Consider the following 70441-nt stretch of genomic DNA (forward strand, 5'->3'; position numbering starts at 1 on the left):
TTAAACCAATGTCTGACTTTCATGGGTTTCTTAAGGCAGAATTCTGTTCTTATTATTATGGTGTAAACTTACTTAAAAGCACCACAAAACCTTTGCACTCAACTCTTATGTTGAGATGCCTCAGATAAATTACCATTTGATACTTCCCTTTCTTTTTTCATTAATTATGATGATTTTTTTAAATTCCAGGTAACCAAAAGTGTTGTGTTAGTTCCTGCTGTACAATATAGTGACCCAACACCCCCACACTTCCATCCACCACCGAGCGCCCACCACGGTGAGTGCCCTCTGCTTGCTTTTTCAAAAAAAAAAAAAAAAAGTGTTCCACAAAACTGCAAACTCCTATTTAGAACTGAAAAAATAAAGCAAAATGTTAGGTAATCCAAATCTGAATTTTACCCTAATGCTATATGTCCATATTTCTCCCCTCTAAGAAAAAGAAAACTTTTAGGTATTTTAAACATCGCAAATCCTGACTGGGCACGAAACTGTGGAGCACTGGTGTCCAACTGATTGGAAAAATAGTTAAATATTTCTCAGGTGCCATTGTTTTATTTTTCTATGTTTTAGACTTCCCTTTGGGGAAGAGTTATACAATTCCCCGCATTTTGAATTTGAGTGAATTTGAGAGAAATTCATTCCAAATCAGAGGATGTGGGCTTCTGACCTAGATTTTGTTTCAAATAATGACAACTGAGGCCCCGCTGTCTTCCAGTCAATGTCTTCAGGGCTTCCACATCTGTGGTCTTTCTTTGCTGAACTTGCTCTTGCTGAATAATGTGAATATCAGCAAAGTGTGCTTATGTTACATTAAAGAAAAAACAAACAAAAAAAAAACTTTTATATTTATACAGATTATATTACGGTAATTCTAGCTTAGTAACTGTCAAAACCCACACAGGAAAAAAGCTTTCTAGTTCATTTTTCTCTTAAAACATAAAAGATAAAGTAAAATGGAAAAATACATGACAACCTATCCTGTTTTTAAAAAGGCTTTAAAATTAATGTAATTTAAAATTCATTAATTTTTAAAAATTAAATGAAATTTAAAATTAATTAATTAATTTTAAATTTTCATTTATATATTTATATATTTATTTTATCCATTTATGTTACCTTGTTTGAGATGAGACACAAAAAGTTTCAGTTGAATTATAGTTTTAAAATTAATTAATTTTAAATTAAATTACATTAATTTTAAAATTTCATTTATATATTTATTTATTTATTTTACCCATTTATGTTACCTTGTTTGAGATGAGACACAAAAATATTTCAGTTGAATTATAGTGACTTAAAATATGAAGTAGAAATATATTTTCTGGCAAACAAAAAAAAAAATTTACAAAAACCAAACTTTCAAAACCACCAAGTCTGGAAAGTGGATGAAGTGGGACTGTGTGTCCCTGCTTTATGGACTCAGGCAACATTTACTGCCACCTAGTGACCCATACTGGTATGGCAGGTATATTGAAACTTTTCATGCTTGGGCAAAAAAATTTTCCATGATTTTGCTTTTCTGAAACAATGATAGGAAATTGTTGTTTTCCAGGCAATGAGATACTGTCTAAATTACATAAACAAACTGCATTGATATTTCCACAAGGAGGCAACTTTGTTCCCTGACCCAGTTTAGGTGACATTTCTCAAAGAAATTGAAAAAGGAAGGCACTTCTCCTATTGACTGAAATTATGTCCTTATTTCAAGTGATTCAGAGTTAGTTCAGACCTATTATATTGTGCCCTGGCTTCATTAACATAAAATCTAGGTACATTCTAGACGCTTCCATATGTGCCTTCCTACATCCCAGTCCAGTGCTTTTCCTAACACAACAGGTCGATCTAGTAAGATGTCCTTCCTCCCTCCCTCCTTCCCTCCCTCCCTCCCTCCCTCCCTCCCTCCCTTCCTTCCTTTCTTTCTTTTTCCTTCTTCTTTTTCTTTTTTTTTTTTAGATTTTTTTAAAAAAATCACTAGAGAGGGAGAGAAAGGGAGGAAGACAGAGAAACAGAGGGAGCACAAGCAGGGGGAGCAGTAGGCAGAGGGAGAAGCAGACGCCCCACTTAGCCAGAAGCCCGATGCAGGGCTCGATCCCAGGACCTGGAGGTCATGGCATGAGCTGAAGGCTTAACCATCTGAGCCATAAGGCTTCATTTCTCAGAGATGTGGGGACAACTGTCTATTCCAATGAACTCATTTGGCAGAACTCACTTGGCAGACTCAGGTGGCAGGAGTAACAGGTTCGTAAGGCAACCCAAACACGGACCCTGTGTCAGCTTTGTCACGAAGTGCACAGGGTTTGTTGCTTTTGCTGAGACTCTTGGAAAGGAAGGAGAGCAGCAGAGATGGCTCACATTCACAGAATAGTCAGCACGGGCCAGGGTCGTGCAGAGTACGGGGAGACCAACCATCTCCGTCGAGGTACTTACTGGAAACTGGTAAGGTGATCATTGCCTACTCTTTGAAACATCTGCTGACCATTTCTAGACCGCTGGGTAAAGAGTCCAAGACTTCAGCGGTAGAAAGGCAGAAAGGAAAGAGCATTACAACAAGCAGAACAGTTGGGAGAGAGATTTTGTACTGGCTCTAGGTGTGAAAATTGGCATCTTAGTATTTAGCAGAAAAACAAAAAACAAAAAACAACAACCTGGCTCTATGAAATGGAAGGACTGGAAACATAACATCAAAATTGGGGAACCAGGAGTCCCAGAAAACACTGCTCAAAAACTGAAATTTTAAATAAGCGAATTAACTAAAGTTAATGGCTTGGCATTATATGTGGGCTTTGATGGCCCAAGTGATTCGTGTGTTCAGGTACCACAGATAATCGGAGAGCCTGCGCAACAGAAAATCTGCTCTGGGGCCATTGCAAAACGCCGACCGGAAGTGCCACTCCTGGAAGTTGCCACACCTTGAGTCTGAGTGAGAGTCCCCACCGGTGGGTGGATGTTGGCTCCACGTCCAGCTCTACCAGTCCAGCTTCAGATCTGCCTTGCTCCACACATACTTCCCTCCTCGCTTCAGAAACATCTTTTCATCAAATCCACTGAATTTGATAGCTTCTTCTACACCAACATCCAGGATTGACTTGGAAGGGTCCTTCCGTCCATTCCTACAATTTAGGAAGCGCATCTGGAAAATTCAAAGACAGAAAGAAGATATTTTTGTATAATCGATTCCTTGAAACTCAATTCTGGGAATTAATTCAGAATGATTTTTGATAGTGCTGTCATTTCAACAAACATTCATTGAAGGCTGTGGGCCAGATACCATGTGAGGATGCTGACCTCCTTGAAGACCCTTTCTCTGCCCGAGTAGCTCACTTTAACTAACAAAAACACATCGGACCAATTAAGTGCACGATCAACCGAATTTCACGTGTGCCACAGCTGGTGCATGTGCCTCCAGGCGGGAGGGTGATGTTCCGAAATCGTAGTCTGGAGAGAACAGTGTTACAGAAGCACAGACGCATGAAACAGGATGGTGTCTTCAGGAAACTGCAGGTAGATGATGTTGCTGGAGTGGAAATGGTTTATAAATATGTGGCATCACAGGAATAAAAATCTCTTTTGAGAAAAGGAGAAAGAGGGATAAGAAAGGAAGTACAAAGGCAGGTATGAGGCCAAGAAGTGTCGAAGACGCCTACTGAAGGGTCGCACTTTTCCTCCTACGTTCAACACCTTACAGGCAAGAATGAGGTCTTCACAGGTCTTCCGACCCACCCTGTCAGTAAGCATCTTGTAGGAATACCTTGAATATTCTTAAATTACCAAAAGCAACTTTTGGTTCACTATTTGTGGCAACTATGTGGAGAGCCGAGAGTTTGTTGAAGAGCGAGTTTGGTCAAAACAGCCAGTCATGCCGCTCCAAAAATAAACACTGGGGTGCCGGGGTGGCTCAGTCAACGAAGCGTCCAGCTCCTGACCTCAGTTCGGGTCACCCTCTCAGGGTCGTGAGATGAAGCTCCACCTTGGGTCCTACACTCAACGTGGCGCCCAAGATTCTCTCTCTCCCCCTTCCTCGGCCCCTTCCCGTCCGTCCCCCTCCTTGCATGTGTGCTTTCTAAAAATAAAATTTAAAAGACAAAAATAAAAATAAATTGTTTGACCTTTCCTCTCTACCTCAAACCCACACGCAGAGAACGTTTGCGTCATTACCTTTCGCCTTACGCCCCATGAAGAATGCTCATATTGAGAAACAACGAAACGGTTATGAAGCGTCATTGATTAATTTGAAAACACTGAAATACCAAAAGTCAAAACAAGTATTTCTCAAAACACCAAACTTCATGTATACACTGAATCATTTTTCTGTTAGAGCCCATTTCTTTCTTTCTTTTGTAAAATAAATAAATAAATATATAAAAATTAAAAAAATATTTTTATTATTTTTTAAAATTTATTTATTTATTTGAGAGAGAGACACAGGAGCTGGGAGGTGGGCAGGGGGGCAGGGTGAGGGAGAAGCAGGCTCCCCGCTGAGCAAGAAGCCCGACATGGGGTCCGATCTTAGGACCCCCAGATCATGACCTAAGCCAAAGGCAGGCCCTTAACCACTCAGTCACCCAGGTGCCCTGGGCTTATTTCTTAGAAACATCTTTGAATGGACTTGTTTATCCTATCCTAGAACAACTGGCAATAGTTTATGAGTCTGGCCCTTCCCCCGAAAAAAAGACAAAGGAAAGAAAAAATGATTTGTCTTTAAAATTTGAGATTTTCTTTTTTCTTTCTGAGGCAGAGGGTAGCAATATAATCAGGGGCTTTGGGAGAGGAGCTGTAATGGATTCTCACCTGGGCTAAGGCTCTTCTGTCAGGGACAAGGAGCATCAGAGGTGTGAAAGGTAATGGGAGGTGTGACAAGACCTTCCTCCAAAGTTCCCTGGGCTCCCACTGCCAGGAAACTCCCAGCCCGAGACTGTGTGACACAGGACTGTGCTTTCACAGTGTCCAGTTCAAGGTGACATCCAGGGACCCATCGCCTGGGGTTGGTGCAAATGCGGGGTCCTGCCCACGTGCGTAGCTCGGAACCCACCAGGGCAGGAGGGGCTCTGAACGGACGCCAATCAGTGACCACAAAACAGGAAGTGCCGGCTCAGAAGAAAAGTCGGGACCGGTCAGGCTCACGATAGCACAGCACTGACACGGCGGCTTAATTAATTTTTCATTTTAAAAATTACTTTTGGGACGCCTGGGTGGCGCAGTTGGTTGGACGACTGCCTCCGGCTCAGGGCGTGATCCTGGAGTCCCGGGATCGAGTCCCGCATCGGGCTCCCAGCTCCATGGGGAGTCTGCTTCGCTCTCTGACCTTCTCCTCGCTCATGCTCTCTCTCACACTCTCTCTCTCTCAAATAAATAAATAAAATCTTTAAAAAAAATTACTTTTATTTAAAAGTTTTCAAAGTTTATAATCCCTTACTAATACTTACATACTCATCCAGAATAAGGTAGGAATCCTTCATCTGTGAAAGAGAAACGGAACACAAATTTAGTTTCAACTGTAGTTCTCAGGGCGCGCACTCAACGGTCTGTCCCTCAGGGTCTGTATGTTTGTGCTCTACTCCTTCAGTGGCTTTGGGTGTGTCCCTTCCAAGGCAACCCATCGGCTGGTGCCCCCAGCCCCCCCACCAACATGCATCTCCAGGAACATCCATCTGTGTCTGTTCAGATTCTAGCAGAGGCCAGGCTTCTCTGGGTTTTCCACCCCAAGCTGGAAGCATCAAATGGCCTCCATTGACAGCCTGACAACCATCCCCAGGAGAATTTCCCCATGTCCTCAAGCTGTGGGAGAGCCCTGCTCTTCACTCGGTATTCCCAATGGCTGTTCCGACCCTACACTGAATGTCCCCCTTTATTCAATCTGTAAAGCTTTAATGCTATTCCCTGGGAGCTTCCCTGAAGAGGCTACTGTGACTTCATTCCCTGTAACTAGTTACACCTTCTCTAGGTATGTGGAAGGTGCACCTACCCTCCTATAGGAAGCTATCCCTGCTCGAGGCCGTGTCCTTGGAGCAGCTCCCATTGTGGGAATAGTGGGGGATACATGGTCAAGGATGGGGAGGGGGAAGGGCCACTGAAGCTCCTCCAGAGGTCCCACAGCAGGAGGGGAACGGCACCCCTCCCAGCCTGCTCTAGAACCCTCTACAGGACCAGTGTGTGAATCCCTCCGGGCTAGAGCTCCCTGTTTGGAATCAGTCTCAAGTTGTGGTGATGAACCAAGCCATGTTTGCGTCATACAACCTTCTGGTTGGACTCGGGCACCAGACAGGACACCTCTTTGTGGCGGTCTAAGAATCCTTCAAATTCGTCGTCGCTGATAACGAATTGTTGCGCTTCCCTCAGAGCTTCCTCTCCGGAATTCTCGCCCTCAATCAGGAGGCACTGGAACACCTGGAGGACAAGGATGGTGTCTGCTTTGCCAACAGGCTCCCACCGTTCGCACCCCAAACCCCATCCCCCAGACCCAGCGCCATCTCTTCTAAGCAAAGAAGACTCCACGGACTCAGGAACAGTCTAGAAAGACATTGCTCTGGGGCCTTCAAAGTCAGGAAGTACCAACTGTCTGAAAATATAAGTTTTCGGTGTATGCTTGATTTAGTCTGATACTCTGACTATTCAGACCACCAGATAACAGGTGTTCATTGCAGGGAATATGGACTGTACAAAAGCATCAGAAAATAAACAAATCATTTGTGATCCCCAAACCAAGAAATGATATTTTCAAAACGTTGTTTTTGCTGACTTCATTATATCCTTATTAAGGCCTCTCAACTACGGGGTTTATTTTTTAGTTACTAATATACAAGGACAGTTTCCAAAGGCATTAATAGTCTTCCAATATTCTTTTAAGTCAATAATTGTGTGTGTGTGTGTGTGTGTGTGTGTGTGAATGTATCATTCCCTCGCACGGAATACCATCATCTGAGAGCAAACAACTCTTCACCAGGGACCTGATCAAGGTGAAACAAGACGGTCACTGATGAAACACAGGGGCGCCCGCAGAGCCCGGGTCTGTGGGGTTTTCATGGGGGGGGGGAGAGTATACATAGTATTTAATTAATATTTTAGTCAGCTTAGATTTAACTGTAAAGTTCCCTAACATTGCCTTCTTTGCTTACTCTCTGTCCACCCCCTTCCTCTGTGCTCCCCGGTCCTCACAGACCCTCGTCCCACAGTAGTTTTACTATTTGCTTCCATGCCTGTCTTGCTCAGTAGGCTGGCTTCTAGGGAGGGGACCCCCCTCATTGCTGTCCCCACGGCACCCGAGCCCAGTCCAGGCAACGGGGTGAGGAGAGCGGCCTGCCAGGGAGGCCAGAGGAGGTGTCCGCACGGGTTGGAAGCTCACGCTGATTTGAACATCAGGCAGGGGAAGACACACGTGGGCTTCTTTCCTGGTGACTTTGGTTTTAGAATCCACAGCTCGAATGGAGCTTGAGAAGCAGAATGGGGGGAGGAGGGTGAGATCGGCTGAGCCAGGTTAGGAGGGGCCACTCTCTTGTCACTACGGCCAGCCTCCAGGTGACCACAAAGCCCTCTGTGGAGGAGTCCCAGGAGGTCTACTCCGGCCCGTGCATGGTCGGTGCTGGTGTACTGCTGATGGGCTGCAAGCCCAGGCCCTCGTGTGGAGGAGGCAGCCTGAGGGGCCACACACCTGACCCACGGACATCGATTGTCATCGATTTGCAGCCTGCAGACACCCTGATCTGAGCCGAAACCTGCTCTCCAAAGAGGCAGCAGCTAATCTGCTCCCTCTAGAAAACTCAGGGTTTTGAACAGGCAGTTCTGGAGTGGATCCGTGCGCGGGAGCCAAGGAGGAGGTCTAAGATCAAAGAAGAGAGCACTGAGGTAGGCCACAGGAGGTCCTGGCAAACCAACGTCAAGAGGAAAAACGTATATGCCTATGCAGAGACGCTGAAAAGAGAGTAATGAGGAAGAGAGCAAAAGAAGTGGGACGGGGTGGGGGGGGCGGGTTGTCAGGGAAAAGGAGAGTGATGGGCAGATGGTTCTAGAAGGAGCATCTAAAACCCAGAGTCTGCCTCAGGCCCTCACCCTTCCCCCTTCCTGGACCACAGCCTCTGTTCCTCCTACCGTCCCACCTCTAGCTCCTTCTGGGCAGGGGGGTGCAGGTCCAGGAAGTTGCTTTTGAAAGAGTTCCCCGAGTTGATGCTGAAGGACAGCCAGGGACAAGAATGACTGACTGCTATTTCTGAATCCTGCTCATCGTGGGCTGTAAACACGCCCTGAGTTTGAACTTTAGACTCTGTCATAGCGGACCAAAGGGTCAGTCCTAAAGCACGGATCTTGGCAAATACGCTTTGCCACAACCTGGGAATAGTGTTGCCTCAGTATCTTCAAATAATTCAAAGAAAAATGTATTAACAGAATTTATGAAGAACATTTATCCCTTGATGACTAAGCCGAGAGTTTTAAAAAGAAATCCAGTCTTAAGATATTTAATAGCTATGTCCAGGTTAGGTTTTCTATGGGCCTATTCTTCAGAACCTGTCCAAGCGCTGACTGTATCTATTCTTTTCTTTTTAAGATTTTAATTTTGAGTCATCTCCACACCCAACGTGGGACTTGAACTCACAACCCCAAGGTCAAGAATCTCGTGCTCCACTGACTGAGCCAGCCAGGTGCCCCCAACTATGTCTTTTGACCTTTACCCTCCCCATATCGCAGAAGGGAATCGGGTCCAGTGTTCAGAGGGGAGATTGGGGCAGAGGCTGTGGAGGCAGGTAAGAGAGCTGGAGGAAGGGCCAAGGACCTGGTTTCCCGGCCGGCTCGGTCGGAGCAGAGTTCTCTCTCACCCAGGCACTTTGGGTTTCAGTGTCAAAGTCTGTCCGGAACATTTTCTGAATTACCCTCCGCAAAAGGGACCCGGTACTTACCTTCCAGCGGACAGGATTCAAGGCTTTAATGGGCTCCCTCATATCCTCGTCCACGTTGAATCGATTAATGACAGAATTTATCTTGAAGGCCACTCTGTAATCTCGACACCACGCCCTCAGTTTCTGAAGATTTTCCACATGGTTCTTCTTTCCTTGACCACGGCCGATGAGGACATTGACTTGTTCATCGAAGCTGTCACAGGAGATGGCGAGGATGTCCAGATACTCACCTGAGGAGAAGTGAGCACCATTAAGCTTTTCTGTTCAAGGACAAACACTTTTAGACCATTTATCTCTCTTTAGGATAAAACACATCTTGCTTGTATCTAAGTTCTAATGCTTAAAAAGACTTTTTTTCATGCCTACAACACTCACAGAAATGTCAACGATACTTGGTATTTGTTTAAATAATCTTGGAAAAATATGCGTATCATGACGTGACGGGGACGATCTGGAGGAGACGGCCCTTTGACCGTCCTAAAGCCACACTTGCATGTGTGCGAGCGTGTATGGGTATATTTAAATGAGGTCCTTCGTTAATTGCTACATCTGGATCATATCCCCTCTTCCTGCTCTCAGACTGTCTTGTAGGAGCCCTTGTCAAGAGAGAGTTAGTGCAGCAGATCTGTTCGCTGACTCCCTGTGAGTCTCTGGAAGGGCATGGAACGATGATGGAGGGTTGGCCAGTCCCTGCATGTATGGCCCCAGAATGCTCTCCGTGTCTCCCGTTGATGATGCGTCTATGTCTGAGCAATGGGGCACGTTAAGTCAGCTGGTCAAGAGTCGCTGGGATCGTTGCCCAAGATTCGCGATGTAGCTGGGTTTGTAGCTAGGCCTACATGAAGGTCTCAGGCCCTAAGACTCACGTGAACATTCCTCGGCAACAACGTTCCAGACGTGTCCCTGTAGCTCACCGCGTGAGAGAAAACACATCTTCCACATCCTAGAAGGGAAGGACTCAGAAGCCCGTGGCTCTGGCCCCCGTGATGCCCATCCCTGCTGTTTCCGCACCGCAGCCTTTGCCCTGATGAACCTCAGCCCTGCGTCTACTGGCTGCGGAGTCTTGTGAGCGACCCAGAGAACTGTCCACCTTAGAGACGTGGCGGTTTCTCCAAAATGGCTCTCTCGCGGACCCCACGGTCACACGCAAACATTGCCGTCGTCCTCGCTCATGGCGTCCGACAATATTCCAAATTATTTGCAGATATCTCATTGGGAGATTTAACATGGGATGCAGGTTTCTGAATCTGGCAACACCAACCCTTCGTTCGCACAGAGGACAGACGTCCACGGAAGCTCAGGGCTCACGGGCCGCCCGTCCGCCCGCCAGGACAGAGCTGGCGCTTCCCCTGCTTCACGGCCTCCCACTTGCTTGTGGTCTCCCTACGACTGAGGCGGGTTTTTCTCCTGCAGCTCCACAGTCACTCCCTCCCACGGCGTCTCCCACAGCAGCATCTGCGTCTGGCCCTGGACGCTGTGATCCTTCGTGCCACACGGGCACGGCAGCCAGTGCTGGAGGGAGAGCGTGGCTCGAGGACAGCGCCAGCCAGCCCGGCCGATTCTCCCCGCTCGCCCCGTTCCCTGAGCCCCCCTTCCCTCTCCGAATCCGGCGCCCAGCGTTTATTTGGAAACTTCTGACCCCATTTCACGCAGTGACTCCCTTCACCGTCATGTGGGTTCTCGCAGGTCGTCTTCCCTGATCCACTTTCCCCAGAGACTTTCGCGTTTGTCCTCCTGCCTCCCCCTCATGAGACCGGCCGCCCTGCCCGCACCCACTCACCCCTCCCCACACGCATCTCCGCCGGCTCTGCAGGGGTGTGTGGTCAGGGGCTTCCCGGGAGCGGCCTCAACAGAGGGTAAAGGCGACCGCTCTCGCAGGGATGTCCAGGCTCCAACAGCTCATACAAAGTGAGGACAGAAAACTGTGCTCGGAGACGTTACGGCTGTCTACGGAAATGACAGTAGAAATAACAGCTAATACTGTCCACTGCTCCCTCCTCGTTCCGGGTGCTGCTCGACCCCTACGGAAACTCCCTGTAAGGTCTGAGGATCTGTGGTTCGCCATCCTGGCCGCAGAGCAGAGTCCCCGGGAGCCCCCCGGGTTGGTCTGTGACACGGCACGAGGTTCTGATATAATTAGTCTGAGCTTCAGTCCCCGCGCAGATATTTTACTTAACTTTCGTCAGCAGCCAAATATAGAGCCAAAGCTCGGAAATACAGTTTTGGTCCAGTTGCTTCATTCATGAGACTAAAGAAGTGAGGGTTCCTTCAATATTTAAAAATAAAATATCAAGGGCGCCTGGGTGGCTCAGTGGGTTAAGCCTCTGCTTTCGGCTCAGGTCATGATCCCAGGGTCCTGGGATCGAGCTCCACATCGGGCTCTCTGCTCTGCAGGGAACCTGCTTCCTCCTCTCTCTCTGCCTCTCTGCCTGCCTGTGATCTCTCTCTCTCTCTCTGTGTGTCAAATAAATAAATAAACTCTTTTTAAAAATAAATAAATAAAATATCAGTGGCAAGCAATGAGGTAGAGGTTGCTGAACTGTGTCAGTGCTCCCTGCTAGTGGCTACGCTAAAGCCATTGGCCTCAGCACCTGCTGAACTGGGATGCGGAACCTAGTTGCGCTGACGAACGTGCTGGTACCGGTCCTGCCGCACCTGTTCGTCAGGGAGTACAGGGCTCTAAGTGTACAGTCCCGCAGAAGCTTGCGGGCTTGCAGAGGGATTCGAGTTTGGTGTGTCCTCCCCCAGCGAGCCCGGCCTAAGGCCCAGGCTGCTTGGAACCACCGGTGATTGCGGCGGGGACCGCACGCGACGGCGGGAAGCTCACCGTAGTTCTGGAACCAGCGCTCGCGGATCAGGCTCCCGTTGCTCACGATGCTCACGCTGGGCAGCCGCAGCTCCTCTTTGCAGAACCTCACCAGCTTGCCCAGGTACTCGCCGCGCTCGTGAATAAAGGGCTCTCCGCCAGAGAAGTTTATCTTCTCCATGCCTGTGAGAGGCAGAACGTGAATCTTTCCGTCCCCCACCTCCATTGCACAAACACCCCTTGTCATTATTTTAATTACAGAAGGAATGTTTTCTCAAAGTAACAAAAAAATGAAATGAAAACCTCCCATTATCCCCAGCCCCACCCCCAATCTTGGCTCCCCATGCTCCCCACGGGGCCTGGCAGGGGGATCTGACCATATACATGACCCGGGGCCAATCCTTCCCCCTGCTTTGAAATAGATACGCTTTAGGGCACTGGGGTGGCTCAGGCTGCTAAGCTTCTGCCTTTGGCTCAGGTCATGATCTCAGGGTCTTTGCACCGGGCATCAGGCTCTCTGCTTCTCTCTTTACCCTTCCCCCTGCTCACGCTCGTGCTCTCTCAAATAATTAAGTAAATAAAATCTTTAAAAAATAAAAATTATGAAATAGATGTGCTTTAAAGTAGGGAATCAGTTACAGGGATGGAGAAGACAGCACAGGGATGTGCAGAAAACCCCCTCTGTCCCACCCAGAATGGTCTTGCTTGGAACTCTAGCCTGAGACAGCTCAATGCACCCAGCCCTGGTGACCCCCTCCCTCTCCCACATGCTGGGTGCCTCTTGGACTGGAATTCCTGCCCTTTCCTCTCTTAATGCACTCCCTTGTTTTGGAAAAGCCCTTAGCAGTTTCCTGAAAAAAAAATTGCACAATATGAATCAAGGTGAGATCTTACTTATATGTTTCAAAATTCATCTGTGATCACTGGTTTGGACAGGTATAGTATTCTGGGTGAAGTCATTTTGAGCTTGGAATGTTAAGGGCATGCTTTGCTCTCTTCTAGGTTTTAATATCACTGTTCAGAAGCCTGATAACACTTTGATTTATAACCTTTTAAAGTGCATAACTCTCCCTTCCAGAAGTTTTCTTTCCAGTGTCCCCAAATTTCAAGGTGAGGTACCTTAGCCAAATCTGTCTTTATTCATTGTTCTGGCCACTTGGCAGGTCCTTGTTAGAAAAATACCGCTTGTTCTGGTACGGCAAGTTTCTCATACCATGTGTTTGAGAGCTCCTACGCCTTCACCATTGTGCAAATCTCTCTGGAGGTCCTATCCAGGGTTTCCTGGCGCTCTGGCTGGTAACCACCTGCCCTTCCTGCTGTGTCTCCTGGATCCCATTTTCCCAAGATCTTATCTTTTAGACTTTCTATTAAAATTCTAATTTTAGAAATCCCAGTTTCCGTTCCCCAGACTTTCCCACATCTTATTTTCTTAGCAGCGCATCGCTCTTTCTTACATGTAAATTTTCTCTTCTCTCTCTGGGATTATCGTTTACAGATGTTTTGAAGTTTTCCTATATTCTCTTTGCTTATTTTGGTGTCTGCCTTTTTCTTCAGTGTTTCTATTTGTCCTTTCTTATTTGAGTGATGCTTCAGAGAGTGGAAGGGGAGTTCCTGTGATTGAGGAAGAAACCCCTCACTTGGAGGGTTCTGTTGCAGAGCGACAGAGAGAGAAACTGACTTCGTCCCTGGATTACGTCCCACATGCTGGGAGCCTTGGTCATGCCTCTGGGCCATTCTGTTCTGCTCCTGCTATGCCATAGCCCCTGGGTGTCTGCACCCTGGAATGTGGGCTCTCACACCCAGCAGACAGATTCTCACTCCCCCATCTTCACTATGGTGCTTTTCTTCTCCCTGCTTCTCCTGGGGTCGTTGAGCCCAGGCTCGGTGTCCAGATCCTTCTGAAAATATGCCTTCTGTCATGCGCAGGAGGAGGGGCTCTCCTTATGGTGGGGGCAGCAGGGGATCTGCCTCGGACCTCCTCTCTCGCTCCTGCCTCAATCCCTCCTTGATCAGTGCTGTCCTTCTGTGTGATCAGATGGTTCTCGTGTCTGAAATGTGCTGCATTCCACGGGGCAGGCTGGAGAACCCGGGCAGCCACCACCCTGTGCACACAGGCTGAAGATGTCCAAGTGCCATTCACCAGTTCCAACAACTGTGTTGATTTCTTTTTGCGTTTGTTCCCCTGCTTTCAGTGATGCTACTGGAATTTCAGTGGAGCGAAGGAAAGATTGGAGGGAATGTGGACATGAACTAGAAGGTCCAGAAGTTCATGAAATACAGACTTTATATGGTGACATTAACCTAGTGGAGTTCATTTTGAATTCAGTTCAGTTCAATTAGGTTGGCTGAGTGAGTCTTTCTTAGATGCCCGGTGCTAGGGGTCACATCAGAGTGGGCCATTTCCAGAATGAACTTGTAATCAGGAAGCAACTGCTTCTGCTAAGAGAAGTGTGAGATGCCCGCTCCGGTGGATGTTGAGGGTGTCGAAGGCACGGGCACCGGACAGCATGCTCAGATTAGAGACAGACACCAGGCGCCTCAGAGCATGGCAAGGAAGGATCCGGGCTGATGAGCCACAGAAACAGAAGCACATGTGAGGTCAAAGGGGGAAGCATGAGACTGGTAAGAAGTGCAAACAGATCTGGTCATAGGAATGAAATAATTAGAGACACCAGCCAGGCTGGCAGAGAGGGCTGGGGAACTTAGTAAGGGGCAAACAGCACATTATGCCGTAAAATTCCCTGAGAATGTTATTTGTTGAGATTCGTTCAATAAACTTTGTACCAGCTAAGTAACGAACACTGTGCGTGGAAATCTAAGCTGTGCAAATTCCCCATAGCGCAGCCTTTGGAATGCTGCCCCGACTCAGTCTCCAGGTCCCGGCTGAAGGGTGATCACCTCTTCTTGAGCAACACCCCAAGCTCCTGACCTATGAGGGTCTCTCAGGGCCATGGTCCTCTGCCCTCTGCGTCCCAGAGCCAGGTCTTGGACGGCCAGGACAGCCCCGGCACCCAGGGCTCGCTGAGATTATTCAGACTAGCCTGTGCTAAGCTGGCTTTGCCTCCCTATCAGTTCCTTCCTGTGAAAACCACACTGATGCGGTCACATATACAGTCCCCTCCTGCCCCGACCTGGGACTTCCTGTGAGGCGAGGGCTGTCCTGCCCCAGGAACGGTGAATAGCAAATTACACGACTCTTTCCAGTTTTTCTCTCTTGATCTGCATCTGGCCTCCCCAAACCTCACCCAAGGTAACATGCTTCAGGCAAGCATTTAATCCTGAAGCCCATTCAGCAAGGAAGAGATTATTATCCTGGTTTTTAGTTGCTGGCATCAAAGCTCAGGTAGGTTCAAAGGTTTATTCAAGATCATAAGGCTAGGGAAAGAATGGGAGCGAGGATGGGTATCCAAGCTCCACAGCCTCCGTCTCTATCAGGGGCACTGCCCTTCCGCCAGCCCTCCCAGCACAGCCCAGCTTTGTGGCAGACCAAATGCCATCTGCTATGGTTTTCAACACCGTCTTTCTCTCTCAGATGTGTCTATGACTGGACAGTGGAATATTGGAATATTGGAATCCAACACGCAGGGAGCCTGCCTGTGTGACAGTGACTACCGTTCGGTAGAAACATCATTATTCCCGACAGTGAAGTAGGTTCAGATTAACCAGAGGAGGTGAGACGGCGTATTGGCCAGCGGCCCTTGAAGAGTTTGAGGGGAAGATGTACACGGGATGAAAGGAACAGAAAGTTGAAGGAACAAGATGCAGGTGTGTAGTGCAGATCATAGACGAGCAACGACTACTTCACAATGAAGTCAGCCTACGAGGAGCAATCGCACCATAACACGCATGGATCACGGATGCTCACGGAGGCCAAATTCCGCTCCATCTTCTCCGTGTGTACGTGAGAGAAATAAAAAATATGTTGTAAAAGCACCTTCCACCCGAGTAGTACATTTTAAATATAATTTACATTTAGCTTTACATTCTTAATCATCACCAAAATAGATTTTCCTCTATTAACCAGAAATCTCACTTAGAGGTCATATGACCTATGTTATACCTTGATCATTTTAATTGACTTTGACTTTATTTACTTAAAACTGAGAAATCATTATATAAAAATATTAATTATAACCATAATAGTTTATACTCGCTTTAAAAAACCCTGAACATTCACTTATTTGTGCCATGTGGCAACTTTTTGAGGTTGGTATGGGCGTTATCCTTTTTTTTAAAGATTTTATTTACTTGAGATTGAAAGTTTGAGAGAGAGAGAGAGAGAGAGAGAGAGATTGAGAGCAGGAGCAGGGGGGCAGCAGGCAGAAGGAGGAGGAGAAGCAGGCTCCCCACTGAGCAGGGAGCCTGACGTCCAGCTCGATCCCAGGACTCTGGCCATCAGGACCCAAGTTGAAGGCAGACACTTAACCAACTGAGCCACTCAGGTGCCTGGTAGAGGCGTTATCTTGATTATCTACATTTTAAAGATTGTTAAACTGCTACTCAGAAAATGTAAATGTCTTCACAAGTCTTTTAAGTGTTAGGGCAAGAGCTCAAAGCCTGGCCTTGTAAGTCAAGAGTCTAGGTTCTTCCCATGACACTAGACCTCCCTTCCTTCATTCATTCATCTACTAATCCATCTCTTCAAAAACATTCATCAACCCCCTTTTATACTCTAGATATCCTGGTAGTATCCTGGCTCCTATGTATCCAAAGATATGTAGAATGCTCAAATTCAACCTTGGAACCCAAACTCTTTGGGGGATCCAAATATTAAAAACAAAACAGCAAAACAAAACATAATGGCATAACTTTTTTAAAAAAAAAACTACAATAGGGGCACCTGGGTGGCTCAGTTGGTTGAGCATCTGCCTTTGGCTCAAGGTCATGAACCCGGGGTCCTGGGATCGAGCTCCATGTGGGGTTCCCTGCTCTGTGGGAACCTGCTTCTTCCTCTACCCCTCCCCTGCTCATGCTTTCTCTCTCTCAAATAAATACATAAAATCTTTGTAAAAAAGTGTTATAATACATATTTGTAATGGGCACCAAGGAATCACAAATGAAGGAGAGGGCATTCCAGAAATCGAGGACAGCATGATCACAGCCTTGATTGATGCAGCTGTTGGGGGAGAAGGGGTATAATTCAATGTGCCTAGAGGCACTGGGGTGGAGAAACTTGATGTCCCAATGGGGACCGCAGAGACAATTATATGAATTGCAGCAATCCAGGTGAGAAATGGGGAGACCCTGAGCTGAAACCCACTGGGACCAGTGAGGCGGGTCTGTACTTGGATGAACAGCTGTGGATGATTGTTCAAACGTAATGGAGAACCAAATAAGTCAGATCCAAGGCAGTGCAATGGTGTAATTTCTTTATATAAAGTAAAAAAATCAGGCAAAAACTACTGTCTGTTAGAAGACAAACTCATGTTTACCTGGGCAGGGCAGTGGCTGGAAGGGAGATGCTTCTAGATGCTTTGATGTTCTCTCTCGACATCTTGGGCTGTTTACGTGGGTGTGGTCACCTTGTGAAACTCGCCTAGCTAAACCCTCAGGATGTGTGCAATTTTGTGCATACATGGTACACTTCCGTAAAAAAAGTTAAGCAAATTGAGAAAAAGTTGGCAAGGCTGCTAAGTTACTAGCTTGGCTGGAGCTCGAAGAAAGACAGGAAGAGAAGGTGAGAAGCGACAGTCTGGTGTGGAAGATGTTGCCAGGCTGAGCTCTCCCGAAGATGCCTTCACTGTACTGCTTTGGGGAAGTTCCTAGAGCAAAGTCACTGCCATATTTGTATTGTAAATAGCTTCTTTCAAGTTTCATGTTAGGAACACTTACATGATTCAAAGTAAAAAACTCAAACATGGTAATTCTTTTATTTTTCTTAAGATGTATTTATGTATTTTAGACAGAGAGCGAGTGAGAGAATCTCAAGCAGAACCGCCCCCGCCCCCCGCCCCCGAGCATGGAGCCTGACGCGGGGCTCCATCTCACAACCCTGAGATCATGGCCTGAGCAGAAACCAAGAGTCAGGTGCTTAACCGACTGAGCGACCCAGGCGCCCTTCAAATGTTACAGTTCTTAAGTCAAAGTTTGTGTCTTTGTTTTCAACTTTCCTCTTTCACTCTTTTTGGAAAGTTCCACTCAATCGGCACTTTGGACCAACTCAGAAAGTGACACAACTTCCCATCCTGTCCCTTGGCCCACGCTGGGAGCCCTGGGATCCTGGCAGGTGCACAGACTTCTGCTTACTCGGTGGCTCCAGGAGGGACGAGTTGGCATCTCTTACCGTCTGTGCCAGCCAACTCTGGTTCCGAAGGCCTAAGCCCCCACCCCAGTTCACCCTAATACTCCCTCGTAAGACGGGCTGGGGAGCATCTCAAATTCTGTGTGAGCTCTTGCACCTGTGCCTGCCCCCAGCCAGCGGCTGTGCCCTGATTCCCTCCCAAGACTGGGGACTCACCGGCTTCCTGCAGCATCCGAAGCCCTCGCTTGGCCTCCGCCAGGGGCAGCACGAAGGACGTCTTGGCCGTGTGGAAGCAGAAGCCACACTTATAGTTGCACTGGCGGGTGAAGTGGTAGTTGACGCTGGTCGGGGTGGTGGGCGGGTCTGGGCCCTCCTCCTCCTCTCCTCTGCTCTCCTGCCGTTCTCCCTGGCCCCTCCGAGGTGGCAACCGGATGTTCTTGCCCCCTGCCAGCCAGAGTGCTGACCTGAGCCAGAAGAACCAGGGGACCACGCTGCCCCACAGAGAGCCCAGTGGCTTCCGGAGGGCACTCAGCAGCTTCCCAGCAAGAGCGAAGGGCGCGAGCATCCACATGGTGGCCAGGTGCCCCGGGGCTGCACGGAATCTGGGGATTCTGTTTATATGCACTGGGCCAGCCTGTCACATGGGCGGGAGGGACACACCTCTGACTGAGTCTCAGCTGAGCTCAAGTTTCAATTTTCCTGCTCATGAAACTGAAAGCTAGAACAGCGCCAAGACCCGTGGCTCAGGATCAAGGCCAGCAGCTGCCTCTCTCTGCCTCACCTTTCACCTATCTTCTGGGTCACCGGTGGCTTCTAATTGGATACAGACCAAGGCCTTCTGTCCGTCTCTATCTCGGTCCCGCAGAGAGCGGCAGCCTGGAGAGATACCGTCCCCACTTCGGATGCATTGCTCATGCATGATAACACACGTGGGGGCTCTGCCCCGGCGTCCTGCCCGAGCACCCCCGCCCCGCACTGACTGTTTGTTATGAAAGTCAAAGAATGCGAAGTATGACTGACCTGTGCAGGCTGAGGAGACCCCACACGCCTCGGGGCCCCTTTTGGATGACAGTCAGAAAAAGCACAGGCACATAACATGTATCCTTCACCTGCCTTTAGTTATTCATCGTCTGTGTTTTCATAGTGCCGAAATGTAGACATTTATGTTTTCCTGCATATTTATTTATGGTTTGTTTTTTAAAGATTTTATTTATTTATTTATTTATTTATTTATTTGACAGACAGAGATCACAAGTGGGCAGACAGGCAGGCAGATAGACGGTGGGGGGGGGAGCATACTCCCTGCTGAGCAGAGAGCCCTGTGTGGGGCTCTATCCCAGGACCCTGGGATCATGACCTGAGCTGAAGGCAGAGGCTTTAACCCACTGAGCCACCCAGGTGCCCCTATTTATGGTTTATTTTTAAATAATCTCTACACCCAGCATAAGGCTCAAACTCATGACCCCAAAATTAAGTCACTCCCTCCTCCGACTGAGTCAGCCAGGTTCCCCACTTCTATTTTATTTTTTAAAAATGATGGGAAGGGATGCCTGAGAGGGCTCAGTCAGTTAAGTGTCTGCTTTTGGCTCAGGTCATGATCCCAGGGTTCTGGGATCGAGTCCTGCATGGGGCTCCCTGCTTGGCGGGGAGTCTGCCTCTCTTTCTCCAACTGCCTCTCCCCCAGCTCATGCTCTCTCTCTTTCTCTCTCTCTCTCTCAAATAAATATAGAAAACCTTCAATAAAAAAAATAAAAGACCATGGGAAAATCAGATGCTTTTCTAAGATGGTTCTTAACTGTCAAGAGGTACAAGTGGCTTCTTCCTTATTTTTACAGTTTCTTAGAAAGGACTGTCAAATTTTGTGCTGAAACTTATTTTTCCTTGAGTTTTTTTTTTAATCAGAGCTGAGTTTGAGCAGGTACTTTCAGGTTTTCCTGAGACCTGTGGAAAGTTGCAACAGTCCTAGTGGGGAAGCTTCTGGCATCAGGAGCCCAGCTCACCACTTGCTAATGTGACTTTGGTAACTTATGTTATTTCCCTGGGTCTCCATTGCCTCGTCTGCAAATACTGGTGTCTCATGGGACTTAGTGTATGGAGACTGAAAATTCTAATGGATGGAGAATCACATAAATTGGGACATAGTCTAGCAGACTGTAAGTGTTCAGTTCGGGATAGCTATTGTTTTTCCAGTAGTGTTATGTTCTGAATGGAAACAAAGATGACTTTCATTTTACTTAGAAAGGAAACTGAAAGTAAATCCAGCAAAATAGCAAGCCAATGCGTAATGATTTCCAATTATGCACTGGTGGATAGAATCCAAGTGGAAATCATCTTAGCCAAAAGCATTGTGAAATATCCCTGTGATATGATTCAAGAAATGCCTTTTGTTTTTCTTTCTTGCTAGATCACATGAATGTGAAGAAACAAAACCAAGTCAGCTCACATCTTGAACTGAGTATCAGGTATGGCACAGAGGGGAGCTATGCAGGCTTTTCAAGCCAAACATTATAAGGTATGAATCCTAGTTCAGTCAGAAACGTTTAATTTTGGGTAAATTTCTTTATCTGCCTGGTCTGATGAACACATATGGGAAACATGGATATTAATATCCCACTCACACACGGCATTTTCAGGATTAAACGACATAACCCCATGTTAAGCCCCGAGAGAACTGCCAGCATAATAAGTGAGCAGTGGCTCGCGTACCGTCCAGCACTGTGGACCAGGCCCTGCTCTGAACTCTGCGTGCACTAACTTCTTCTATAACTGGGGAAACTCATGTCACAGAGCGAGTAAATGTTTGAACTTGGATTTAAACACCTGCCTCACTGCTCAATGACTGATCATTATTAGCACATTATTTTTTCGTAAAATAGAAATAAAATAAATAAGTCAAAGTCTTTTCCAGCAAAGAACTCACAGAAGTCATGGAACAGATGCTCTATTCCTTCACCTTGTCTTTCCCCTCCATTTAAGAGTGAGGCTCAGGACAGGGAGACTGTCTAACTCAAAGTCATGGCTTGCACAGGCCAGGGAGGGATTTCTTCTTCCAACTGCTCAGACAGGTGTAGGCTGGAGGACGTACAAGGCAGTCCCCCTTAGGCCTTCTACTCGGGAGTCGAAGTAGACATCTACTCGGGATGTCTCTAAAGACATCCAAATTGCAGCTGGAAACCAGCCAAATGTGATCATCATTTTTCTTTAGCCAGAGACTTTTTCCTCCAAACAACTGCACATCCTTAATGTACCCCATGCTCCCTGAGGCAGACCCTTTCCTGCAGGATGTCCCAGAAGCGGCTGCAACCCACTAGCAGTTGGTGGAATCCGTTCAGTTATTTGCAATCATCATAACATTTCTGTGCAAATCTCTTACTGATGCCTATTGGACATCGGTGCCTACCTCAACTACCATACCGCATCGAGGGGGCACAATCTGTACATGCACATCACAATCAGCTCTTGGCAGAATGAACACATCTATGGAATGAGTGACTTGATCAAGAAATAGAACGTCACCAAGAAGTCTCCAAGATGCTGAAAAGAAATTAAAAAAAAAAAAAAAAAGTCTCCCAGACCTTCCCCCAGGCCCTGAACCGTGCCTCTGCTCCAAAGATAACCCTGCCCTGTTTTCTGAAAACCATACTCTAGGTTATCACAGCACGCCCTCGCTCTGTTAGGCTTCTGTCCCTGTGTTGTGCTTGTAGACTCACCCACTCTGCTGTGTCTAGCAGCAGACTGCTCCTTGTCATACCTCACATTTGTTGATTCCATTGTTTGAATACACCGCAGTACATTTAATTGTGTCATTAGGATGGGTATTTGGAATATCTTTCTATTGCGCCACGCATTTTCTTGTACGTGTCTTTTGGTTGACATATATGTATGCATTTATCTTGGGTACATACCAGGATTGGAATCACTGGTTCATATAATGTTTCCAGAGAACTTGAACCAATTTGCACTCCCGCCAGAATACTACACACGTGGGAACATTTCTGCACGTTAAATGCCCCAAGTCTGATTGCTCACTGAGGGTAAGATTGAGCCTGTTCTCAAAGAGCTAAAAACAACTGAATCTCTGAATTGCTCCTTGTCTATTAGCCCATATTTCAACATGCATCTATAATAGTTCCTGTTGGTCTGAAAGTTGTATTCCTTCCAGAATTAAAGGTACACCCTTGCTAACTCCAAATTGCTTAAATGACAAAATTTATTAGCCCTCAGTTCATCTAATGTTTTTCATCTTTATTCTAAATGTTTGAGTTTTCTCCACAGGATTTTTGTTTTCAGTCCCCTTGGCAATCTTTTTTTTTTTTTTTTTTAAATAAAGATTTCATTCATTTGTCAAAGAGACAGAGCTCACAAGCAGGCAGCATGGCAGTCAGAGAGAGAAGCAGGCTTCCCGCTGAGTAAGGAGCCTCAATCCAGGGACTGAATCCCAGGACCCTAATGACCAGAGCTTAAGGCAGAAGCTGCACCACTGAGCCCCTCAGTGGTGTTGCTGCGTTCCAGTCCTCCTCCAAGGTGTCAGCTAATGAGCGACAACAAACACCCGGGCAGCACTGCCACCGACGCGGGCTTCAGGCTGGTACAGCCTGCCCCCACCAGCGAACTGGACCCGAAGGCAGGACTTCACTTGGCTCGCGTGCAAATCTGGAGATATGTCCTAGTTTGCAAGTCAGCAAGGGTGGGGGGGCAGTAATTCCAAGAGGAGGGAGAACGTTGCCCGTTCGGCCAGTCAAAGCAGCTCCTAGGACTTCGGTCAGAGCGCAGGCGAGACAGCGGGTCAGCGGGGGCCTGAGGCCCAGTATGGGGCCACCCGGTCTTTAAGTCCTGCGGCGTCGGGAGCCCGCAGCGCCCCGAAGAGCCGGCGAGGGCGGCGGGGGCGGCCGGAGCGCCCCGCTAACACGCCGAGCTCGGGCGCGCGCCGTCGCCGAGACACACTCGCACCCCCGCGCGCGCACCCCCGGGACGCAAAGCTCAGCAGAGGGCTTCGCGCGGGGCTTGGGGCTACCTGCCCCCGCGACCCCGGCCGCACAGGGCGCCCGGCCGAGCGCACCCTCGGGGTGGCCGCCGGGACCGCGCGCCCCGCCTGCGCCCGTCCCCTCCCCGCCGGCGCCGCCGTTCGGGGCGCGCCCCGGGAGCGGGAGGAGGAGGCCGCGGAGGGCGCCCCACCCCGGCCCGGCCCCCCGGGGCCCCGCCCGCCGGTCACTTAGCTTTCGTTTCCCCGGTGGCGAGGGCGGGACCGGACAAGCCCATGGCCTCGGCCCTCCGCCCGCGCTCCCCACTTTCGCTCGGGCGCCTCCCGGGGCCGCGTCGCAGGGCCTGCGCTCGGGCCATGGCGCCGCCGCGCCGCTTGGCGCTGGAGCTGCCGGGCTGCGCGCTGGCTCACTTGGCCGTCGGCGGCGACGCCCCCGACGCGCTGCCCGACCCCCGCGTGGCCGCGCTGCTGGGCCCGCCCGGCCGCAGCTACTCGCTGTGCGTGCCGCTGGCGCCGGGCGGGGACTGCGCGGCCCGGGTGAGGGCGGCGCGGCTGCACCAGCGCCTGCTGCACCAGCTGCGCCGCGACCCCCTCCGGCGGTGCCAGCTGCGCCGGCTGCTGTGCTACGGCCCCGGCGGCGGGGCGGGCGGGGTGGAGCACGGCTTCCTGCTCCACGACCCCGGCGACAGCCCGGACACCCGGCGCGCGCTGTTCTCCCTGCTCGGCGAGTCCCCGGAGGGTCCGCGTCTGGGCGAGTTCGTGGGCGACGCGCAGCAGCAGGTGTGGCAGCACCTGTGGGAGCTGCGGGACGGCGCGGGCTGGGAGCAGGTGGGCCCCCGCGAGCGCGTCGTGGCCGCCCCGGAGCCCGCCCTGCACCCGGTGGTGCCCGACCTGCCCAGCTCCGGGGTCTTCCCGCATCGGGAGGCCGCCCGCGCCGTTTTGGAGGCGGTAAGAGTTCTGCCCCTTCCCTGCACTCGGGGTGCCCCCCTCTCGGCTTCAGACAGGGAGTGGACTAGGCGCGCGCTCTTGGGGCTGGCGTACCGAGCCTGGCCTCTGTCGCCCAGGGAACTGCATCCCAAGACACAGGACCTATCAGGCCGCACGAGTGCCAGACTCTGACTTAGACACTGGGGATTTTTTTCTCCACTCTTGGCCGCCAGGAACTTCCTATTCCAGGTGGGAACTGATGTCCCAACGCCACGCTCGGCCAGGCCTGCTCTGCGGGCGTGCTGAAGGCACCTGGGGAGGAAAGAGGTTGCTGGGACGCAGGGAGGATCATGCCATCAGGGAGGCTGGAGCATGATTTTGGGGAGAAAAGGGAATGAGTTTGGGGTTTGAGAAACTCGTTCTAAAACCACAGCTGTCTGCTTACTGGCTGCCGGCCCAGGTGGCACGAGCGTTCTGTTTGTTCTCCCTTTGGTCTGTGACACACTCGGGATGTCTGGGACAAGCGGAGACCTGGCACACAGCAGGTGCTCAGGGAAGGAGGGCGAAGTTTCTCTCCCAGCGCAGCCTGGCCGGGCCTGGGATGTCCAGACTTGGCTTTCTGAGGCTGCACTGGGGAATTAATGCATTTTGCAAGCTCTGGGGTTAGTATTACAGGGCAGTTAAAAGGGCAGGACCGGTCACTTGGGTCTAAATCCCAACGCTGGCCTTTATTGCCTGTGTCACTTTGTGTTTCTTAAACCCCATGAACGCAGTTTCCTTAGTCTATAGATGGGAAAGATAGTGCTGGCACCGTCACCGAGGTACCGTGAAGGCTGGCCGTGTTAATCCCCAAAAGCGCTTAGAGGATGTACAAATGTGTACAAATGTGTGGCCTCGCTGCAGAGGCATAGTAGGGCCTGTGGGCAAGCCCAGGTGAGAACTCCGGCCCGCACTCACCTGGGGCCCGCCGCGCCCGCGGCTCTCTTCTCCGCCCCCTGGCGGCTAGGAAGGGTCGGTGCTGACCCCTCCAGGAGCCACAGTCTTGCTTTCCACATGGGACGCACTGCGCCAGGCCCGTGCTGTTCCATGGTCGCTCTGCGCTTGTGGTTTTGCCTGTCCTTCCTCCTCTGGGGTAGCTGGTCAGTGAGGGTTGCAGGCCGAGAGATCTCAGCCGCTATCGCCTTCTTTTTTTAGGCACTGCTAGTAAAAAATGAAGGAATTCAGCTCTTCTTCCCGTGTTCAAAATGCTGTGAATTTAGCCTGGCGTCCAACACAAGCCTTAGGGGCACTGCGCAATCTTGTTCTCAGCACTTAGATTTTGAAAAATCCTTGCTGCTTCGCTGCTGATGCCCAAATTCACCATTGTTTTGCAGTGTATACCCTTCATTCCTGAAGCCCGAGCCGTGCTTGACCTGGTTGACCAGTGCCTGGAGCCGGTCCAGAAAGGGAAGTTCCCGGTCATTGCCATCGAAGGCCTGGATGCCACAGGTAGTATTACCTTTGAGTTACAGGCAACGCAATTAATTGCTCCCTTGCAGAAATAGATGGGTCTTAAGTAAAACTTGATAGAGTTCAATTCAGAAGCTTCATGTCCGTCTCTAGTGTGTGCCAGGCACGAGCTAGGCAGGCCTGGGATACAAAGATGAATAAGACCTTCGGTGGGGGGCCAGAGAAGGAGGGGAGGCTAGAGAAGGGGGGCTGGACCTCAGGTGTTCTGGTGACCAGTAGAAGGCCTTTAATGCAGCCGTGGTGTGGGGAACAGAGCTGTGGTCACGGGCAGCTCTGGAAGAGCTGACACCTGGACGGTGTTTTCCGTACATAGGAGAGCAGTACAGGTGAGGAAAGCAGGAGGGATCCTTGCCGACAGAAGGACCAATGTGGGCGAAAGTGCAGGTATTTGAGTCAGCCTGGGGTATCTGGGAAGCGCGGGCCCTGCCGAGGACCCTTTTGGAGCAAAACTAGGAAGAGCTAGGCAGCTTTGGAGCTGCCAAACAGATACTGAAACACAATGGACAGCTCATGCTTAGCCCAAAACACAAAAGCGGGAGAAGCGAGGTGCCAGGGGCAGCAGGATACAGCTAAGGACTAGGTCAAGGTGGAGCCTCGGGAAGAGATCACATGGTTCAGCGTGAGGCGGGGCTCCCTCCAGGGCAGGTGGGAGTGTTTTGAGGAACCAGGTGGAGCTTTTCCCAGGCCTGGAGGTCTACGCCAGAGTTTATCAGTAATTTATGAACAGAGCACCATTTTTGCGTTTCTTAGAAGTGTTCTGATACCACATAGAGGAAACCCTGGTTCCTAAAGGTCTGGGTTTTTTGTTTGTTTTATTTTGTTTTTGTTTTCTTTTTCTTTTCTTTTTTTCTTTCCTTCTTTTTCTTTTTTTAAATCCAGAATCATTGTAGGTAATGAACTGCTTTGATTTGCAGGTAGATAGAGTGTCTTTGCTCTTTGTGGGCTAATATGAGCATTTGGGACTGCTGTGGTGGCTGTGGTAACGAAGCCTCTGTTTGTCTTTTCCGCAGGCAAAACCACTGTGACCCAGTCAGTTTCAGACTCACTCAAGGCTGTGCTCTTAAAGTCGCCACCTGCTTGCATCAGCCAGTGGAGGAAAATCTTTGATGATGAACCGACTATCATTAGAAGAGCTTTTTACTCTTTGGGCAATTACATTGTAGCTTCTGAGATAGCTAAAGAATCTGCCAGATCTCCTGTGATTGTAGACAGGTAAGTAGAAAGATGCTGTGAGTTTGTCATTTTCTCCCAAACGTGTAAGCGTGTGTGCCCTTAACACGCAAGTATATGCCTGTGTTTTAAGCCAAACTGTGTTATGGTAATAATGGGAATAATGTCTATGACTTGTTAATTACCTATGCCACAGGCAGGCATTTTGCTAAGCACATACATGTGTTATACCGTATCTGGAACAATTACATGGTTAAGTGGATGCTAAATGTTATCCCTAGTTCACCGATGAGAAGCACAGGTCTTACAAGGGTTAAGGAACTTGCCGCTGACTGAGCTAGAAACAGCGTACTGAGGACATTGACAAAGCCTCTGCTTTAGAAATCCATTCTTTCAGTAATTCATTTGTTCACCAGCTAATTTATAAAACATGTATTGGGTGTCTGCTGTGGGCCAAAGACTGTTCTCAATTTAGGGGATTTTAGGTACATGAGCTGGACGATGGTGCTCTGTTTCACGGAGCGAACATTCCGTCACAGCAGCCTGGTCTAGGGCGCACAGACATGTGAACAGATCGGAGAATGATAAACACCCTGACGGAGATAAATCACAGTGGGTTTGGCCGAGGACGGCCTTTCTAAGGAGGTCATGTTGATCTGAGTTCTGAACGCTCCCAAAGAGAAGGGAATGGAAACTGTGGAGTAACAGCATATGGGCAGAAGAGTCAGCGGGAGCAAAGTCTGCCGACAGAAAGAAGGTAGCATAGTCCAGGACTAGAAGCAGGCTTTGTGATGAGCACATGGTGGACGAGGGGGTGCTTTCCAGAGGAATGAACGTGGCAGGGGATAGGACAGCAGGGCCCGGGGGCCAAGACAGTACAGATTTTATTCTGAGTGCAGAGGGGAGCCATTGGAAGGTTTCAGATAATGGAGTGACATAAACTGATTTAGATTTTTAAAATGCCATACCTAAGAAATAGCTTAGAATACCCCAGAAATGATTGAAGTGTATGGCAAGCAAGTCATCCTCGGCTTAAGATCACCGGGCCCGGTGATATGGAAATTACAATCATGGTGAGATCCCATTTTGCTCTCATCAGGTTCGTGAGAACCAATGAAAATGTGCTAAGACTCAGAGCTGGAGATCATGGATGGGTAGAAGCCCTACAAGGTGCTGGCAGGGCTGGACACTGGGCTCAGAGAGCGGTCTGTAATGGGGCAGCAAAGTGAACACTGCTTCCGCCTCCTGAAGAAATGCAAGACTTTCTTTTTTGTTGTTGTTTATTTCTTTTTTAAAATTTTATTTTTTATTTAAATTCATTTAACATGTAGTGTATTATTAGTTTCCGAGGTAGAGTTCAGTGATTCATCGGTCTTATATAATACCCAGTGTTCATCGTAGCGCATACCCTCCCCAAAGTCCATCACCCAGCCACCCCACCCCCCACCCGCTTCGGCTCCAGCAACCCTCTCTCAGCTGTGTTCATAATAGTGAAAAGTTAGAAAAACCGAAGGCCCATCAGTCGAAGGAAGCACACGGAAGTACTCGCGTTTTTCTGAAATGGAGCACCGTTCCGCAACATCAGCCAGTGCAACATCCGTGTGCGTAAAATGCAAAGCCCTGGTTTCGACTGTGAAAATCAAGTTGCAGATAGATGTTCAGTAGAACACGTGCCAAGTAATAACAGACTGTAGGGTACGGAGGGGAGAAAGGATAGGGAACGGATTTAACAGAGTGCTAAGGGGAGAGAAAGGAGGTTGATACCCAGTACAAGAGGCCCCCCGCTGCAGGTGAACTATCGCTTAGCATTCAGGGGATGTGCACTGCTCTCTGCAATTTTACTAATTTCTGGAAAGATAAGCAGTGGTATCGAAGTATGACAAGTATTTAGGAAATCACACTAATCATAAATGTAAATCTTGAGGAATTTCAAGCAGTAAACACATCCAAGTCCCACAGCCAGACTTGGAATGTCACCACACCCCATAAAGCCACAGGGTTCTCCTTCCCAGTCCCTGCCCATTTTTCCCCACCCCCTTCGCCTCCCCCTATAGTAACCGCTGCCCTGACCTCCATCACCCAGGAACCGTCTGATCCAGTCTTGACCTGCATTCGTGTTTGTATCTGACTTCCGTCTTGCCCCATATAAGACTTGCCTTGTTGCTATGAACATGTATGTATTTTTTTAATAGAAAGAGTGTGCAGGGTGGGGAGGAGTGGGGTGGGGAGGGGAAGAAGGGGGGGGAGAGAATCTTAAGCAGATTCTGTGGCTCGATCTCATGACCCTGAGATCATGACCTGAGCTGAAACCAAGAACTGGACTGTCCGCCAACCCAGCCAGCCAGGCACCCCTAGGGATGTTATTCTGTACATGACTTTGGTGCGGGTACATATGCTGTTCGGGTCTGTAGATTTCCAGGAGTGGAATTGTTCATGTGTGTTCAGCTTTAGCAGGTATTGCAAAAAGTTTTCTGAAGTGGTCGGAACCGTTCACCGTGCCCTCTCCCCACAGCCAGGTTTGAGAATTTCCTGTGGCTTGTGTTCTCGTCAACATCTAGCATTGCCCCCCTTTATTTGAGGGTCTCCACTGGTTCCCAGTGGCTACGTTGATCAGTGAAAAGCTAGTTTGCCACATCTGGAAACCTCTACCCCTTCCCTGAAATTTCTTTCTCTGTACGCTTTTCTGTGTCACTGAAATATTCCACGAGAAGGCGATTTGCAGCGTGGGTAGGGAACAAAGTGGGAGGTGGTGGGTCGCCAGGTAAGAGGGGCAAAGCAAGAAATAAGTTAGAAGGCCAGTGTTCTCATCTAAGCTGCAATGCCAGCAGGTAGTTTTAACACTGGGGATGGCAAGATCATTATGGCAAGGTTGCGAGTTAGAGGGGATCCTGGAGAAGGGTAAGAAATTGTATTCCTTTGTAGGACTTCTTTGCCTGTGGGATGTTTTTTACCCTATTATTAATGGGTCTGGATCTACCATATTTGAGATCTTCTTTTCAGACCATGTCCTTTCTCAGGGAGACAGACTGAACTTCTCCTAATATAGGGAGACTGCCTGAGGCACAGGATTTCTTCAGACATCCCAAAGTCCCGATGCTGCACTGGCTTCGGCGTGTAGACAGATACCTAGCCTCTCTGCTCCCGGTTTCCTAATCTGCCCAGTGGAGATACTCCATATCCCTTCCCTGCCCACGTCTGAAACTTTGATGAATGTCCAGTGGGTTGGTGCAGGGGGGAAGTGCTTTGCAATAGCAAATTGCCATTAAGATATAAAGCATTATTATATAAGCTATGTACAATGCGTTAGCAAATTGCCTTTGATCTGAACCGATGTGGCTTGCCTGATGGCAGGAATGGAAAATTCTAAACGGTGGAGAGTCTGAAATTGATGGCCAGAGGGTATGATTATTTGAAACGAGCCACAGCACTGTCAGGGAGAGAACTCCTGCTATAGAAAAACGGGCCCTCATTCTTCCCTTGCTTTATCTCCTTTGTGTCTGTGAATTGTCGGCAATTTTGTTCTTTAGAGAGATACTGTATCACCTTGTCAAATGAGAAGAAAAGAGCGCTTATTTGTTGTCTGGGTGGGTTTTGTTCATGTGTAAAGATTTTAATGAAACCCATTTTAGACCACACCATCATCTAGCTGAACAAACGAGGGCAGCAGAGTCGTCTTTGATGGTGACTGTGGTTAAGGTTGGCAACTTAATCACCCTCATTACCTTTAAAAATCTATTCTTGCCGATGGTTTTTCTACAAAAAGAAGGCTTTTAAAATGAAGATGATATCAGCCTCTGTATTCATAGCTGAGTGTTTAATTCAGTGAACACGGGACACGTGCAAAATGCAGAGCAAATTGTAGTTTGGTTGCCAAGAAAGAGAAGCCTGGACTTGCAGGGCTGTCTTCAGCTTAGGGGAGAAGCCGCATCTCACAGAGGATGGAAAGCGCATGATTGTAGCTGGTGAATCAGGGGCCTGATGGAGAGGAGGCTGGGGTTTTCAGTGCACACTTCTGGAGGTGGATGAGGGCCTGGAAGAGTGGACGGTATTGGGATCGATCGCCTCCCCAATTAATTTTTTTGGGGGGGTCTTTTTCAGTATTGTCTGTGTTACCACATTTGAAAATGCAGCTTTAGTGATAATCAGTGTCCAGTAAGAATAGATATTGTCTTCTAATGATGGGGTCATACAGTTTGTAAAGGGTTTGTCTTCTTTTTTTTTTTTTAACAGCAATTGTGGAAGGAAAACAAAGCTTGCATGCTTTTCATTTTCCAGGTGGGGAAATTGAGGCTGTAGTGGCTTAAATGAGTTACCTGTGTCCACAGAGCAAGTAGGGGGCAGGGGATAAATCGATCCGCAGCTTGGTTAATGCTCTGAATTCATTTCATAGAGTCTAGTACGTCCTTTTCACTCTGCAAAGAAGTTCAAAAATAAAATGATCAAGAATTTATGATTTTATGTATTATTTCTTTTTTTGTATTATTTCTTTTAAAAATTATTTATTTTTGAGAGAGAGAGAGAGAGAGAGAGCGAGCACATATGCATGAACGCAGGGGAGGGGGCAGAGGCACAGGGAGAGGCAGAACCCCAAGCCGACTCCGCACAGAGCAATCTCACAACCTTGAGATCATGACCTAAGCCGAAACCAAAAGTCAGATGTTTAATGGGCTGCACCACCCAGGCATCCCCAGAATTTAAAATTTTAAAACACTGAAAGCAGCAAATTGAAAATACGGACAGGGGTGGGACCATAGGTTCTTCTCTTCATTGGGATGTTGATAATCATTTCATAAATATCCGTTGCAGGCGATATTCCTTTGCTACTGTATTTAAAGTTTTGCATTTAGTCTCTCAGACTTAGAGTATGATATGAACAGGGCAAGATTCTAATAAGCTCTGCCAACTCATAAACTGATTCAGATTCATTCATTTGCACACCCAAAGAATGCTTACTGCGTGCCAGACACTGGTTTCAGTTTTGGGAACACAGAGGTGACTAGAAAAGGAATTTTCTAAGGGAGGAGTTGAAAGAGGTCATACTTACAGACAAATTGCTTTTCTTTACTCTTTGGTAGAGTCCACTGTGAAGGACATTGAGGGCCCAGATGAGGGAGCCAGGAACTCCACTTGGGGGTTCCATCCGAGTGGGGCTCTGCAGGCAGAGTAGGAGTTTGCTCGCTGAGAAGCTCAGCCCAGCTGGAGGAAGGAGCACGAAGACATGCTTGTGTGATGCAGTGCACATGGGTGCACCCTGTGAACACTGTTCTGTGTCTTGGGCAGGACGTTTCCAGCAGGCAGGGAAAAGCCATGGGGCATTTTGAAATAGATTTTCTTTTGCGGTGGTGATTTTCTTCTCCTCCTCCTGCCAGCATTTAAAAGGAGCCTGTCAAGGAGGGGTGGATGTCACAGAGTAGTGGAGGTCATATTTGGGTTTACTCCCCCGCCCCGACGGGTGCCGATGCACAGTGAGCGGCTGGACCCTGGGCAGGACAAGGGCCGCCTTGCCAGCACCCCCAGAATGTGGATTTCATCCGCAAACTCCACTTTAAAACAAGTTAACACGGAATGGACCTGCGGATTTTTATCTGGCCACAACATGAGATTACATGCAAGGGGATTAGGAGACACGTCGCCCTCCCTTTTACAGAAGGCGACATGGGTCAGGCCAGAGAGATGCAACCGTGTCACCTTGGGACACACGTGCGATCCGCCGAGTCTCCGTCGCTCTGTGGAGAGCCCGCTGCATTCTCACTGTGGCTGCTGGCTTCGGTTTACTCTTCACATTTTATAAACACTTTAAAAATAAGATTTAGGGGCACCTGGGTGGCTCAGTCAGTGAAGCCAAAAGTCTGCCTTTGGCTCAGGTCATGATCCCAGGGTCCTGAGATCGAATCCCGAGTCAGATGGGGCTCCCGGCTCAGTGGGGAGCCTGTTTCTTCCTCTGCCCCCCTCTCCCACTTGCGTTCTCTCTCACTCACTCTACGCTCTCTCTCAAATAATAAAAAAAATCTTAAATTAAAAAAAACAAGTTTTAGTTTTGTTAATTTGGTTTATGCAACGCTGAGGACCCTTGAGCCTTTGCTGGTTTCAGCCTCTTCCCCAACTGATCTTCAGGTACATCTTGACCTTGACCTCTGTGGGTGCAAAACTCACTCCTGCCCTCCTTCTCAGGTACTGGCACAGCACGGCCACCTACGCCATAGCCACCGAGGTGACCGGGGGGCTCCAGCACCTGCCCCCGGCCCATCATCCCATCTACCAGTGGCCCAGGGACCTGCTCAAGCCCGACCTGGTCCTGCTGCTCACAGTGAGTCCCGAGGAGAGGATGCATCGGATCGAGGGCCGGGGCTTGGAGAAGACCAGAGAGGAAGCTGAGCTGGAGGCCAACAGCATATTCCGTCAAAAGTAGGTGTCCCGGGGTGCATGGCGGGGGTCCTGATCCTGGTGGTGAGCTGGGATCAGCTCTGACTTTAGGAAGGTGGAGAAAATGACATTGTTCCCATTTTCCGAACCCACGAGACCATATCCTCCAAGCTGGGTTCTGCTCCTTCTGATGGTGTCGTTCTCCCAGGGCTTCAGCATCGTGGCTGTGGGACTGGACCCCAGAGCTTCCTTCTGGTCCTGGCTGTGCCGGGAATAGTGCGGACCTGGCTGAGACGATGCACGTTCCTGGGTCTCGGCTCCCCAGTCGGAATCTAATGGGCACGGAGTGCTGGGAGCCCGCGGTGACTTTTCCTTAGTGTCAGGTTTTTGGGTTCCGATGCTCTGATCCTTGCAAAGGAACAGCAACCTCACTTTACTGTTTACAAAACGGAGGCTCAAAGGACTAAGTGATTTGTCTAGATTCGTGCAGCTACACTGTGGTAAAACGGGATTAAAATCACGGTCTTTCTGGTTCACAAGGTAGTGGTTTTGTTGTTGTTAGAAACCGGGGCGGGGGTGGGGGGAGTCTGGGCTGTCGTCTTGCCTGAGGGCTGAGCCTGAGGCAGCCTGGGAGGGCAGGTTCAAAAAGCCAAAGTGGAGGAGTTTAGATAAATAGACAATGAGAGCCATGCTACCCTAACACAGTCCTGCTAGACATAACCCAGCACCAGCAGTGCTGTGTGCACACAAGCCACATCAGACCATTTACCTGCACCGACACAATTAGGCCTCGTGACGCGCTCGCCAGGAAGGCGTGATTTCTGTCCTCATTTTACAGATGAGAAGACAGAGGCAGAGGGGAAGGTAATGGGGTGAGTTCACTCAGCGAGGAAGAGGTAAATAAACGGCACGTGTTGTAGACACAGGCCGGCCCGCTTCCCTCAGGCCGTCTGCACACTCATTCGCAGGCAGGGAGGCTAGCTCACACCCGAGGGGGGAGTGGAAACCTGGTGCAGTTTTAGCAGACTCGGCCGTGGAAACAGTGCCGTGGCTGAGGGCCACTGGCTTGTCTGAGAGCTTCACTGCAGACCAAGGGGACATTTCCCGGTTGTCCAACCAGTTAATCTCTTAGAGCCTCTGCTACTTTCTTTGCAAAATGGGGGAGGGCCTGGTTCCCTTCCTGAGCTTACCCCGGGTATGAAACCAGAAGAATCATGCAGAATGCTGACTCTTGGTAGGTAATAGGTATCAATAAAGGCTAGCTATGGAGCCTTATTATAAATTTATGATTTATTGAACAAAATGTATCCAGTGTCTCCTGTGGGCAAAGCCAGTGGCTGAGGGCAAGAGTGAGATAAACCCGATGGGGTCCTTGCTGTAAGCTCTGTATATCACGGTAGGAAAATAGCGTTTGCATGGAGAGCCGTGTTAAAAGATAAACCAACCCTTTTCATTGTGCCTGTCCCCAGGGTAGAAGTGTCCTATCAGCGGATGGAGAACCCCAGCTGCCATGTGGTTGATGCCAGCCCCTCAAGAGAAAAAGTCCTCCAGACGGTTTTAAGCATAATCCAAAATAATTGTAATTAATTGTAACGACTCCAAAATGTAATTACCCGTTTTGCTAGATTTGATGTTGTTTGATGCATCTAGGCCCATGACTGGTTACTTGTTTTTCCCAGATTTCTGTTGCATAAACAGAGTGTGTCCTAGAAAAATGGAGACCAGACATTTTGGTTTTACTTAAACCATTATCCTCCCTTCTGATCAATGGACCCATCAAAGTTGAGACTGTCATGTTCCAGCCAGAGATCAGTGGTTGCTTTTTCAAGTATAACAAACTTTTTTTTTAAATATATTTTAACTACACTCCTACCCAATACTTCCAAGTTTTGTCTTATCCAGAAAGCATGAGGGACACAGAAGCAACCAGGATGATCTCCCAAATCAACAGAAGCCCCTTCAGCCTCTCCCATGCCTACACCTGGGCCACTGATGGGATCTTGATGTAGTAGACTTGCCTTTTTCCCCATATGGCCACACTCCATCAATGGGGACTCAGGCCTGATCCTTGAGCCAAGTGCCCCTGAAGAAAGGGTCCATGTGTCCTGGCTGTCTGAGGACACTCCCACAGAGCCATCTTTGGGTAGGGGACACTTACCAAGAAGACCTGGGACTTGCGCCCTACCGGCCCTGAGACGGTCCTCTTGGTTAGCATCTGTAGGATAGATAGAGACGGCCAGCCCGAGATGCTCTAAGTACAAACACACCAGGCCTCTTTGAATTATGTTCTCTTTATTTATATTTCTTTCCTTCCCCCCTGAAAACATGGTTTTGGATATAATGAGTGTTTTGGACTGAGCTGGATGCCTTAAACTTAGCTAATCGAGCAATATATTTGTATTGATATTTACATCATGTTTCTCCTCAGCGTAAGGGCTCTGCTTACTAATTAAAATTGAAGCCAAGAAGCTAAATGCAATGCTTGTTGTGTATTTTCATTACACAGATTTAATTTATCTCACTAAATAAGCACAGTGGATCCTGGAATGGGATTTCTTAGTAAATTATCTTGCACTTGAATGTCTTACGCTTACGCATGAAATCAGCTTTGAGATCTGTTTGCCTAGGGAAAAAGAAAAGCTGAGGAAAGAGAAAATTCAATAACTCTGTGGCCTGGGACAGTCACTTGACATCAGTAGTCCATGTAACTTGATCTAAAAAGTGATAATAATTCTTTATTTGTCCTAAGGAGTTTGCTGAACCAGGTGATGACCTAAAATTCCTTCCAGTTCTAAGACAGGTGAAGTTTGTGAATTGGACATTCCCCCCAAATAATTACATTTAAGGCCTTGTCAGGTTTATCATATAGAATTTTAGATTGTAATCAAGTTTAGTATTAATAACTGTATCATACTGTTTTTCAAGAGAATTAGAGGTAATTTTTACATAATATATTTACATATATAAATATGTAATTGGTTTCAGTTGAAAATGTTTCTTACAGCTAATGAATAGCATCATGAAAGATGTGATATCTAACTATGTCCTTGGTGTTACTTTAAACAGTTTGAAAAGTCTATGTTGGCAGTCTAGGAAAACAAACACTTTATGCTTTCTTTCTGTACCTTGCAAAGGAATAAAGTTGCTGTGATTTTCTAATTTATGATGTTGTCACAAGTGTATTTTGGTTGTTCGGAGGTGCTGGTCCAGATGGGGACTTTTGGTCAAGGAAGTGGGAAGGTGTGAGCTCGTGGGCCAAGGGGAAGCCGTGGTCAAAGTGCTTTCAGAGGAAGGGAGGGCAGTTTCGGTTTGTTTAAAAAAATTGTTTCAGGAAAGTAGAATCCTTTCTTTGTGGCCAATATTAAAAAGAAGAAATAATTCTTTGGATCTTGGGTTTTTGGGGACCCTAGTAGGTATATGATTTATAAGCATGAAATAAGACGGCAACTCTGCCCAGCAACAGACGACAAGGAATCATTTGCTTGGCTCTGTTTCATGACAGGTTCAGTCTTTCTGTTCTTGTGACAGACCTTTCGTGGTCCCAAATATTTATTCTCCCTTTATTCCACAGTAATAGAATGTTTGACTTGACCCATGGCTGCCAAGAATCACGAGTACATTTCCAGAGCTTCTGTATGGTGACAGTGGCCAACTGGTGGCCACTTCCAGGTTCTTCCAGAAATCTGTGAGCAGAGGGGCTTATGGGATGCCCCTTCCTCCTCTTCACCCTTCACGTGGCCTGGTATTGGGTGGGTGGTTATAGCAAGCCTTCTGAGGACTAAGAGAAGCGACAGTCTGCATGACGGCTGTTTTCCTTATGAAGACTTCGTGTGGGCTGGGTGGGGGTGCATGTGGTACCCTGGGGAGGGGCTGTGAGGCAGACACAGGACACATGCACAGCTTCACCGTCCACCCCCTCCTCAGCCTGCCCCCCTCAGTGGCACCTGCTGGCTTACTTGAGAGTGGAAACTCCTTTTTTGCTGAGCTTTCTCTCTGAAGTCTCTCTCTTCTTGGAGCAATTGGGTGGCATCTTTTTTTATTAATGAGTTTTTTTTTTTAAAGCAATCTCTATATCCAATGTGGGGCTCGAACCCACAAACCCCGAGATCAAGAGCTTCATGCTTTACAGACGGAGCCCTCAATTATGGCACATCTTTAAAGTGTTTAGGCCCTGGGATCTTTCTGGAATGTGTACCGAGGAAATAATCAGTGATACACATATAAATGTTATATATGTATAATGTGTTTCCAGTAATTGGGGAATATTTATGTATCTGCATAATGTACATTTATGTATAATATGTATTTGTTAAATACATTAGAGTAAATCCTTTTAATGGAATCCTGAGCAGAACACAAAGCACCTAAGAATGTGTAAAGCAGCAAAAATGCTTCCCTTTCAGTGAGAGCCGGTGATTTAAATTTCAGCCAAAAGTGAAGACATAGCTAAGAGTATCTTACAACACTTCGCTAGGTTGGCGGCTCCAGAACGGGGGCTCTGTGCCCATTAGAGCAATCTGATTGCAGGTGTGCTGAAACATGGGGGTTTTGGGCCTTAGGCTTTCTGCATATTCAAGCTGCTCTAGGAGCTGGCCACTCAGCCATGCTTCACGTTGGCAAATATATCCACCGGCAAGTCAACTTGAACCTTCAGACTTCGGTAAAAGTCGTTTGGTTCCTACACTTAGGTATTTTCTGTGTAAGAACAGGGAGAGGAGAAAGGGATGCTGGCCTCCCGCCCCCTCCCGCCCCCCGCAAGGGTACTCCTTGTTTCCTCCCTTCAGATGCTTCATGAAATTCATTCAACTTAGAGCTGTAATCTACAGCGAGAAGAAAATGTTTTCCCGTCCTGTTGCCTATCGATAATTTGGTCTTTCTCATGAGCACCGTAACCGGGTAGTAGAGGAAAGACATTTACTCCTATCAGATTCAAACTTAATATAACACGAGCTTTTAATGGTCCTTCTAGGTAATGTCCACTCTTGGAGAGAAAATGCTCAGTAGATCAAATTCTCCCATGTTCCAAGCCTCACGCTGGCCCCTCTCCAAGATGGCATCTGGGTGCCTGGGTGAGGGAGGCCATTTAGGCCACCATAGGGGTGAGGGGAAATGGGTTGATGGTCCCATTAGCCTCTCTCTAACTGGGTGTGGTTGGCCCTGCTGGCACAGGTAAGTGGGATTTTTTTTCTTGTAGTCCTTCATGATGAACGTGGCCTCCATGGGATCTCACTGGTGTTTGGACCTCCTGAGTCTGTCTTCCTTGCAGCCCTAGCCATAGTTGGCCTTGTGGCCAGTTGAGTTCCAAATTCTCTTCTCTGGGGGCTCCCAGACCCTCAGGGCATAGTCAAATGTCAAGGAGCAGTCAAGCAAGTAGATGTCAAGGCCTCCTCTGCTCAACCATTCTGCACATTCTGGTTTATTCTGACATGACTTGAAGTTGGTTCAGAGAAGTTTGAGGTCCCAAATGGAGAGAGGTGCTTTCAATGTCCCCTCACTGAACTGATCTTCTCGGGTCTAGGGCAGAGCCTAGAGGCAGGAAACTGGAGGGCATGGGCCTCAGCACCATGAATCCAGCCAGCATAGAAATATTTGAGTCTACTTACACACTAACTTTTCATCACAGTGATTTTTAGACGATCAGATGTGAAAGCCTTTGAAGTCACAGTCTGTCCAACGGCGTCAGAGTCCTTATCCCCCGCTCTGCCTCTTCTGAAGTAGAGTACGACTGCTTCCCGGGAGAGGGAGACGGCAGCAGATGCAGTGGCAGACACACACGCCATCAACATCCTCGCCACACCTTCTGTGGCTGGTGTGGATGTTTAAGGCAAACCAGGGTATGGTTTATGCTGCCCGGGGGTGTCGAGAACCGTTTCAGAAAGATGGAAACAGACCTTCCCAGGAAACAGGTGTGAGTACACATTAAACTGGATTGACATGCACATGTCTTGCCAAACACTGTGTCTTCTTGTTGAGGGCTGGGTCATGTGTCCTCTTCAGTCAAATGCTTCGACCCACTAATTTTTTTTTTTAAGATTTTATTTATTTATTTGACATAGAGCGAGAGCAAGAGCAAGAGCAAGAGCAAGAGCAAGAGAGAGATCAAGCATGGGCAGGGGATGGGGCAGAGGGTGGGGGAGAGGCATATTCCCTGCTGAGCAGAGAGCCTCTTGATGTGGGACTTGATTCCAGGACCTTGGGATCATGACCTGAGCTGAAGGCAGATACTTAATGACTGCCCTTGACCCCCTAATTTTTATACTTGAACTGACTTTAAGATTCTTCTGGGCACAAATCAAATACAAAGTTTCTAATTTGGACCTGAGTATTCTAGTTGAAGGCTCTGCATGGGTGTAAATCAATGTTGCAACTTTTTATTGCTAATCTTGAATTTTTTTAAACAAAGTAAAATATATAAGACAGTTGGGCACTAAACCTGCAATGCATTATGTTTGGTTTGATGCCTGCTTGTGACTTTGTCATGTCTTTTCCTCTAGTTTGCCTGATGCAGACTTACAATTCCATCCAAAGCAAATATAGCAGGATTCCACTAGAGGGAGGAAAAGAACCAATTTTGAACATTTCCAAGGGAGCTGGTCTTGTTCAGAGATAATCACTTCCCTCATTACACATAAACCGTGCTTGGAAAAACAACAGTGGTTTCTTTCATTTTTATTTAAATGTCTGCTCTAATGGGAGAACAAAGGACAAAACATGGAACATTTCTAGGTCAAAGTAGCACGTCTTTAAAAGTGGCTAATTTCTTGCTTCAAGAATTCTAAATACAGCCCCGGGGTCAGAAAAATATTCAAAGAAAGACCTCAGTGATCAGCGAACTCAATCTCTTTCTTGAATAGTCATGGAAAATGAGGCCAGGAGGAAGACTTGTGCTGCCTAGGGTCATAGCATTTGTTAGCAGCAGATGCAAGAATAGAGGAAAGTTTTCGGAATCTTTCTCCAGTGCTCTTTGTAACACAGTCGACGGTGTCAGCAAATCTGATGTGTTGAATGTCATAGGCACCTCCATAGACATATTTGTGTACATCCATATGCAAGCATACATTTTCTTCCCTGTGAGGTTTATGAGTAGAGATCTGGCTCTAAGGAACATTCTGGGGCTTTTATGTGTCCTTGTTTATTTGCTTTTAAAACCTCCCCTCCTGAGCCCCTTCCTTATATAACTCAAAATGCAAACGGCACTGTGTATGTAGGGTATGGCTAATGGATTCCACAAGGTCTGAGCTTTTGTAATTATTGCCCAATCACCAAAATACCATGGTTTAGAAAACACATCGTAAACTTCCCTGTGAAGCCTGCAAGGTTTTTATTAACATACGTGATATTAATGGTTGTGCTTATTCTGCCATAATTGAGGGCGTGTCCCATTTCTCTGAAATAATAAGGCATTTGGAGGAACTATCAAATTTCACTTCTGGCTGAACCTGGTCTATAAGCTCTTCCAACTGTAATGCATTCTGTGTTCATCTTTGGGGTAGGAAAGATTATTTTCTGAGTTTTAATTGAAAAAAAAAAAAGCCCTCCCAAATATTCTAGTCAGCTGTTAAAAAAAAAAAAAAAAAAAGAAAAGCAACCCCAAAACATGGACTTGTTTGAAGGCATGGAATGATATTTCTTTCAGCATTTTCTGTGGTCAGAGCTTTAGTTAAGGCGTTTTCCCCATGCTGCCAAATATTCTGACTCGGGGCTCTGGTCTCTTTCTACCTGGAGAAAACTTGCATAAAAGACGAGGTTAGGGTTTGGTAGAAAATACGGAGATGCGTTTCTAAGAACGGTGGTCATTCTTTCAATAAACAAGGTGCATGAGTAAGACGCGATGCAGGAACGATCGGGCCGCGGCAGGTGCAGGAATCGGCCTCCGCTGAGCGGCCGCGTGACCTTGCGTGTCACTCTGCTTGCGACACCGGAGTTCAGGCCGGAAGGGGACCCAGAGCTCCCGCGTTCTCCAGGCCGTGACGTCATCACTGCGGAGTGGATGGAATTCTCTGAAGTCCTAACAGGATCCCACAGGGGTATGCTATTTCTATACCACCTCGTTTCTGTTTCACGAACGGGGGAAAGCACGCTGTGGGGAGGTAAGGGGATGCCAAACGCCCTGTTCCCACGGAACTTTTAGGTAAATGAGTCTTTTATTTAAAAAGTCCCTTGAAATTGCCTAGGGGAGTCCAGTGCGACGTCGTGACTGAGGAGGGGCCGTTCTCAGGGGGGCCATCACCACGGCCCCCTGGAGCACCCATTCTCCTTGCAGCTGCGCTGACCTCTTCGCTGGCGTCCCCTCCCCCCAACACTGCCCCCAGTAGTCTACCTGTCGCTCGGTGCCCGATCTGATCCTGCAAGCCGCCTTGAATGTATACCACCCTCGGGGCCCTTAGTTAGGTCTTCTTTCGAGTCTGTTTGGCGTTACCATCGCTCAGTCTAAGATGCCATCCCTCTTTCTCTTCCTCTTAGCTCTGACTCATTACTACCTGTCTCTACCCGTGACTCTCCATGCCTGTGTCTCTGTCCACATCTACATCTGTCCTATCCATCCGTAACTGCATCTGTACCTGCATATCCACACCCAGAACTGTATCTACAACAACATTTGTAACCATACCCATAACCGTATCGATATGTGTTTGCATTTCTATAACTCTATCTGTAATTTATATGTGCTTATTTGCACCTGTGTCCTAGAATGTACACTGCATGAAGACAGAGGCTTGGCTTGGCTCCTTGCTGTCACCCCAGTGCCCTGAACAGGGCCAGCATAGAACAGGAATCCAATAAGTATTTGTCCAATGCAGGAATGGATCTCCTGACTGTCAGACTCAGGCTGGGATTTGGATTGTGGCTTTTGTTAGCTCTGTGGACAAGTGACTTAACTCTAGTGTGACTTTATTTTCCAATTTCTCCACGGAGGACATCATCGTGTTCCTCGGATATCTGATGCAAGAGAGAAATCAGGCACCATGATGAAAAGTGCTTGCCCAGAAAAGGCACCGTGTTGAGGTCAGTTTCCTTCTTTCTCCTTCCATCTCGCTGAGCACCTCCGACGCTCACACATCTCAGGGCTGGAAGGGAAGCACAGCTCCTCACAGTCACGGCAGACTTATTTTGGGAGTCGGCAAACCTGCTCTGGAAAATGATCGACCTACGCTTTGTTTTCTACAGGAGGCTTGCTACAATGCAGAGCAAGTTTATCCAAGAGTTTAAGCATGGTGAATATGTTTTTCTCAAAGTGTAGAAGATTGCTGGCTTCTTACTTAATTTGCTAATCAACAAAAATTAAGAGTTCAGAGATCCGCCTTTATCCTCTAGGTCACAAGAGCTTAAGCATTTTCCCTATCACCCAACACAAGACACAGCCCATCACATTTTATAAATAAAAGACTTCCAAGAAGTCCTCTTTCCATTTGTAGTTGAAAACCAAACATTTTTCCAATGGAGAATATCTCTCTGTCTTAGAAACTGGAATCGCTGTAGTCAATGAAAAGATGAGCACCAAGCATCTGTTAAGAGTTTCACACACATCATTGTATGTATTGTTCACATTAAAACCCATGGATCAAGTTCTTCTGTTGTCTTATCTATCCTGTGAAGTCACCAGCCAGCCCGAGGTCCCAGGGCTCATTCACAGGAAAGCCTGGAATCCTCCACAGCCAGTGTAGCCTCGCATCGCCCGTGCTTCGATGCCACAGGTGATGGCAGAGCCCGACTCGATGACGCTCTAAGTACGTGAACTAGAAAGCAAGTGCCTAGGTCTGCAGGACATTGCATTTGTGCGGCCCTTTGTGGTCACAGAGGGTACTTTAGAAGCCTCTCAGTGCCTCCCGGTTTCTATCCTTTTGTAGCCGAAGCAGGAGAAGTTACAGACCTTCCCGCCGTCCCAGTTCATAAGGAGTAGAGCCTGGAGCTCACTTTGGGACCTTGGATCCTCGCTCTTTCTGCTGTTCTCCTTGGCCTTCCCGGGAGGAAAGTTTTGGTCCTGCAGACTTGTTTATTCAGGCACAGAGTCTCTGCTAAGTGCCAGTGACTCTAGAAGTAGTTGCGAGCACACAGCCTCAGACAGACAGGGACCCGGCCCCTCCTCTCTGGGGGAGGGAGACAAGAATGAAGAAGGAACCTACGGAGGATACCAGCGCCAACGGGGAAGCGTGCGAGGGAGACTGGGAGCCCCAAGCTGGGGGAAGGGTTGAGATTTCAGATTGGGTTTTGTGCGAAGTCTTCTCTGCTCCGGTACTATTTGAGCCCCTGAAGGGAGTGGGGAGGCAGCTGTCCAGTTATCAGGGGACAGGGGCTGGAAAGAGGCAGTGGCCCGGGCAAAGCTCCTGAGATAATGAACGATGCTTGATGTGTCCAGGGGTCCGAAGGCGGCGAGAGGGGCTGTGTCAGCCAGGGAGCCGATGGCTCCACAGCTCCGAGAGCTGTGCCTGCACGCGGAGGGGGCAAGGCCTGGCTGGTGCCGCAAACCTGAGGGTTTGGTGCTCGCTGGCAGGTGCGGAACGGGTGAGACGCGGTCGTTGTGGTAGCGGGAGATCAAAGGCGATTCAGGCCCACTTTGTTTTATAGCTGCAGAAAAGTTTCTTTTAAAGAGCCAATTCTGTGTCGTTGAGGCGAGCTGGGTTTCCTGAGGTCGGTGAAGCCCGGGGGGACGGACGCCGGCTCCGGGCCTTTGAGGAAAGGCCTCCTCGGAGTGTTGGGACACGGCCGGCCTGGGGGTGTTCGTGGTGTGAACCTGTGTCCTGCCTTCCCTTGAAGACCCAAGTCGAGCCTGCAGGTGGCTTCACGTCGTCTTTCCCCAGCGATTCAGCTCTTCCCGGCAGCTGCCACACACGGCTGCCGTGTTTCCCAGAAGACCCCAGGTTCTCCGGGTCCACACAGGACTTATCTGCAGTGCAGTGACATGTCACAAAGTCACACACGCCGTTTTAATTAATAGGATTCATAAGTGCTCACTGGAAGTCAGCACTAGAGAAGCCACTTCTTTCTTCCTGACATTTTTGCAGCACACCCCAACATTTGAAATATATTGTTCTTTTATTGTCCCAATAAGACTGTAAAGTGGCCGAGGAGAGACGTCCCTTCCTTCCCTCCCTCCTCCCTCCCTCCCCCCCCCTCTTTTTTTTCCTTACTGTTTTCTTTCTTCTTTCAGGAGGAAATGGAAAGTCAAGTGGTATTGAGTACGATGGGAAGTGCTGGAATTCTAGAGACCCAGGTAGCTTTTTCTGGGAGGTCTGGCTAGACCCCTCAAGAAAGGGACATCAGCACCTGGTCAGGCTGTGGGGGTGGGGCAGCAGGGGGGTTTCTGAGTCTGCAGCTGCTCTGGGGGGTCCTCTTTGCCTTCAGGGACACGCTGGTGGTAGGTGGGGCCTCTGGCAAGCGGGGTTCAGGTCCAGGAGGGTCCTTAACTCGAGGACTAAATTCGGGGAAATCATCGGCCGGCTCTAGCGTACCAGTCTGTCACCGTGAGGGAGGGGCTGGATTTTAGGTGACGGCGTTTCTGCCGCTCTCAAGTCCTGCTGTGTGTGGCTCTGACCACCTTAGACACATTAACTCCTTTCATTTTCCAGACAACCTGGGAGGCAGGTAGCACGGGCATCTGCATTTTGCTGATGAATCAAGAAAGATTCGGGGAGGCTCAGTAGCTCACTGGAGGCCACAGGCCAGCGCCCGGCCGGCCGGCAGGAATTCCATTCCCAGCCGTCTGCCTCCACAGCTTGGCTTTTGAATTGTACGCTGGGCCTCCGGGTGCAGGAGGGTAAGTTCCCCCCTCCCGCCCGTCTGATGAGTATGATTTTATGAGGTGAGATTTCAGCCAGCATGGAAAACTCCTGTTCTAACCCTTTAAATCAAGCTGCACATGTCTGTCTCTCATTCCACCTTCACTTTGGGCAGATTTCCTGCCGGAAACGTCCACCGAGCTGGTCAGCCTGGGGAGGCCTCAGACACAGGGGCCGGCCTCCAACCAGCACTGGGATTTGTTATCTCTAAACTCCCGGGGGTCCGCAGGTGCTCCTGGGGGCCAGGCGGCTGGCCGGCGAGGGCTCCTACTGTCCACCGGCTACAGCCAACAATACGGACCCCACATGGAGTCACGAGTGCCCAGGGGTCTCAGGATCACAGGGGCGCAGGTAGCGGAGCAGCTGTAAGTGCCCCTCCCCACCTGCTCACCCATCCGCCCACTCCCCTCCCCTGGAAGCTGGAACCTTCTCCCGGCAAGAGGCAGGGGCCCCTGTGAGGAACTGCTCAGACTCTTGCTCTTTCCCCACCTCTCCCCCTTCAGTTCTCCTGAGAAGCACACAGAGCACTGGGGCCCCCTCTCTAGAGGCAGTTCTTGGGGTTCTGGGGTTCTTCTTTCAGGCAAAAACACATCTTATTCCTTTAACTGTTGCCGCAGGTGTGCATTTCCCCGGTGCCGCTGGCCTTCGTCACCCGGAGGGAAGTGTGCTAAATGGGATCCTCTGTCACCTCAGGTCCCTGGGGCCCATGGGCCCTCCTTCCTGGGGCTCTCCAAAGCTGGGATGCTTCCCCCTTGTGGGCCTTACTGGTGCTGTCCCTCTGTCCCTGATGCGAGATGACCTGTGTCTGTCACTCCCAGGTCCCCGCTGCCTTCCCAGCATCTAAGTGGACGCTAGCCTCCTGCCCGTGACCCTGCTCTGCCCACACTTCATCCGCCTCCGTTTCTGAAAGTGGCCTCGTCACTCAGGAGCTCTCACCGGACCTCTTTTCTTTTTACACACATTAAATGACTACGCCTGGACCTGTGTTTCGTTTTCTGTTTGTTAAAACACGCGGTAGCCTCATGCACATGTTTTATACTTTGTTTCTCACTTAAAATACAACTTGGGGGCGCCTGGGTGGCTCAGTGGGTTAAGCCGCTGCCTTCGGCTCAGGTCATGATCTCAGGGTCCTGGGATCGAGTCCCGCATCGGGCTCTCTGCTCAGCGGGGAGCCTGCTTCCCCCTTTCTATCTCTGCCTGCCTCTCTGCCTACTTGTGATTTCTCTCTGTCAAATAAATAAATAAAATCTTTGAAAAAAAAAATACAACTTGGAATTTTTCACAGGAGAACACAGGTTTCTACTGAATTCATTTTCACATCTGTATGGTGTTTTCCTTGTATATGGCAATCCTAATTTATTGGACAGATTCCTTTTTTTTTAAAAATTTTATTTATTTATTTGACAGAGAGAGACACAGCGAGAGAGGGAACACAAGCAAGGTGAGTGGGAGAGGGGGAAGCGGGCTCTTAGCAGGCGTCCTTAACAGATTCTTTGTAAAAAATGTTTTACTTTTTGGGGCTCCTCGGTGGCTCAGTGGGTTAAGCCACTGCCTTCGGCTCAGGTCATGATCTCAGGGTCCTGGGATCGAGTCCCGCATCGGGCTTTCCGCTCAGCAGGGAGCCTGCTTCCCTTCCTCTCTCTCTGCCGTCCTCTATGCCTACTTGTGATTTCTGCCTGTCAAATAAATACATAAAATCTTTAAAAATTAAAAAAAAAGTTTTACTTTTTGAATTCTGTTATAATTAGCGCCCAGTGTTGTATTAGCTTCAGGAGTACAATACAGCGGGTGACTGATTCTATACATTACCCAGAGCTCGTCCCGACGATGCCTCCTTCAGCCCATCGCCAAGTTCCCCCCCATCTCCCCTCTGGCGACCATCAGGGTGTTCTTTGTGGTTAAGAGTCCGTTTTTTGTTTGTTTGTTTGTTTGTTTGTGTGTTTGCTTGTTTGTCTCTTTTTATTCTTTGTGTTTAGCAGATTCTTGACTGACTGACAGTTGTTTTGGCTATTAGCTATAGTAATCCATGCAGCAAATGCACACTGTTGTGTGTATGTGTATACCTATGTGTGTGAGTGCATGTGTATACTTAAATGTGTTTCTGTGAGTGTATCTGTAGAATAAATGCATAACAAAGTAGGCACTGAGTCAGATAATATACTCATTTTATCCATTGTTAGTTTGTTCAAAATTGGTGTATCGGGCATCCAAAAATTGGTGCCAGTTAGTCACACTAACAGTATATAATATTCCCCATTTCAAATTTTGCAAGTTGTAGAGGCGAACAACCCTATTGCATTGTTTTAACATGTATCTTTTAAAAACATACTTTATCTATTTATTTGACATAGAGGGAGAGGGAGGAGCACACCTCCCGCTGAGCAAAGAGCCAGATGTGGGGCTTGATCCCAGGACGCTGAGATCATGACCTGAGCTGACGGCAGATGCTTAACTGACTGAGCCACCCAGACGCCCTTAATTTGTATTTTTTAAATAAAAATGAAGCTGAAAATCGTTTATGTTTCGAAGTCTTTTGTCTTGCAATCTCCGTGTGTTCATTTACATTGCCAAAGCATTCTGTTGGGGCTCTGTCCCTTTACAATATTCCCTTGTGTGATTTCTTTATATATTTAGTCATTAATCCTATGTCATATGTGTTGTAAAGTTTGCTTTTATGTTATTTTTTGTGAAGAAGTATTACATTTTTTTAATGTATTGAAATCTTTTCCTTAATGGTTTTTTCTTTCTTTTTTTTGTATAAATACATATTTTATTTTATTTTTATTTTTTTAATTATGTTATGTTAGTCACCATACAGTACATCATTAGTTTTTGATGTGGCATTCCACGATTCATTGTTTGTGCGTAACACCCAGTGCTCTGCGCAGTATGTGCCCTCCTTGATACCCATCACCAGGCTTACTCAACCCCCTATCTTCTCCTCCTCTCTAAAACCCTCAGTTTGTTTCCCAGAGTCCATAGTCTCTCATGGTTCATCTCCCCTTCCAATTTCTCCCCCTTCTTTTTTCCCTTCCTTCTCCTAATGTCCTCCATGCTATTCCTTATATTCCACAACGAAGTGAAACCATATAATAATTTACTCTCTCTGCTTGGCTTATTTCACTCAGCATAATCTCCTCCAGTCCTGTCCATTTGATGCCAAAGTTGGGTATTCATCCTTTCTGATGGCTGAGTAATATTACATTATATATATGTGTGTGTATACCTATGTGTGTGAGTGTATGTGTATACTTAAATGTATTTGTATATTTCTGTGAGTGTATCTGTAGAATAAATGCATAACAAAGTAGGCACTGAGACATATATATACACATATACATATATATGTATACATATATATGTATATGTGTATATATATATATATGTCTCAATCACACACCTTCTTTATTCATTCGTCTGTGGAAGGGCATCTTGGTTCTTTCCACAGTTTGGCAACTGTGGCCTTTGCTACTATGAACATTGGGGTACATATTGCCCTTCTTTTCACTATAAATCTGTATCTTTACGAAAGTAGTGCAATTGCTAGATCATAGGGAAGCTCCATTTTTAATTTGAGGAATCTCTGCACTGTTTTCCAAAGAGGCTGCACCAACTTGCATTCCCACCCGCAGTGTGAGAGGGTTCCCCTTTCTCCACATCCTCTCCAACACACGTTGTTTCCTATCTTGCTAATTTTGGCCATTGTAACTGGTGTAAGGTGGTGTCTCAATGTGGTTTTGATTTGAATCTCCCTGATGGCTAGTGATGACGAACATTTTTTTCATGTGTCTGATAGCCATTTGTATGTCTTCTTTGGAGAAGTGTCTGTTCATATCTTCTGCCCATTTTTTGACATGATTATCTGTTTTGTGTGTGTTGAGTTTGAGGAGTTCTTTATAGATCCTGGATATCAGCCTTTTGTCTGTACTGTCATTTGTGGATATCTTCTCCCATTCCATGGGTTGCCTCTTTGTCTTGATGACTGTTTCCTTTGATGAGCAGAAGCTTTTTATCTTGATGAAGTCCCAAAAGTATATTTTTTCTTTTGTTTCCTTTGCCTTTGGAGAAGTGTCTTGAAAGAATTTGCTATGGCCGATGTTGCAGAGGTTACTGACTATGTTCTCCTCTAGGATTTTGATGGATTCCTGTCTCACATTGAGGTTTCATCCATTTTTAGTTTATCTTTGTGTATGGTTTAAGAGAATGGTCAAGTTTCATTCTTCTGTATATATCTGTCCAATTTTCCCGACACCATTTATTGAAGAGACTGTTCCCCCACCCCCACTGGATATTTTTTCCTGCTTTGTCAAAGATTAGTTGACTGTAGATTTGAGAGTCCATTTCTGGGCTCTCTGTGTCTGTTTTTGTGCCAGTACCACACTGTCTTGATGATAATAGCTTTGTACTATAACTTGATTCTAAAACAGTTTCTGGTTCACAGCAACATTGGGAAGAAGGTGCAGAAATCTTTTATGCAGCTCTGTCCCCACTCGTGTACGCCTTGCCCACTGTCAACATTGCCAGCCAGAGTGGGACATTTGTCACCATCAGTGAACCTCCAGTGACACATAATCATTAACCCAAGGTCTGTAGCTTGCATTAGGGTTCACTTCCTGCATTGTACATTTTGTGGGTTTAGACACATGTTTAATGACACATACCCATCACTATAGTATCATGCACAATAGTTTCACTGTCCTAAAATGCCTCTGTGCTCTGTCTATGCATCTTCCAATCCCCCAATCCCAAGTCCTGGCAATTTCTGATCTGTTTACTGTCTTCACAGTGTTACCTTTTCCAGAATGTCATAGAGTTGGGATTATACAGTCTGTAGCCTTTTCAAATTGGCCTCTTTTACTCGGTAATATACATTTGAGTCCCCTCCATGTCTTTTCATGGCTTGTAACTCATTGCTTTTTAGTGCTGAATAATAGTCCATTGTCTGGATGGGTCAAGGTTTTTTTTTTTTTTTTTTTTAATATACTTACTTGGTTGCCTTCAAGTTTTGGCAATTATGAAAAAACCTGCTACAAACATCATTGTGTCTCTGCCTTTCTTGTTATCTTTGAAAGGTTTTCCCAACTCCGAGGTAAGTTAGAAAAACATTTTTTTTTCTGTGTCCTAATTTTCTTTTGGTTTGTGATTATCTTACTTTTATTTTTTGATCCATTTGAAATTATTCTGGTGTTGGAATATGTGTTTATTTTTTTCATCACATATCTTGTAAATTATTTTGATGGGAAGAGCTACATTTTACGCTTCTTTGAAATACACTTAAGATGTACTCAAGTGTTTGGCATATGTATGGCACTAAATACTCCATTTATTAGGGCCATGATGCCTATTTGCTTTAACAAGTATTAAGAGGTAACACTGCTGTATAGGAAATGCTAACATGGGGATGGTGCTGCCATTGATTGAAGAGTTACTATGTGCTGGATAGAGTCTCTGCCCGTTTTACCCATTTGAAGTCCAACAAGGTACATGTGTATAATTGTTTCTATTTTCCATGCAAGAGAATGAATGATCTCCAGCTCACACCTCTTTCAAGTGGAATAGCCTGGACTTGAACACATGTTATTATATCTTCAAAACAGCAAGATTTTCTAACATCTGCTGTGTTGGTAATGGTGGAGAGAGGAGGGGAACGAAGTATGGCACTATGAAGTCACCTCCTTCTGGTCCACTTACTGGAATTTATAGTCCTACTGACTCAGTCTTTATATCAACTCCTTTATTGAATTAGATTTGAACCTCTCCACTGTCTGCAGACCCGGTGAGGTAAGACTTAGTAAATGCTTCGTGTTGGCTTCTGTCCCAGCACGGTGGGTAGGAGCACTTTACAGTGATAATTTCCTCCTAATTGGTTGTAACTAATGCACGGCCATCCTGGAATTTGTCACTTACTAAAATGTACCTTAGCAAATGGACCATGTTCTCCATCTAAATGTAAATTTGCACACAATAAAAAGTAGGTTGGTGGAGAGGAGAGCCAGGTTAAGGAGCGGAAGGTGACCTGAAAGACAAGCCCAGGTGGGCAGTCGGTGACCTAGTGAGTAGCCACCTTGCGCTGAATCTCATCTGGATGAGGGAGGGTCTGGACTCCCCTGGAGAGGCTCTCCTCTGCCAAAAGTCAGTGTGAATCTCCTGGGCTAGCCTGTCTTCCTCATGGGTCTGTTTCCTCATGAGCGGAATCAAGAGGCTTGGTTAGATCTGTGGCTGCGTTCTCTGCTTTGTGGGGGTGGCTGGGGAGCATCCTAAGGGACAGGAGCCAGAAAGGGTCTGAGTCCTCTGCTCCCCGTCCAGCCCACGGCTCTCCCCTTACCTCTTTTCTCTCTGTGGTTTCCACGGTGACCAGTATCCAAACCACAGGAAGTGAGGCTCCCCAGGGCACCTCCAGCGATGACATTCTGAGGTCTCACCCCTTCTTCCCATCTCTGATAGAGGCCGGTGTGACCAGCACAATGCACACGGCCTGCCACGGTTTTCCAGGCCCTGCTCACCAGCCGGGACAACACCGAAGAGCAGGGCAAGGCATCCATAACGGGAAGCGGCCCGGGTTGGTCTTGGCACATACCAGGAGCAAATGAACAAAGACTCGAGGGGCAGGTGGCCCATCCTCTGTGACAGGAGCTGATGGAGCAGAGGGTGCAGCAGAGGGCATCTGGGCCCCGTGCGGAGCTTCCAGGGCTGGCAGGGGCCGAGGACATGTGGAGCGCCTGCCTGCCCCAGCTGGCCTACTTTGGGCAGTGCCAATGGCAGCCGGGGGCAGCGTTCCCGGCTCAGGGGGTGGCCAATTCCAGGAAGGGCGGGCCAAGAGCCTCAGCAGGGGAAGGAACAGATGACATCTCGATGCATCGAGGGGACATGGAACTTTTGCACAAAGAGGTACTGTTTACTTTTTTTTTTTGTCAAAAACCCAAAGTATCAGTGAATTCATTTCTCTCTTTCTCTGTGTCTCTCTCTCGGTCTCCCTATCTCTGTCTGTCTCTCTGATCTATATTCTACTGAGCTGTAATTTGCCAGCACTCCAGGGGTCTGAAGGTTTCCATGCCAATTGTAGTAAAATTGCATAAGAAGTGTGGATGTTCCTGTGAATTCTTACTGCCTTGGGGCCAGGCTGAAACCCATAGCAAGAAAGACCTGGGCTTTGCAAGAGAAGCACAAGTGGGAGAGAGAGAGAGCAAGCGAGTGAGAGAAAGGAATTCTGAAAGATCTGCAAGGAATCTCATTTCTGCCTTTTTTGAGCTGGTGGGAAATTAACGAATTGCTTCCCCTGTCTGAATGTCCGTTGTCAGATCAGTTAGAAGGGCCTTCAGAGTAGCTCTAGATTCCTAAAGCTGATAATATCTGCCTTTCAAATTTGTTTTGTGAATTATTAGAAAGCGCTCTCCGGACCTGTCGTACCTGATGTGTGCTCCGTGGGTGGGAGCTGTGACATTGTGCAGGTCAGCCCAGGCTCTGCTGGTTCCCACGCCCTCGCGGACATGCCGACCGCAGCGGCACACGGTGTCCTGTCCTCCCTAGGCGAAGGGAGCCCACCACACACATGACGCGTGGTGTCAGCACGTCATTTCCCCGGGCTCGGGGAAACGTCAAACGGTACTCATTTGGAGAAAATGTTAAAAGAACTATTTAAGTCCCACTGGCCCGTTTTCTACTTTCAAATCCTTATGTTTTCTGTTTTTTTTTTTTTTTTTTTCCACCAAATTCCCAGCCTTTTCAGGGAACATTTCCAAATGGGGCAGGAGTCAGAAGCAGGTGTTGGCCTCCCCAGGATGTCAGTTCAGCCACGTCCTTCCTTTCCTACCTGTTTTGGGGGCACACCACTTCCGGTCTGGTCTGGTATTTCCTCTTCCAGAAAGTCAGCCTGCTGAACTTAATGCTTCTGAAGTCCATTCAACCTCTGGAAACTTTGCTCCCTCTGTCCCTCTCCATGCTGAGATCATGGCTTTTACAGTAAAATTCAGACACCTGATCTGATGAGTCTCAAGTGGGGATGGAGACATTGAAAGAGATATTTGAAGCTGAAAGGGTGCGTGCTTGGCTCCTTCTCAGGATCTTTCTGGTGACTTGAGATCTCATTTTCAGGCTCACTGTCAGGTTTCCACACCAGTGTATATCTTCTGTGTTGCAAATTCCACACTTCGAATTTTCCAGTTCTCTTTCTCTGGGCCCCGTGACCTAGCCTAGATGAGAAAATGTGGTGCCTGACAGTGTGGGCTCTAGGGCTAACTACGGAAGCAAATGATTTATGTGTTTCTGAGGGGTTTTCTATTTCACATTTCATATTTTCAGTATCTAAACTCTGTACTATCCGAATGCCTTCCCTTTTATGAAATTAAAAGAAATTAATTGTGGTAAAATTTACTATTATAATCGTTTCTCAATGTTTAGTTCAGTCATGGTAAGTATATTCACGTTGCTGTGTATCCAACCCAGTCTCCAAAGATCTTTTCATCTTGCAGAACCGAACCTCTGTCCCCATTCCTGCCCTACCATTTGTCTCTCTCCTAGCCACTGGGAATTTTCCCCTTCCTTCCTTCCTTCCTTCCTTCCTTCCTTCCTAGATTTTATTTATTTACTTAGAAAGAGCGCATGTGTGTGAGGAAAAAAAAAAAGGGGCAGAGGGAGAGGGATAGAGAGAATCCTGAAGCCGACTCCTTGCTAAGCATGGAGCCTGACACAGGACTTGATCCCTCAACCTGAGATTATGACCTGAGCCGAAATCAAGAGTCAGAAGCTTAACTGAACCACGCAGGTACCCCAGAAATTGCTTTCTCTGTTCTTTCTGTATTTGACGTAGACACCTCATCTAAGTGGAACCATACGCTTTGTCCTTTGTGACTAGGTTCTTTCACTTAGACGATGTCCTCAAGGGTCATCTGAGCTATTGCATGTGTGAGAATGTCCTTCTTCCTTTTCAAAGCTGAGTAGTATTCCTTTGTATGTGTGGGCGGCATTTTGTTGATCTGCTCATCCCCTGAGCGTCACTTGGGTTCCTCCTGGCTTTCGGCTGTCGTGAGCAGCACCGCTGTAAACAGAGGCGCACGACCCTCCTTCCATTCTTATTCCATGGAGGTAATGTCTCCAATGTCTTTCTTATCACAGGAAATTAATAGTTTTTATACTTGTTTTTGGTTTTCTCTTGAGATATATATATGTATTTTTTTGGTTAGCATTCTTTTCTTCCCCTTTTCCCATCTTTCCTTCTACAGGGGGATCAAAATGAATATGTCCACATCCAACACTTGGACCCTATGACTTGATGGGGACAGAGGGTTCCTGCGGATGTTGTTAAGTTAGGGATCTCAGGACGAGGTCATCCTGGATTACCTGTGCGGCCCTAAATCCAGCGATAACGTCTTTAGAACTTCATGGAGAGATGGGCTGAAGCCCAGGTGAGGGGCAGAGACTGAGCGAGGCAGCCGACAGCAGTAAGCTCCTGGGCCTCCTGGAGCTGAAGTCAAGGAACAGGTCCTCCCCTCCAGGCTTCGGAGTGCGTGTGGTCTTGACTTGGGGCTCTGGGCCCCAAAACAATGAGAAAATGAATCTCTGTGGTTTTAAGTGACAAGTACTTGGTTATAATAGTCCTAGGAAACAACGGTTTTCCTTCCTTCTTTCCTCCCTCCTACTCTCCCCTCCCCCCTCCCTCCTTCCAGCCCTCCCCCCTTTCCTCTCCTTCATGGTAGAGGCGGGCTTTTGTCTAGTGGGGTTGCCCCTTGTATGTCGAACGATGTCTAAGTGTCAGACGAAACGAGCAGATGGGCAGCTCTCCGGATATCTGTGAGTGTGAGGGCTGTGTGTGGAATTCTGTGTGTGCGTGTGTGTGGAGTGCGGTTCTTAGGTGTTGCTCCCACAGATGGGGCAGGAACCCGCTATCTCATTCATAGAAGAGTTTCCCAGAGGCAAGGAACAGGGTGGCAGGGAGCCTCCTTGTTCTGGGGGCTCACTTTCACTTACTTCCCTGATTTTGCGAGTAGCACTCTCTCCTCAGTGTGGCTGTGTAACGGAACCTACATGAGTTCTCTCCGTGGTGAGTGACACATAGAAACCATACCAGGTAAGTTGTTCCACAAACAAAATGTTCCTTTGCCGCAAGTAAGGAGATCCCTGGGAAGAACTTCCAAAGCCAGGACTCCCTGAGCAAGGGTGAATGGGTTCCTTTTACTTAGGTTTAGGATGAATGTTTAGAGGGGGAAGCTTGCCATCATATGTAGAGGTGAGTGGAAGGTCATGCATGCACCTTAAGGAAACACACCTGCGCATACATTGTGTATTATGTAAATGAGGCTTGCAGTCCTCGCTGGGCAGAGATTTTAGTCTTATAATGATGTAAAGGCAAGACTTGGTCACTCGGTGGTCCATCTGCACAGGCATGAGTCAGGGGTTAAGCTCCAGCTGGTCTGGGTGGTCTGGGCTGGCCTGAGCGCTGTGTCCAGACAATCCTTACTGGCCGAGGGGTGATTTCTGTTTCCATCATGGATGCTATGCCCACTGGGTCTTTTTTGCCTGAGTTGAGATAAGTTGGAAAGAAGAGCTTAGGTAATATATGGGACAAAAGCCAGTGGGGACACTGCTTCCAGTGTCCACTGGGGCTTCCTGTCCACCGGGCCTTGCCTGGTCCTAGTGCCCCTGTGGGTCCAGCATTCCGGGGCTCCGGTGTCTCTGGTCTGCTGAGTCCGGGCCGCCGCGGCCTGCGGTCCCCAGCGCCGCACTCCCCTGGCCATTCTTCCCTCCCATCCTCCTTGGCCTTTGAGTCTCTACTTTTCACTTTTATCTCTTTACTGTCATTTTCAGGGGGTTTTAGGAGGGAAAGATATTGAATCCGCTTGTGTAAACAAAAGTCCTGAGCTCTCTCGAAAAAAGCTAAGTTGAAGAATTTGGACTGAACACAAGGGAGTAGCTCCAATCAAAGCTGGATTGGGGCAGGAAAGGTGACTGTGCGGGAGAGGAACAGCGGCCCGGTGAAGAGCATCCTGCACTATGACCGCCCGACGAGCGCTTCTGAACTCTAATCCACTAGGAAGAAAGAGACACAGGGAACTGGAAACAATTCCATGCAGAAACAGTTGGCTCACATGTGAAGGAAGTGGGTGAGTCCTACGGAAGGAGACACCTTTAAGAAAGAACCCCCAGTGGCCCATACCCACCTCGCTGCACGCCTCCTACTGGCCAAAGGCACCTGTCTCCTGGGGCTCTCTCTTCTCAGCTCTTGACTTGACGGTGGACCGTGTCCATCAGAGGGACTGGCAAATGAGCGTGCCCCCACCCCCAGCCAGCTGTTAACCAGCTACCCACACAACACCGTGTGTGGTGTGTGCAGACACACACCCCCTCGCTACAGGTAGTGGGTTAATGTTGCTGTGTATGGTCTTCTTTGATGATGGTCCTTCAACCAGTGTGGGCTTGCTGTGGTGTCCGACCCTTGCCCTTGCACCTCTGGGAGGGCCTTCCTCCATCTGTGCCCTCCGGGCCCTGCCCTGCACTGACATGGCGGATTTCTCTGTGTGCTTAGGATCTTCTCCTCTGGGGAGCTTTCCTGTCTCCTTCAGGCAGAGACAGGGGTCTCTCCTCTGTGCCCCCAAGACAGGCTTTGCTGCTCTGTCTCTTTTCCCCTGCACTCTTCTTGGAGCTGTGGCCTTCCCAGGATCCTGAGCTCCCTACCTCCCCTGTCCCCAGCAGCTGGCCCAAGCCTGCTTCTCAAAAGTGCTCAGGTCTGTTGAAGGAGTGGACGAGCACACAAACATTTCAATGGTCTCCTGGAATAACAAAGAGGCATAGCCTGGCCCCATCCTCAGTGGGGAGCACCAGGCATCTGGCCCACTCTTCCCCTGGGCGATGTCCACCTTGGGTTCCCACCTCTGGTGGCTGTCCTGATGCCAGCTGCTCCTCTGTGGTCCTGAGCTTTCTGCACGGGTGTCCTGGCCCATGACTGTCCGTCCCGTGCCCTGTGTTTGCCTCTTGTAGGCTGAGGCCCACGAGGGGATAAAAAGATGAAAAAGAGACAGGCCTTGCCTCAGGGTGCTCATAGTCCAGCTTGAAGACAGACACAGACGCACCAGGGATCCTGGAAGTAGGAGTGATCTGCAGTAGAAGAGGAAGTAAGACGAGGGAGTCAGGGAAACTTCCCACAGAGAAGTTAGGACACACTCACAGAGAAAGAACGCCCCTTGTTTTTCGGACGAGGAGGTGGGAAGGAGGAGAAAGACAGTCCAGGAAGTGGACACGGTGTGGGGGGTCATGGGAGCGTGTGCGTGGAGGTGAGTGAGTTCAAGTAGTTCCGCACCACATGTTTCCTCTTTCCTGCACTCACTCCCACAGGGAGAAGCAATCACGCACCTGCTTTTTGCCGCGGGTTCCAGGGGCACCCCCAGACTCGCTCTGCATCCGGGGCTGGGAACCGGCCTCTGGCAGTAGTGGAAGGCCGTGTCCTGATCCAGGTGGGAAGACGGGGAGGCTTGGGGTCTGTGGGTGGGTCCCGGACACCCCGTGTGAGCCGTCGTGTCTGGACCAGGCCAGCCCCCTGGCAAGCCTCCTCTTCTGCTCTCCAGCGGGTAGAACCCCGCCCGGAAACCCCGCCAGGTGAGGGAGGAGGCTCAGAGCGACTCAGAGAGCAGGAGGACCCGTGGAAAATGGTGTGACCAGCGGCCTCCTTGGTCCTCTGCCCTCAACTCCCAGACTTGGGGAAATCACCCATACACGGCACTGGTGACAGGACGACTCACGGGAGGCTCTTTGGGCTCCGAGCATCTGGGAAAATGAAGGAACATGAAGCTGTTACCCAGACAGACTGCATGAAAATCTCATTAATTCAGAACACAAGGGACCAGACAAAATGGATTTTGAATTAATTAGGTTTGCAGCCTGCGAAAGTATCGCTGAAGAACATAGGGCATTGCATTGCTGAGAAATTTCCGTGCATGACGTCCCCCCATGCGGCGTCTTAGGTAAACGGAGAGTGACAAGGTTTCCCGCGTGTGGGGACAAATGACAGGTACCTGGTGGCCTGGTGGTGCGCCCTCTCGGCTGTCTTGGTAACGTTAATTTGATCTCGCCGGCCGCCTCGCCTTCTAGCCCCATCTGGGTGGTTCTCAGGTCCTGCTCTTAAACCAGTTTCTTTTCCCTTTGAATCCTGACCAGTCTTATGGTTAACTAGATGCGGCATGGCGTGTTGGTTGGCTGATTCTTCAAGATTCCGGATTCTTCTTTTTGTCCATTTCAGGATCTTCTATCCTTTCTGCACATGGCGCTTCTGTTCATCAGAGGGGATGTGGTTTCCTCCTTTTTGTTTGTTTGTTTTGTTTTTTGTTTTTAGGGATCCCCTAATTCCCATCCCACATTCAACTCCTGCAGGGGGAGTCCCAGGTCCCTGCGATGGGGCTGCCTCCCCTCGGCTCCCAGCCACGGCCCCACGCTCTCCCCGGAGCCTGACACGTGCGCGGGGCAGTCTGTGAGCAGTTACCGCATCTGTGCTCTGGAACCTTTTCTTCTCCTGTTGGAGTCAGCTGGACCCGGGCTTCGAGAAGATGCGGTGGTCACGGAAGAGTGGCCCGGCCCGGCCAGGGCACGCAGAGAGCGTGGTGGATGCGATCAAGAACGCGAGAGGGAGCCCAAGGTGGGACCTTCCCCGCCTCCAGCTGGGCTTCCTGTCCCCCATCTCAAGCTCCCTCTCGGGCCACCGTCCATGCCCTTCAGGCCCCAGGGAGGGCATCCCGGCGCTCGGCCGCGGCCGCCTCCCCCACGAGGCTGCGCTACCCCTTGAGGGTCGAGTTCCAGCGAGCGGCCTGGTGGGCCTCGGGCACCCACGCTGCCGTCACCAGGACGAAGGCCCACGAGGCAGGGCAACCCGCCCTCTGGGCACACCGGCCCCAGGGCCGTCTCCGCTGGCCGCCAGCTCTCCACGCGGGCCTCACGCCCCTTGGTGCTCGCAGGTTTCCCTTTTTCGGGCTGTCTTTCTAGAATTAGAAGGAAGGAAGCAGAGCATGACTAAGTCAACATCAAAGGAGGCTGGGCTTTCTCCTTCTTCTTCTTCTTCTTCTTCTTTTTCTATTTTAATTAATGACTGGATCGGGGACATTTCAATAAGTATGTGGGGTAAGGACATTGCTTTGGAGAGAGCGTGAGGGGAGCTATGAAGAAAGAGCCAGAGGGAAGCCACACGAAGGTCAGGGTGGGGTCCCCAGCTCGGCCGCTGGTGTGCGGGAAGGAAGGAAGGCTCCCGAGACCCCTGCGCCCGGGGAGAAGGAAAAACCATCGCACAGAGGAAATTTGTCTCCGGGCTCATCTTTCTTTATCTGATTTTAAGCCCCCAAAGCTGATTGATCATTTTATCAATTTCCCCTGCATCCTATTCCCAACGCTTAACTCAGAGTTAGATTAGCGGCGGACCGCTTCCTTGCCGTGGGTGAGTCGCTCTCCCCGCCCGCCTCTTCTGCCGCAGAACCGCTTCTCACTGCCCCTTCCAGGGCAGAGCGGGCCGGGCTTTCCTCTACATCCTGACCCGGTACTGCAGGGTGCGGCGGACTTAGGCGGAAGCGGACCGACATTTTAGCTGCAAGGAAGCGGGATTTTTATTGTTGTTGAAGAGTATTGGATATTTATTTATTTATTATTTTAAAAAACAGATTATTTATTTATTTATTTAACAGAGAGAGAGAGAGAGAGAGAGAGAGAGGGAGGGAGCACAAGCAGGGGGAGAGGAAGAGGGAGAAGCCGGCTTTCCGCGAGCAGGGAGCCTAATGTGTCCCTCGATCTCTGGACGCTGAGATCATGACCTGAGGCCCCCAGGCACCCAAGAATATTGCATATTTAAAAGTAAATTCCTCATGCTTTTCCACAGCCTAGACATAATGTGCTCTACAAGTAGACGAGGAAATCTGTTCAAGTTTCTGACAGATACTGACTGAATGTGCACTGTTGGAGGCCCCCGTGGCCTCCCAGAGACGGTGGGACAGGGTCTGCAGCTGAATCGTGTCATCAGGCACCCATCTCTGCACTCGTGCCTCAGTTTCCCTCAGAGGTACACAGTTCTATGGGGATGCGGATGGACAGTCCTATACTGGATGGTCCGAGGCCTCCTTTGAGCAATAACGCAATGTGGATACTGGTTCGGGTCTAGTCTGAGAACCGGCCATGCCTATGTTTTTCTGAACCCATGACTGACGGGTGGACTCAGGCACTCTTTCCTGGCAAGGAAACATCATGTTCTCTTCTCTCTCCTCCTCACAAGTGTTCCTGGACTTTTCGGCAACATCGGTTTGCGCCTGCAACCACAGCTCCCCAGTGTGTCCCACCTCTTGCTAAAGCAAGCGGCTCCGGCTGCTAGAGAGCATCAGAGGAGCTGGTGGACGGAATGAGATGGAAGGTGCGAAGAAAGAGCCACCCAGGAAGGGTCACCTGCCTGCCTCACATGGTCCCTATCTGTCCACAGAGCTGTTTGAAGGAGGGGTCTGCTGCCTCAGGATCCAGTACCCATCAGAAGAAGCCCAGTGTTTGCGCCCCACAAGCCATCCAGCTGCTGGAATCCAGGCAAAGGCGAAAGCGTGACCACTTCCCCAACCCAGAGTCACTTCTGCTCCAGGCACTTCTGTGTCCAGACTCACAGAGTTCCTAGTAATGATGGTCACTGGCTCTAACTCTGACTGCAGCGGGGAACTGAGCAACCGTCTAGACCACCTTCTCTTATCCCAGCCCCCAGACCCACCAAAACTCCTCCCTCTTTTCACCATTACTAGACAAACTCCCCTTTGCATCCAGTGGTGTTGCATTGTCTACACTGGCAGCATGTTGGGGGGTGGAGGGTTGGGGAGGACCGTGCCTACGGAGAACTCTAGTGTACAAAGTCAAAAAATGGAGAGTCCTCTGAGTTCCTTGAATAGGAAAAAATTGTTTTCTGAACCATCAGAAAGCCCAGGAGGACAAGTTTACTTACGGAGCAATGGGGCTACTCGTGATCGGTAGTCTACCAAGAAGTCCTGGTATTGGGTTGATGTATAGCTGAGAACTCCGCCCCTGGGAGGGAACCCGGTTAAGGGGCATTTGCAGAATAGGCTAAGTCTGGCCCTGGAAGCTTTCAGACAACATCAACGACACCACAAGTCACCAGATACTACAGGAGGGGGCTCTGTATGCGTTCACAGAGATCCCTGTAAAACCACAGCGTAGATACGGTTATCTTCTTACGGAGCTGGTATCGATGCATCTCCAAGAGGAGATTCATCCAAACACACAGAGACTGTAAAGGGTGTCAGTTGTCAACACAACTTTAACCCAGTTCAGGCAGATTGCGAAGCTGTGGCTTGCGTCACACCGTCATGTGCTGGGAACACGTACAGTCATCCTGATCCCTTTCCCGGTCCAGGTCACCTTTCCCAAGGACCCCGCAGCCTGTCTCCTGGAAGAACAAGACTCAGATATTTCAGCTCTTCTCATAACGCAATTATTAATTCCTCTTCCTTTTCTCTTAACATCAGATCTCATCTTGAATCTTATTTCCAGATATTCCCAGCTTTGGGTTTGAGCTTTATCCCTTCCTCCAACTCTTTTTTCCAAGGACACATTTCCCTTCCCTGATCTGATGCTCTACAGTCCCCCTGCATGAAAGCTCTGGGTTTACCCTGAGGCCTTGGGGCTCCTCCTGACCCAGCTCTGGGTGCTGGGACTTGCCTGTCACAGGACATCCTGACCTCCAGCCCCTCCTGCATGATCTTCAGTGGAGGATCCTGCAGTCTCAGGAGGCAGGTGGGGGCAAGGTGGGATTCTTTCAAGAGGCACCTAGAGGACAGACCCAGAGCTGGGAGGCACCGGGGCCATGCACCTCTCATGGAGTGAGATGAGAGGAGGTTGGGCACATCAGTACATTCCCAGGTGGTGATCAGAAGGTCTTTGGAAATGGAAATGGAAATGGAAAAGAGCCTGAGACATCTGGGCTTGTGGTTTCTATCTTTATCTGTTGCCAGACTCCTGTGTATCCTAGTAAGAGGCTGTGTGATGACCTTGCCCTGCCCTTGTGGGCTTACTGCCCCAGCATACCCTGTGATGTTATAAATGACTCACATCAAATCTGACCTCTTAGGTGCTGACTTCCAGCTTTTGTAATTTGCCTAGTAGAAGCAGAGAAGTGCAGCTATTTCAGAAGATGCCAATAAAGTTGCTCTTGGATTGAAAGAACCACCAACCCTCTTGATTTACATCAGTGCACGAAGCTGTTCATCAAATGTGCTTGGAGGTTCTCCTCTTGAAATTCCCAGCTGTAAATGAGACAGGCATATTTGCCTAGGGAGTACCTGCTTCCGTACACCCGTTCTGATAATTGGTATAGTAAAATCAATATGGTGGCGACTAATGGCCTGCCAAGAGGGAGGCGTGGTATGGCCTTTTGTGTTCACCTTGGCGTATTCTGGATCAGAGGACCTTAGGTGAGTAGGTAGAGGTAGTCTGAAACCAGTTTGTAAGTGGCTGATAGACTGTTATTTAAGAACAGCACAGGGTTTTCATTGCTTTATATTCACAGGAAATTTGTAATTTTAGGGAATATGGTATCTGTGTAGTTGTAATTGTGGCACACACAAAGCTGAGTAAAAATAGAGTTTTTTGATCTTGTCTTCAGATGATTAGGAAGAGGATCATTCTTGAATCTCGTTTTATGTTGAAGCAACATAAATATCATAATATTTATTAACAAGTGTGTGTCAACAATGGAACTTTATACACAGCTATGAGTAAATACATTCATCGCTAGACAGGTCACTGTCCTGCCCTCTTTTTTGACCTCATGTTATCTATTGCACATTTTTATAAACTGGAGCATCCATGCCTGGGCCTCAGAGGGACTGTAAACCACTGGAAATTATATATAAATTTTGACAAGAATGTCTGTATGCTGTTTTTTTATCCTGCGGGAAAGATCGGAGTGCTTTATCTGTTCCTCAAAGGAGACTCTCGCCCCTATTGCTTAAACTCCATTGTATCCAGAATGAAGCCCAAAGGTCTTGGTGACTTATGAGAAACTTACACACACACATACACACACGCACATGCACACACACACACCACACCCCTTGCTTTAATCTGCTCATTTCCGATTGCCACTCTCTCCTCTGGCACCTTTGTCTACAGCCTTGTCAAGATTCTCTCTGTTCCCCAAAGAGGTTATTATTTTCATGGAAGGCATGTTTCGCGTCCTTTAACAAACGCTGCCCCTGGCCAGATTGGACATCTCTGCTGACACGCGGTCCTCTGCTTCAGTCCTCCTGGCGCCCCTGGAAAGACCTACTTGTGAGGATCAGGGCAGAGTCTGAGCCTGTCAAACGCCAGCCTCCACCATGGTGCCCGTGGACTACGGCTCATCATCAGTACTCATGGGAGAGACACATGAGCTATCGGGACAGTCGTAGTCCTCATCCTTTCAGCACTGATACTGAAAAATGTCTCTCACTATCCTGCCTCAGACTGAACAACCCAAGTGTAAGTACCACCAACCCACGTCTTCGAAGAGGGAGGGAGGCAACGGGAACACAACCTCGCTTTCGTGCGTCTGAGCCCACTCTGTCTCCAGTCCCTCTGCACTGCTAATGTTCAATTTCAAGAACATTCTTTGATTAATCGCTTAAAAAATTGATGTACATGATTTTCCATGATTTTGGACACCCTCCGTTTGCTTCCTATTTGTCACTTGTTTAGACAGGTTCTACTGATTAGTTGCACGCAAAACGCACCACCAAGCCCTTCTGGTTTCATTCACCCCTCGCTCTCTGGCGTGGCTCCGTCCTGATGGAGCCCGTTTGTTCCGGGACTATGCTGATTCACTTCAGCATCCACAGAACATTCTAGTGTGTTTATCTTGCAGAAACAGTCAGCATATCTCCCACATGTTCTCTTGACCGGGGCTTGACAAGCACTCTCTGGGGAATGCGTTTTGGAAAGAAAAAAAAAAAAAAAAAAGTCTAACGGTGAGCACTGTTCTGCAAAGGTGAATGTATAAAGTCCAGGTGAGGTCAGAGGTGCAAGACAAAGCTGGGTGTGAAAGAACTGGACTGTGGTGAACGATTGTATGTTTCTCTGTGTGTGTGTGTGTGCACACGCATGTGCAGGAGTGTGTGTGTGCACTCCAGGGCACGCTCACTTTGGCTGATCTCTTGTTTCACACGCGCTGCACATGGCTGTTGTGAGCAGTAAGGGAGGTCAGTGTGAAGCGGTCACCCTGTTGGCCTTGCATTGGTGTTCCGTGACCAACAGCTGATACCCCGAAGCTTCACATTCTTCTTATGTGGGCAGCTGACAGTTCACAACTGCCCCCTCCTAAGTAGGGTGTTTGTGACTCTTCTTTCTGGTGCCTGGTACTGTTCAAAGGGCATTTCCTGTCTGCAAAAGCGTAGAAGCCCACAGAACCCAGCCAGTGCTGGCCCCCTGACCCCTGTCCTCACATTCTGACCTACAGTTCCTGCTCTGGGTCCTGATTTACAGAGCCCTTGGTTCTGGATCCCCGCTCTTGGGGGTCTTCGGCCGTGTGCTATTATGATAACTCCTCTTGGGCATACTCCTGAGCTCTGTCTATGGCCCTCACTGCTTTGATTTTTATCTCCAATCTTCTTGGTCTGGTCATAAGTTGCATCACTATTGACAAACTGAAGCAATTACTTCCCAGTTTTCTGGCCTGGATCCTTAATAATTCATGCAAAATTCTCAGTCTGTTACTGAGGATAATGCTTTTGCCACATGGAAACGAAGTAGGAGTGCATTCTTTAGAAATATGAGCGCCAGAGAGTCAATCCCAAACCTTTGACTTCTTGCAAGATTTGTGACAGCAGAGAACCCCATTTAGAACATTGGCTGTGCTCCCCACCTCCTCTATCTGTTGGCATTCTCTGGTTGAATGAAATCCCCAGGTGGACTGTGCTTCTTCCTTACCATCCCTCAAGTCAGACAGCGACAGCACAAAGCGCTTGTGAGCAGAGATTGGACGGATCCTCATTCCATGTCATTTAGAAACAGAGATAGTCTGAAAGGCTCACTGATTTAATTACAGGATGTAAAAGTGGGTGTTTTACGGCATCCAACTGAGAGCTGATGGGGAGCTCCAACGGAGAGCCTTGTTTTCATCTCTGAGATCTTGCTGACAAACCTCAGGGGACATTTTGATAGGACAGTCGTCAACAGACACTGTTCCTTAACTGTCAGGGTAAATTACCAGGTAATTTTTAGTGGAAACTTGTGTCAACATAATATGATCTCTTCTCCATAGTTCCTTCTTCTCCTTTTTTTTTTTTTAAGTACCTTTTAAGGCTGTCTATCTGCTAGTAGGACAGTGAGGGTTGCAAAGGTATTTTCTGAGGACACAATTTTCTCATTTGTAGGGAGTGGCATTTCTCAACACATTCGTGATGGGGCTCACGCAGCCCAAATCTGCAGTTCCCCTGTGTGGGGAGTGACGGTCGAGCCACAGGGGAAGTGTTCCCTGGGCTTCCAGAGATGTCACCAGTCATGCTCATGGCCACCCACCATCCAGTGTGGTAGCTAAACTTTCAGAAGGTCTGACTCAGGATGGAAACCAACGGTGACTTTTTTCCTTGTCTTTTATTTCGGCCCCTAAATGGGAGGTTCTTCCCGGTGGGCTGGTTGTGGAGTTCAGATGGCGAGGAATCAAAGGGACAAAACTTCGCTCCACCCTGGAGACCATGGCACCCCGCCTCCATCCACACCACTCCCGGCTCCCCCACCTCAGCCTCGTGCAGTGCTCCGGGACCACACATGTGGGCCTCCCTGCGGCTGCTGGCCAGCGCTCTCCCACATCATGGCCTTGGTCTGCCACCTCAGCAGCCACGTGACACCATTCCTGCTAGCGGGGGGACAGAGGACATGGACAGCCTATGGACCGATGGTTCCATGGGCAAGACTTGTCACCGACGAAGGGCCACCCATATCACCCAACGAGAAGCCCTGGAACTGTGACAATCACAAAGACAGCGGTCCTCATCTTATCCTGCTCTGTTTTGCAAGGCTTCAAGTAAAGCTCACCAATCACTTCACTTCTGCCAAGCGCCTGCCTTCTGCTGTCTCCTCAAACCTGAGCACGTGACCTTTCCTCTGTCCTTGTGCGCCGTGGCTGCCTCCCGGGTCAAGTTGATCAAGTCTCCCGTCACCTGCTCGAATCTTCTTGACCCTACCACGCTGCTCCGATGATGCCACTGACGTCTCATTCGTGTTGTCACTTGGGGTCCTCCACTCCCTTCTGCCCGGGAGTGACGGTATCACAGCAGATACATCCGACGTGTTCTCTTGATGCTTGGCTCTCCTTTTTGATGAGTCCCATCGTCCTGCTCAGTCTTCAAGAAGGGCTGTATTCTTCCATCATTCAGAAGCTCTCTTTACCCCTCAACCCGCAGTGCTCACCAATAGCAACAACCACCACTGCCAGCTCTTGCTCCTTCTAATACTGTGACATAGATGTTATTATTATTCCAAGTGATTTGCTTATTTATTAACTTGAGAGCAAGAGCGAGAGCGAGAGCGAGAGCGAGAGCGAGAGAGAGAGAGGAAGGGGCAGAGAGAGAGAGAAGGAGAGAGAATTCCAAGCAGACTCCATGCCCAGTCGGGAGCCTGACATGGGGCTTGATTTCATGACCCTGAGACCAAGACCTGAGCTGAAATCAAGAGTTGGATGCTTAGCTAACTAAGCCACCCAGGCACCCTGACATAAATATTGTTCCCATTTTGTGGCTAAGAAAGTTGAGGCTCAATAAGGTTATGAGTTGCCTAAATTGGCAATTCAATGGTAACGAACAATGACAAGTGTTAATCAGGTGCCTATCATCCACCATTCACTGGGCTAAGCTCTTCATGTACACTATCTCATTTAATTCTTAAAACACCCCATGCAACAGACATAGTTTTAGGCCGTTTTGCCGAAGAAAGTACAGTCAAGAGAGAAGAAATGACTAGATGATGGGTGGCAGAGCCAGGATCCAAACCTTCATGATTATAGTTTAGCTGCACATGTATCTCCATGGTCCAGTTTTTAAACATTATGCCAAAATTGCTTAGTAATTGGCAGTTGTGCCCATTTAAAAACAAAACAAAACAAACCATTATCTGCAAACCAAGTATCTGCAAAGTCTCCACCTGCTTCCCAATTGGGCTTGTTCTCACTGGCAGGAACATGCGTGCAGAGATGCGTCATAGGAGACAGAAGCAAACTGACAGCATGAGTAGGAGCCTTGTAACGTGTGGTGGGTACAGGTAGATCCAGGTCCAAAGCGGATGGACCATAGTGAAAATAGAAATACACAAACCGATTTGTCTCATTTCATATTTGTGTAATTACCCGAGTTGACGTACAAATGTGAAGTTAGAAATACAGCTCTAGCCAATCATATTTTGCATCTTGCTTTCCTGGTTCAGCTTTTTCTGCCCCTAAGTAACTCTTAACATACTTCAGTGCTTTAGAAATAGCCTTATCCAAGCTAATGACATGAAAATAAGGAGTAATGTATACTCAATTGTACATAATAGGGTTGTAATTCCACGGAGAGATGCCTGAGTGCTTTGCTAATGTCATCAGAAATTCAACACGGGATTCCAGGCTCCGGCTAACATGCCGGATGGTTTGATGGGTTTGCCTGGGAGGCTTTCTTGCAGGATGCTGCTGTCGGTGGGGCCCTCTAGGGAGCACGGGGAGCAGAGAAGCAGAGGCGATGCTAGGTTCCACCCGCTCTTCTTAATGCATTCGGATGCCCGCCCATAGCCCTGCCTAGAGTGAATGCGAGGCAGGGAGCTTCCTGGTGTCAAGGGCATTCAGCGGAGACGGACATTCCCAAATCACAATGACACAGTATTATTTTCAATACAGGTCGTTTGCCAAGATTTTTCATAGTGATCAGGAATCGAGAGCTGGGCATCCACACTCCATGCCACACTCCTCTCCGATGAGTACTAAGTGGCTACTTCATGTGAGACTCTAGACTCACAGCAGTGGACCTGTGAGCGTCCCCTGTAAGGCTAAAAGGACCACGGGGGGGTGGGGCAGGAGTGCCCTGAGGTGGCAGGGGCAGCGTTGCAGACGACGGAACCGGGACCATTGTCTAGAGGAGCCAGGACATCAGCTCAAGCTCCCTGTGAAGTCCAGTCGGAGCTGAAGCAGGACCAGGGCTGAGGACAGAGAAGAGCCCTCCGCCCCGCCTGGGAGCACGTGGGTGTAAGGAGCCACACGAAGGCCAGGCAGTGAGGGAAACAGCTCAAGGACAGTCATGGTTTAAATCTTATTACTTGCAGCGTATTTTCCTATGCATGATTTCACGTAATTCTTACAAAACACCATAAATTCTGGGAGCCCCTTAGGTCGCATGACCCACACCGACATTTCTTAGCCTGGGATCCAAAAATCCCTTGAAACTCCCAAGTGTGAAGCTGGTACACACGAGATCGGGTCAAGTCGCTTCATTTCCCTGGCTCAGGTCCCGCATCCTCACAATTAGAACGCAAATATTACGTTCCTCGAGGTGTTGTTCACATAACGAAGCGAGTTAATAAGATGCTGTAGAAGTTGGTAATCACAGGGTCCATTTTTTCTGGAGAGACAGTCTCCAGCTTTACCAGCTTTTTGAGGAGTATAAAGACTTCTCACCCAGAACAAGCCAGACTTGATCTAGAGGAGGAGAACGACGTGAGATTGGCTGAGTCTCCCCGCCCCTCGGAGGAGGCACAAGCTGTCGCTTCCGGCACGGTGGTGTGCCATGGGGATGCAGGCTGGGCAGGAGCTGCTGGCCCTTCGCCTCGGGAAGAGTGAGGACGGCCTCCACAGAGGGTGCACGTGTCTGACACAGACCGAGGCCTCTCTGTACCATGTGGCACTCAGTCCTTGGTGCCATGGGCCCAGAGGCGGGTCCCATTGCTGCCCTCCCTTTACAAAGCAGGGGCGGAGTTCAGAAACTCCCCCACAGCATCAGAGCTCTTCTGGTTCTTGGGGAGAGGCTGGTAACTTTGCAGTGGAGGCAATGTTCGAGTGGGGCCTTGAGGCATCCTTGGATCTAGGAGAATAGGGTGACGGGGTCAGGGCCACACCCCTGGGGGTCGCTCATGAGCAGAACCCAGATGGGTCACAGATTGTTGCAGAGAAACAGCTGTAACTTGGTGTGGTTCAGGTGCAAAGTGGGTATTGTGTGGGCAGGTCCTGTTTCCCTTTGCTCACCTCCTTATTTCCTGAAAACAGAACTTTTCCATTAGGTCTTCAGGTTTTTTTGTTTTTTTTTTTTTTTTTTTTTTTAATTTGTCTCCACCCCCAGTGTAGAGCCCAACATGGGGCTTGAACTCACGACCATTAGATCAAGACCTGAGCTGAGATGAAGAGTCAAATGCTTAACCGACTGAGCCACCCTGGCTCCCCAGGTCCTTAAACTTTTGCTGGAGAAGGAGGCGAGGGTTTTTTGGGATGGGGACAGAGGGAAAAGGGGACACCAGTAAGTGTGGTGTGACCTGCTGGTCCTTGAGTTCTCTTCTGGAAGGTCAGGCTGGACAAGGTCCCGGTTGCAGAGTCCCTGTCTGTGGCCCCCTGAGCTCTCATGGACTACCGGTGTGTCGCTGTGTAAGGAAGCACCCTCTGGGATGGGATGTCCGCATGGGCTGGGCGAGCACCAACTAACGGAGACCCCCATGGAGACCCCATGCCATGGGCCCTCCCTCCCACCTCTCTGGAGGCCTGGGGCCTCAACCTTCTCACCAAGTTCACTCTTCTGCTGAAGATGAACTTTTCAGCCCGACTGAATCCTAAGAACAAGCATGAGCAGGTGCCTCGGGTCTTTGCCTTTGCCGCGTTCAAGTGCTCTGTCTGGGGTCCTCCTCATGGTCACCGTCACTCTTCCCCGATTGTCTCAACCAATGGTTGGGTCAGCTTTTCCGCTAAAGGGGGTGATATCCACAGCAAACTTTGAACCCAACTGCCTTAAATCTCTTCTCAAAAGGCGTATTGTTCCTCTTGTGGTTTGTGCCTCCATTTCAGTTGGTTCTTTATACCGTTCAGAGTTCAGCCTGTGAACCCTCCTGCGGACGAGAGACACCCCTTCTATTTATCTCTCGCCAGGTCATGATTTCACGATCTCCCATTTTCCGCTTTCTCTGCTACTCTCCATTTTTCCAGGGAGGGAGAGAACTCCCTGGGGCAGAGACTGGCGGAGGTGGAGGGGCAGGCAGCATTGGGGGGCATTCCCAGGGGCAGAAGGAGCCCAATCTGCAGCTGGGGGCTCTGTGCCTTGCCGCTCTGCCTGTGCGACTCTGGGTCTGTGATTCCAGTTCTCCATCCTACTGGGTAAACTTAGAAACAACTCCTCAGCACTGGGTCAAAGCCAGGATGGGAGGAGCTGCTGTACGGACGAGCTTCACCCACACCCGGCCAGGCACCGCTGGGCTGTTCTCTCTCCCTCCTTCTCCCTGAGGCTCAGCAGCACCTTCTCCTCCTCCTCCTCATTGTCCTTCTCTCTGTAGTGTCTCTTTCTGTGTATCTGAGGAAGAATAACAGTGCAGCCATCATTTCATCCAAATACAGAAACAGCACATCAGTTCTGACGTTGGATATGGTGATTTTGCACCTTTGTTGTACACCTTCCAACTGGCGGATCACCTTCCCTTTGTTTGTTAACAGAACTATCCACTTGACAGATGCATTACGTCTGCCTCCAGCTTCTAGTTCTATCTGGCAACCTCTTGGGAGTCAGTCTGAGGATGGTCCCTTCCCAGCGTGGTGCTGAGACCCAGGAACCTGAGCAGATCCCACAGCAGGCGCTGGCCCGG

At 48.7% G+C, this 70441-nt stretch overlaps 2 protein-coding genes across 2 annotated transcripts; one reads left to right on the top strand and one right to left on the bottom strand.

Moving 5' to 3' along the window:
* Positions 1–2129: 2129 nt before the first annotated feature.
* On the bottom strand, positions 2130–19162 carry RSAD2 (radical S-adenosyl methionine domain containing 2). Its single transcript, XM_044262130.1, has 6 exons — positions 18149–19162; positions 11713–11874; positions 8886–9115; positions 6235–6384; positions 5424–5456; positions 2130–3130 (listed from the first exon to the last, which is right to left on the bottom strand). Exons 1-6 carry the CDS (start codon positions 18501–18503, stop codon positions 2966–2968), a joined length of 1095 nt encoding a protein of 364 aa, XP_044118065.1. The 5' UTR covers positions 18504–19162; the 3' UTR covers positions 2130–2965.
* Positions 19163–23189: 4027 nt separating this feature from the next.
* Positions 23190–36045, top strand: CMPK2 (cytidine/uridine monophosphate kinase 2). The gene is made up of 5 exons (XM_044262131.1): positions 23190–23861; positions 25214–25328; positions 26360–26561; positions 32691–32924; positions 34352–36045. Exons 1-5 carry the CDS (start codon positions 23190–23192, stop codon positions 34467–34469), a joined length of 1341 nt encoding a protein of 446 aa, XP_044118066.1. The 3' UTR covers positions 34470–36045.
* Positions 36046–70441: the final 34396 nt, after the last annotated feature.

Source organism: Neovison vison, chromosome 8 (genome assembly GCF_020171115.1).
Source record: "Neovison vison isolate M4711 chromosome 8, ASM_NN_V1, whole genome shotgun sequence".
In the NCBI taxonomy this organism is placed as follows: Eukaryota; Metazoa; Chordata; class Mammalia; order Carnivora; family Mustelidae; genus Neogale; species Neogale vison.

Excerpts from the sequence above, each read along its gene's own strand:
- RSAD2 (XM_044262130.1), bottom strand. The coding sequence starts at position 18,503 with ATGTGGATGCTCGCGCCCTTCGCTCTTGCTGGGAAGCTGCTGAGTGCC. Across the intron at positions 5,457-6,234 it reads TGCCCGAGTCCAACCAGAAG|ATGAAGGATTCCTACCTTAT; the intron begins GTTGTATGACGC and ends TCTCTTTCACAG. Across the intron at positions 3,131-5,423 it reads ACCTTATTCTGGATGAGTAT|ATGCGCTTCCTAAATTGTAG; the intron begins GTAAGTATTAGT and ends TGAATTTTCCAG.
- CMPK2 (XM_044262131.1), top strand. The coding sequence starts at position 23,190 with ATGGCCTCGGCCCTCCGCCCGCGCTCCCCACTTTCGCTCGGGCGCCTC. Across the intron at positions 23,862-25,213 it reads CCCGCGCCGTTTTGGAGGCG|TGTATACCCTTCATTCCTGA; the intron begins GTAAGAGTTCTG and ends ATTGTTTTGCAG. Across the intron at positions 32,925-34,351 it reads AACAGCATATTCCGTCAAAA|GGTAGAAGTGTCCTATCAGC; the intron begins GTAGGTGTCCCG and ends GCCTGTCCCCAG.